The sequence below is a fragment of the Cavia porcellus genome, unplaced genomic scaffold (assembly GCF_034190915.1).
Source record: "Cavia porcellus strain 051 isolate PalLab524CR breed Dunkin Hartley unplaced genomic scaffold, mCavPor4.1 scaffold_16, whole genome shotgun sequence".
In the NCBI taxonomy this organism is placed as follows: Eukaryota; Metazoa; Chordata; class Mammalia; order Rodentia; family Caviidae; genus Cavia; species Cavia porcellus.
In genome coordinates, this window is record NW_026947499.1 from 12,056,766 (window position 1) to 12,128,268 (window position 71,503).

At 50.2% G+C, this 71,503-nt stretch overlaps 1 long non-coding RNA gene across 1 annotated transcript; it reads left to right on the forward strand.

Moving 5' to 3' along the window:
• Positions 1-1,267: 1,267 nt before the first annotated feature.
• On the forward strand, positions 1,268-21,233 carry LOC106025294 (uncharacterized). Its single transcript, XR_001198863.2, has 3 exons — positions 1,268-1,642; positions 17,064-17,203; positions 19,994-21,233. It is a non-coding gene; the product is annotated as an uncharacterized LOC106025294 (long non-coding RNA).
• The last annotated feature ends 50,270 nt before the right edge of the window (positions 21,234-71,503 follow it).

Below are 71,503 nucleotides of genomic sequence, written 5' to 3' on the forward strand. Positions count from 1 at the left end.
CCTGACATACAGACCCAAGTGAGCAAGCGATCGGCACGTACATTCCGTCACCACCAACCACCAAAGAAAGCTGGGATATCGCCTCTTCCGACCACATTTGATGCCCAGTTAAAACTCAATTTAAGTAATGAATGTTTGGTCACACATCCAAAAGGGTGTGAATTTTTATCTAGAAGAATTCATTTCCAAAGTCAACAGGGTGTAGCTTGTGCATAGCGTAGTCTTCCATGTGGAAACGACACCCAGCTTTTAATAGGACCACAGATATTTTCAAGCTGAATGCAAATTTCCTTCCTCACTGAGGTCTGCCCACATACAGAGTGGCGGGATTCTGGGGTTCAGGCATTTATTTCCAGTGCTAAGGTGACATGCACATGCAGGTACACACACATGGGCACACACACATGCATGCACAGAGTCACAGGGGATTCCAGCTCTGCATTACACAGCACCTCCTCCTCATTCCACAGAAGAGGCCAAGATCAGAGAATTTCAAGTTTTCCCCTTCTCCAGCATGGCGAGTTGTAAGACTCCCCTGCTGAGGGGAGAAACAGTTCTCCATCATTTGTCTAGAAATGGGTCTAAAATACTGTCACCTAAACCACCCTGGAGAGAACGCACAGCCACGCATCAGGACAAAGGCACGACTGCTCCTTGGTGTCTTGACAGCTAAGCTGTGAAGACAAAAACCCCAGATGCTTTCAATTCTGATAGCAAACCTCTAAGGCAGACGTCAGGTCGAGGCACCTAGACCTCAGAGACCAGGACCAGGACGGGGATAAGTGGGTGCTCATGCACTGCAGCATGGCTGTGACCTGAGAGCTTGTTACTCAAACGAGGTGGGATGAGAATGTACCCAGAAAAGGATTTGTGGGGCCACTGCTAAAAGTGCCTTGGAAGAAGCCAGAGAAAGGGGCTGAGCAGGAGATGTATTTTCTGCCTATAACTTCAAAATAGAATCCAGGTTAATTTGATGAGAGTAACGCAGATTTCAGCCCCTCGGTGTGTGAGCTCTGGACACCCTAGGTGCTCACCGGCTGTTTGCTGACTTAGCCATAACTTAGTTCCATCTGCTTTAAAAAATGTCATCCCTGGTGTTCTCCGAGGCCTTGGCATACTAGGGACAGATTGCACTTGGAGCTTTGGAGCCATCGTCTGCAGGAGCGAAATCTTCAGATAAGAGGAAACTTGATGACGGTCCCAAGACTCCTTCCAGGAACCTTGGCCCCACATCCGGACCTGAACGGAGAACACTTCCAAAGCCAGATTCTCACACCCCATTAGCTTTCCTGCTGGCTCCAGGATTTATGGGAACTGGGGCAGGCGCTGGACAAAGGGACAGGACTGGGGACCGACTCTCTCTGCAGCCCTGAGTACCCACGGCAGTTTCCTGTGAGCAGTGGAGACACACTTGACTCACCTCGGTCCACCTCCCCGTGCCGCACACAGCCACGATTCTGGCCAGTCCATCATCTTTGGGTTTTCATTAGAACCGGTTGACCCACTTTGCTTTGGACCTGGCTGTTCTTTTCCCAGGATTTTATTTCCATTTATTCAATTGTAAGTTGGAAAGTGATAAAATTAATGGGTGATGGGAGACTGGAAAAGTTGGGGAATGAAGAAGATGCTGACTGAAGTCAAGGTGAGTCTGGCTCTTAATCCTTTGCTTTGGGAAACAGTCTTGCTTTGACACCGTCTCTATTAGGTATGTGAGCTTGGTCTCTGAGATTTGCCTCAGAGAGCCTCAGTTTACACACCTGTAAAATGGAGCCAAGGATAACTCTCTCACAAAGCGGACATGAGGGTGAATGAGACATTTTAAAAAACAACTAACTGGCACAACCTCTGCCTGTGGCTTGTGTTCATCAGACAGGGACTATTACTCCAAAAAGCAGAGCATAAAACCTGAGGACAGCAACCAGTGTCCACTATTATTGTCTTCAACTCAGTTAAAATCACGGATAAAGGCTGGGGGTGGCTAATGAGGTCCTAGGTTCCATCCCCTGGACAACAAAACCAACATAAATAATACAGCATAGGAAAGACATGCAAACAAAAACACCTTGGAAATGGGTAGAAGGATAGAGAGTGCAAAGCAAAATCCCCTCCTCCAGACATTCAGTTGGCCATGTCTGGGGGTAACCATGGTGACAGAGCACTGTATACCCTTCTGGGGAGCCTCTACTATAGCATGCACACAACCGCGTGTCACACAGATTGATCTGCCCCTTGATTTGCTTTTATGATCTTTTACTTATAGCCTAGAAATCCTTCCGTAGCTGCTCATACAGAAAGCTTTAACCTTTTCCACAACTGCATACTACTTCTCCACAGAATTCATTTGTTTGTTTGTTTGTTTTGTTGTTTTGGTACCAGGGACTGAACTCATGGCCTTGTGCCTACCAGGCAGAGGCTTAAGCCCCTGAGCTAAATCCCCGGCCCCTGTATGATATTTCTCTATCCCTATTGCTATCATTTGCATAACCAGCTTCCCATCAATCCCCACCAAGTCATTTTCAAATTTTTCCCTTAGAGATACACTGCATAGAACAGCCTGGGACGCATGTCACTTTGCAAATGAATGGTCACATCTGCGGGATAAACACCTAGGAGGAAAAATGCAATGGCAAAAGGCAAGTGGTCTCACTGTCTTCAGGACTGTGCCACATCGCCCCTGCGGGGCACCAGTACCCATCATACCTAGGTGAGAACTCCTGCTTCTCCACACCCTCCAGTGTTTGGTGTGGACTAAGAGTTTCCTCTGTCTCAAACTTCTTAGCTGGTTCTGAGATGCCAAAGCCCTTAGGCTAAATCAGTGGCTCAGAAAATAAGAGTCCAGTAGAGGATGCAGCTCAGCAGCCTAAGCATAAGGCCCTGAGTTCGAGTCCCAATGCCAAAGAGAGAAAGAAGGGGAGAGAGAGAGAGAGAGAGAGAGAGAGAGAGAGAGAGAGAGAGAGACTGGCAACTAGCTGGCTACCCAGGTCCTTCCAGAAAGTCAGACTTAAAGAGTAGTGTATGATGTTCTGGAAAATGAGCTGCAGGGTTGCTACATGGGGATTCTTCCCTGAAATCCTCCTGGGTCGCCTGGGTCTCCTTGCCTCTAGCAAGCCCAGCCCTGGGTCCCTAGGAAGCCCAGGCTCACGTCGCCCCTGCTCGGGAACAGCAGCATTGCCGGCTGTCTGATCTGAATTGCAGTCTGTGCTCCAGGCTGGGGAGGAAGTGACCTCTGATTAATAGGAAGCTTTGGAAGGTGGATAGGGCGGAGGGTTCCGGGGGCAGCAGAGTGGTCGGAGTTAATATTCTCATCACTCGGGAAAGGGGCAGCCGTCCCCTCTTCACCAAACCGAAGCAGTGAACCAGTTGGAAGATGGATGTGGGGTGGGGGGCTCCGAGCGGCACATTACGGAACATGGAACATGAAGCTTTTCATTCACGGGTATTTATGGGTTGATATTTACCTAATAAATACAAAAATGGATGAACAGCTGTTGAGAAGGGGAACCCCCGGGGCTCCCAAGGAGGGGAGGGATAGAAATCTGTCCTGGGAAGGGAGCGAGGTGACCTCCCAAGGACTCTGATCTTGTGTGGTTTGCTGAGCTTGTTAAGATGCCTGGCTGGGGTCTCTCTTGGCATCCTAGAACAGAGAATAAGGGGCTGAGGTTTGCAGCCCCTGGGTGAAAACGTGCAGGGCAGAGGGCTGATAATGGGCATTTCGCCCGTTCCAAGGACAGAGCACAGAAAGCTGGGCTTCTGGGCTTCTGATTGATCTCTCCGCTCCTCCGGGCCCCTGCCCCACACCCCAGGCCCTCAGGAGGCTGCTAACTAAACGCAGGAGTCCTTCCCGTGGCTCTCAGAGCTTGGCCTCCCTTTGCAGATTCTCACTGAACCCGCCCGATCTGTTTTTAGTTGCCTCTGCGGAAATCAAGAAAGTTTAAGTGGACTGTAGCCCGTGCTGAGCCGAGCAATGCAGAACTCACAGAAGCACGGGAGAAGGAAAGAGAAAAAATAACAGAAGCCTGTGGTTGGAGGGAGTGAGGAGATGGATTTTGAACCAGGGCAAATGTGGAAAGAAAAATGCAGAGAAGTGGGAAGGAGGGAGCCAGAAGGGAAAGGAGGATGAAGAAAACAAAACAAAACAAAGAAAAAAAGGTGGAGTGGGAGGGCGAGGGCAGGACAGGGGGGAAATTAAAGGTACCAAGTCAAGGAAGAAAGAAGAAAGCAAAAGAAAAATAAAAGCAAAGTGAAGTGAGGAGCCGTGAAGTCAAGAGAGCTTTCTGAACTGCAGTGTCCTGGAAATTCTTCCCAAGGATCCCCTGCCTGGCGCACTGTGGCAGCCCCACGTCTAAGCTGCTCCCCAGCTTTGGTCTTGGCTAGGTGCACAAAGAGCAATTTTGGGGAGACCTAATTAGAGAGCCCCAGCATGGCCCAAAGTCCGGCTACAGGTACGGCTGGGATCCTTGGCCTGGTCCCTTTCTGGTCCCGCTGGCACCCGGAGGCCACCGGGTTGGGGACAGAAACCCAGCCCTGGTCACCACCGTCCTTCTTGCCCTGAGGCTGCCCATCCTGGGGACGAGCGGGGAACAATCTAGCCTTTGCAAGTCAATATGGGGACCTACATTCCGCCTTCCTGGAGCAGCCGGATTGATCTATCTATGATCGATCTGTGATGTAAAAACAAACTATTGTACACATTTTGATTCCATGACTTCATCCTTTAAAGTCCGATGCTATAAAATCCAAGAGGCCTGGCAATAAGACCCCCACTTCAACCCCTAGGGGCCCCGGGGCTCCCTGAAGTCTCCTCCTGTAGCAAATAATAGCGTGGAAGCTGGCCAAGAATAACTAGAAATAAACCCTGCTGGGAGTCCTGCAGCGAGCCAGTGAGCTCGGACCGAGGGTCCCTCCTAACCCCACCTGGCTCTGGGGCCCAGGGAAAGTGGGAGACGCGCCCCAGAGCCTCGCTGCTGCTGGTAAGCCTAGAACCCTGGCTGCTCCACACGGAGAGCCGCAGGCTTTTTTATCCCTGCTGCCTTTCTGCCTTTCGTAGCAGGAAAATTGTTTCGCTAAGGATCTCTGTCCAAAACAAAAAACAAAAAACCCACTTCAAACCCCAGTGACAACAAAAAACAAACGTGGCCGAGAAAAAGTTTTCTTTTTTAAACACAGCAGTTTTCTGGAGAAGACCAGAGATCTCCGGCGCTCCTCACACCCAGGGCAGCGCAAGAGCGCGCGGCGGCGTGCCCTTCACGGCTTGAATGTGCTGTGTTACGCGTGCCACCGCGCGTGTAAATGATTGTGTGCCCCAAATTTCTGCCTACAGATAAGTGTGCATAAACTCCCTAACTCTAGAGATGTAAACAACACGTGCCAAGGATTATCCTGTGCAAATAATTCCGGGTCCAAGTGCTGGAGCGACTTGGGGTTCATAAGTACCTCTATGCGCAGGCAGTTCTGTGGGTAAATTGTTCCGTATGCAAAAGATCTCGGGTGTGCGCCGAAGATTCTGCCCCTACAAACAATTGCGTGGATGTAATAGTGGTTTCGGAAAGCTCACGAAAGGGCCGGGCAATCGCTTCTCTTCTAGGCATTGGTGAGCGCACGGGTGCTTTGCTCCCTAAATTCCTGAAAGCAGCACAAACAATGCTTGCCTTGCACCCCTGCAAGGGAAGCAGGGATCTCCGGTGCCGGCGCCGACGAGAAAGCGTTTCTGGGGCCCCCTGCCTTCTCCAAGCTTATTGCCCGATAGGTCCCGCGCGTTCTCGCTACAGCGTCCTTCGGCACAGCGCCGCACCCGCTCCATCGCGGCGCACCATCTCGGTGCCTCTGGGAGCTCCTAGCCGCCCTTCCAGCGTGACCTGACCCTGCCCGGGTCTCGGTCTGCAGGAACCTTCCCTCCGGGGCTCAAGCGCCTGGAGCGGCGCCCGCGAGAGAAATCGAAAGTTCTTGCCTTTTGTCTAGTGTTACTAGGGCGCTGCAAAAAAAAAAAACCTTTAGTCTGCAACCGCGGAGATAAAGGGTGGGTGAGCCAGACCCAGAGACCGTGTGCCCCCCACGGGCAGTAAGCTGACGAAACGCGTCCAGCTAAGGCAACCGGCCTCTCCGAGCGCGCGCACACGTGTGCCCAGGATTATAATACAATATAACACATCGTAATATCGGGTATTATGCCGCGTTTACCTTCCACGAGGCTGCGTGTGTCGTGTTAGGCTGTGCTTATGTGTTTGTTACGACGTGCTGCAACACGCTCTGTCCCCACCTGCTGCCACGTGTCCCGCACCTCTCACTTATTTCGTGCTCCTCCGGGCAGGGCTCCTTTCTCCCAGTGTGCACTCAGGCCGGGAGCTCCAAGTTACCCAGCTAGAAGGGGGCAGGGCTTGGACTGCACCCACAGCCCCTGGACCAGCCTAGAGGTGAAAACCACACATCCCCGCAAGACTGCTGGACAGGAAGGTATCCTCCACCACCCACCGATGTTTGTGAACTAGCCAGACAATATACACTCATTTGATTACATTCTCCCATCTTTAAGGACAGCCACTGCTGGCCCAGCTGGCCACACTCTGCAACCCTGGGCCCAGAGATCAGGGCCAAGTGGTCTCTGGCTCGAGGGTAGGAAGAGATGTCCACAGCGTCTCCATCCAGCCTGCCCGCAGCCTGGTCCTGCCTTGATTCTCCTAACAACGCTGAAAGATTGCTCTGTGATCACTGCTCCAGGAAAAACTGGGCTCGGAGAGGTAGCATTGTCTGACATCACTCAGCCAAGGAGGAAGGAGCTTCAGTTCTGGGGTTCAGATCCCACAAACTACTGCCCATGCCCTCCCCGGCCCCCAGTTATGGCGGAGAATGGGGGCTCACTACAGTTCCGGTAAGGGTTCTTCGTGTCTGAGGCTATGAACACCCTTTGGATGCACAAAATTGAGGATCTCCTCTCTCAGAGTGCTCACCCATGAGATTAGCGAGATTAGCGATCAGGCTGTGGCCCAGGGCGGTGGTCCAGGGCCCCACCTGTAACTCTGCTAGAGAGGATGGGTCCTTCCCTCAGCCTGACCCTCACTCCTCACCGAGTTCTGCTGGAGAGGAAGGAACATGGACCATTTGGACTCAGCCACAGGACACATCTAACCCCCTCTCTAGCTGAAAGTGTCAGGGCCCACTGTGCCCCAAGAATCCCTGAGAACCCAATGCTGATAACCAACAATCCTGGAGGCTTTCCCTAAACTGAAAAAGTGGACAGAGTCATGCTCAATCTGGTCCATCCTGGATTCTGGCCCCTTCTGCTGCCCAGTGACCCAATGACTCCTCAGTTTCAGGAGCAACTGTCGCTGGGTGCTGGGAACAGTTTAAACAGATAGGGCTCCCTTGGCTTCTGGGATTTTTGTTTGTTTTTCTTTCTTTTGTTGCCTTTCCAGATAAAATTTATGCGTCTACACTTTTCCCGACAGAATGGAGCTGAAAGGAACTGAGGTGATTACCTGGAAACCTTGGTCAGGCATATCCTGTCCCTCAGACGCTGGGTTGTTAGAATATGCGGACATTCAGAAACCCTGTCCCTGGACACCTGAGGGGCTGCTTTAATTCTTCACTCAGGTATATATGGGGGGCTGCTGGGGCCCCTCTACTTGGAAAACCTAGCAGGCACAAAAAGCTCTAACTCAGGTTATAAAAATACCTTGAAACTCCAGGCAGCTTTTTGGAGGAAGCCATGGTGACTATCACCACCTTCATCACTGACAGCCAGCAGCACACCTTCCCTTCCTATCCCGATCTAAGCCTTGGGACATTGGAAAATTTGGCAAAAGGAAAAAAATCCAGAAGCACCTGGAACATTCTAGAGGGTGGAGGCTTTGGGGTCAGACCTGGAGAACTCACTTTTGCTGATAAAATCTGGAAAGTGATTGCCATAAGAAAGAGTTTTGACTGCCTACCTGGCAAATCTAGAAAATTCTAGATAATTCAGTTGCACATCTCAATCACTGGCAGTTTCGTCTGGGCAGCCAATTTAATTCAATGCACCATAAAGGAGTTTAGTTTAGCTGAGGGGTTTTTTTCCCATTTGTTTTAATGCAAAATGTTTGATTCTAGTAGGGATTTCCTTGGAGGGCCACACTGAGAGCTGCCCATGGGGCAGCGATCACTCATCTGTCGGTGGTCACTTGTCTCCACCGCCCAGGCCCCAGAGCAAGATCCAGGGGCTCATCAGAGGGAGGGTCTGGGGAGCAGAAACTCAGATCCACAGGTGGCACCCAGAGAAGGTGACGTAAGTGACGCTGACAAGCACTGCCCACCGAAACTCGAGGACACAGAGGGTCCGCCTGCAGTGTGGGCCGTGGGGATTGCCTCACACCCCGGACTGGGGCCCAGACACGTTCAGAAATGTTGTGCTGGACGCCTGCCCCGGAAGGTCGACAGAGGCAGGCAGCAGCCGAGGCAAAGCTGGTCCCAAGCTGGCGCTGAGCTGCGGCCACCAGAGGTGTCCTCCGTGGAGGAGAGTGTCTCTGCCTTTGCCTGTTTGGTTTGGGTTTTTCCCCAGCCCCTCGCACCAGGTTTGTGTGCCTCCTGGGGAGGAGAACTCAGCCTGCAGCCTGCAGCGCCCCAGCTGTAACCAGACAGGCGCCAGCGAGGGTTTGGCACCGAATGAGGCTCACTATTGACTTCCACTCGGGTCTCTCCTTCTGATCTGAGGGTTCCAAGTAGTCAAGGGCCGTCCTAGTCTCAGTTGGGTATCCAGAGCCCAGCATAGAGCCCGAAACTAACAGGATATTTATCGCATCAATCCATGAATCCAAAACAATCACGTTTTCGAGCTTAACTTTACCACTGCAACCCATGAAACACTGAATGTCTCTCTGGACTCGAAGACCTCTGCCTGATAGGAATATGGTGTTTTCGCCCAACTCTGGCATAATAGGTGATAACTACAAAACATCTGACATTAACTGACCACCTAGAGTGTTCTATGATCTCCCGACAACCATCAGGGGGATGGGGATTCTTCTATCCACATTTTACAGATGAGGTTTTGGAATCCCAGAAGGAAGCACAAACAGGCTAACTCAGCTGCCTCGGGGAGGATTTGATGACTGTGAGAATCCTGGGCCAGGCTGCTAGGAGTGGCCTCAGTTTCTACAATTTTAACAATTTCTACATGTACCCTGCCAACAGCACGACCAGTTTAGCCCTTTTTCCTCCCCTAGTGGTAGACCTATCTAAAACCCAGGAGCTCACATGCAGGAGCCCGGAAGCAGCTCTGGACAAGCAGATCAGGGCTGGGACCCGGATGCCTGGGCATCTGTGTTCCCGCGCGCGCGCGCTTACTCTTGGGGCTAAAGGGAATGGTTTCCTCTCAACCTAGTGCGTCCACAGGCAGCCGGCAGAGACTGTCCTGAGAAGGGTCACACGGCAGGCAGAGGCGATGACCGGAAGCCAGCGCGCACTCGCAGCGCCCCGCGCGCCCCATCAGCGTCTTTACGCACTGGCGAGTTGCGCCCTGCGCTCTGGCGCAAATCTGGGTCTCGCTGGCTGGGCTCCGGTCCCACAGGGGTTTTGGCCACTGCGTGCTAGTCAATATAATGAATGGAGAGAGAAAAAAAGGGGCGGGGAGGAGGGAGCGCATCGTGATGAAGGTGAAATATCTTGGAAATAATACACCGAGCGCAGGAAGCACCGACAACAGTTTATCAGCGCCCCGCCCCCACTGCCCGCCTGTTTAAAACCCCTAAGTAATTTTAGATTGTGTCTTCAGTTAATATATCTCTCTCCCTTTCCCGAGGGCTGACAGGGAAGCGCCGTCGCCGCAAGATGTCTGTAGAAAAAGAGTCTTTAAGAGTTTCCACATTGTTTAGCTACGCAAACGTGTTTGTGGTTCCCGGGGCCCTCCCCTCCCCCACCGCCTCCGAATCCCATTTCGCTTTATGACTCCAATTGTTCGATGGTGCCCGCGCCACATAAATCCTGCTCGAGATTAATCTCCCTGCTAGCTCCGCGCTGGGCGCGGGGACGGTTTTTTTTTTTTTTTTTTTTTTAAGTTCTTTTAAAAGAGGGCGCCGGGCGGAGATTTATTAACAAGGAAAAATAGTTTATTTTTATAGCCGACCTCGGAAAGGTGGGGGTGGAAAAGTGGGCCCGGGACGGGGAGCCATTCAAATGGGTAAACAGGGAGGCTGGAGGGGCTCCGGGTGTTAAAGGCCGCTTGGTTTGGGGACTTGAACTTCTCTCCTGGCTTCACTATGCTCCGTTGGGTTGTGATGCCTAGGCAGGTGTCGGAGAGACACAGTCATTTGCCAGGGGTGCATGCGTGGGTCTGCTGATGGTCAGTGTGTGTGTGAGTGTGTGTGTGCACCTGTGCATGTGAGGGTCCCACACACTCCTCGGGCCAAGGCAGGACCCCCCAAACTGACTTCTCCCGCCGTGGTCAGCCATCTGATCAAAGCAGAGGTTCACTACCCGACTGCATGGACCAGCCTCAGGTCTTGGACAGATGAGATGTCCTTGTCACAGAGGTGCACGCTGCTGTGTTTTTCTGGAGAAAGTCTGCGCTTTCCCTGAGCTTCCCCACTGGCGGCTTATCGTCCAAAAGGTTTAAAACTCACTAATTAAGGAAAGCGAGAAGCCGCCCTTTCACCTTTCTCAGGCTCAGGCTGCCTGCACACGCTACTCAAGGCTTTGTCTTCAGGCCAGCCGGGCCGGCCAGCAGGGACCATTAAAGGCTAACACTAACCAGAAACCTTAATCTGGAGCTGGCTGGAGGCCCATTTGGGTCACCTTTTGGATTCATGATGCTCTCGGGGTTCCCGGGAGCATGGAGCCAACTACCAAGAGGAGTGGGTGATGCTTGCCACCTCCAGCTAGCTGCTGGACCTTACACCAGTGGCCGTGGCCATGCCTCTTTGGGCCTCAGTTTCCCTTCAGTTTTTTGAGACATTTTGAGGTGTGTGTGTGTCTGTGACATGCCTTTTGTGACACCAACTGCCTTGAGTGTCCATGGAGAAGGACACACACTTGGTGATGTCCTGTCTTGCACCGAGGTTCACTCCCACAGCTCATGGTGGGGAAGGATGAGTCTTAATTTTGGGGGTATCATGGACCCTGTTGAACAGCCGAGTTTTTAAAAAGATGGGCTTTCTTGGAAGCAAAAAAGAAAGAAGCCCTTGAGTAGGTGATTGGCTGAGCTACAGGGCCCCTGGATAGGCACAGGCCCTGCACTCAAAGCAAAGAGCAGGAACCGAACCTCCATCTTTTCAAAAAGCCCCAGCAAACCTGGGGCTCCAGACCTTGTGAGCTGGGCTCAGGGTCCCTGTTCGAGCAGAGCAGAGTGAGCGGGAGCCAGAAGCCTGGCACCATGGTGTCTGTCCCTTGTGCTTGGTCTGCTCCTGAGTCCTGGCTGCCAGAAAGAAATTTAGACCCAGCCGGGGGTGCCCAGCTGGACCAGGGCTAGGGCTCAGGGCTCATCTGGCCACGTGCAGGAAGGTGCAGCGGGCTGAGTCTCCCAAGCACAGATCTCCAGGGTTTATTCGGGATGCGGGGATTAAAGCCTGGGAGCTGCCCATGACTGATGTCAGCAAACCCACACGGATTACTGACTAGGCTGCTGGTCCTCCCAAGCATCTTCCCCTGAGTCCGAGGACATTTGCTTTGAGCCGAAGCCCAAGTTGCCCTATCAGTTTGGCCAGCTCTGGACCCCCTGATAGGGGAAACCTCAACAGTGCCAAACCTTCCCCCAAAATAGTTGACCACCAAAAATAAGGGGTTTCCTATTCTATAATAATCTTTCCTCTCTTTATTAAACCCAGCAATAAACTCCAATTTACGCTTAGAATTCCTTCCTCCAACGTGAAGAAATTGGCCCAGAGAGGTTAGGCAACTCACCCAGAAGTGCACAGCGCAGCAGTTACACAAGGAAAGCCAAGCCTAACCTGAAACTCAGGGCGTCTGTCATTTCTGCTAAGCACAAGCCGCTTGTTACAACAGACTCACGCCCCCATCCCATGCAAGGGCCCCCAGCAGGTACCATGGCCTTGAGTGCACTGGAGCTCGGCCACTTGGGCACCTCAGCGCAGGTGGCACAGTACACGCAGGCTGAGGGGCAGGGCACTGACAAGACGGGGCACCTCCCCAGCGCACCCTTGCCGACACCTTGGGGTGCACGGTCCAAGATCGGCCTCCCCCACCCTCTTGCGCTCCTGTTATCCTCGCGCTCTGCTCTGCTCCTTGGCGCCCCAATATTTGCGCCCATCTCCACTCATCCCTGCCGCCCAGGATGGGTAAAACACCAGCCTTCCAGCCCCCCAGACAGCCCCGCGGCGCACCCAAGCGCTCCCCGCCCACCTGGGCCTTACCTGGCTGCGGGGTGGACGGAACCGGCACCCGAGTGTAAGCGCTGGCCCGCGCGCACCGGGGCGCACACACACCGCGCCCGCGAGCGTCCGCTGGCTGCAGCGCGCTTCCGGTTGTAACACGGGGGTTGCGGCACCGGGCGCCCCCCGCGTGGGCCCGATAAGCTATCGCCCCGCCGGGAGGGGCAGTCAGCGGCGGCCAGGGCACCACCTCGGCCGGCTCCCGGCTCCTGGCCCGGCTCCCTGCCAGCGGCGCTCCGGACGGCAGCGAGATGCCTGCCGAGGCGTTTCTGGTTACAATCACCTCACACACGGGCTTGCATTCCGCACCCCCATCCTTACCGCTAAGTCTGAAATCACACCTTCTCCCGGGCTGGGGAGCCGGGTCGGCGTGGGGTGGCGATGAGTGCCGGTCGGAGATTGTTAATCTAGAGCGCTCCGGCAGGTCTGTAAAAAGAAATATTTTCGGTGGTCAGAAAAAATGAACTTTGGGTCAATATAACAGTCCCCCCACCAAGCCACCAGGAGCTGAAGTTTGTACCCAATTAACCGGCATGGTTGTGTGTCCTGATTATTTTCTGGAAGGGCTGAAGCATAGGGTTCCATGGACTGATTTGTTCTCCTTCAGAAGCAGTGGTTAGGGGTTCAGAAAAGCTATCCTTGCCCCTTATGTAGCCTAGGAAAAGGGGATCGTGTAATAGCTGCTATTTATTGAGTGCTTCTGTGTTTTAACTCTTCAGAGAAGCTTGTGAGGCAGGACCTGTGATTTCCCCATCTGGGGGGATGGCCAGAGGCATCCTGGAAGGGTGATGTCCCCAGGTGTCCCCAAGCCATAAGGACATCAACCTCCAGTGCCCCTCAGAGGTCTCACTAACAGGCCTTGGCACTCAAGGTCTGTGGAAAGTTTGGCTTCAGCAGTGAAGAAAAAGGGTCACCTACTGGCTGGCCTTGGGGAGCAGTCCAGCCAGGGCATGGGGTGACAGAGGTGAGACCCAAAAGGCACTGTGACTTTGTGTCCAGAGGTGAATCCCAAGTACCAGTGGCTCCTAACTGGCCCTGGATGTGAGACTGACAGGCATCTGGGTACAGTGAAGCCCAGTGTGTCCCCAAGTCCTGGTGATAACTGTCACCAAAATGTTTGCCTTTCCCTCTGGACTCTCAGAGGCACACATGTATGCAGCCCAGTCGCCCTCTCCACCTCTCTGTCTGCTGGTTCTGTTTCTCTGCTCAGTAGGGATGAGGAGCCAGGCCCTCGCTGTGCCTCTGGGGTCACAGGCTCTGGGGAACCCCCTCCTCCCCCCACCCCCGCATCTGATCCTCAGGCAATTAACCTCACCCACCCGCTCCCTACCAGCTTCCTTGAAATAAATGTGACAGACGTGAGCCTAATGATCTGCAGAGGAAGATCTATATGCCCTGGACTCGGCACATGGCTCCCTCCGCCCTGGGTCGCACAGGCAGCCCGACTTCAAAGAGCGGCCTGTTGGTGATATTCGGGGTTTCCTGGCTTTCAGGAAACAAACAAACAATCAGCCAGGTTATTTGGGTGAGCTAATGGCTCTGCAGGGCCCTGATGATGATGATGATGATGATGATGATGATGGTGATGATGATGGTATATTTATTGACAACACGTGTCATGCTGTGATTTATTCCTTTGCAGCAACCCCCCATAGCAGACAATAGATCACCCCCATTTTCCCTCTGTGGAAGGCTGAATCAGGAACCTATCTCCCCAGAACTACTTGGTGGTGGAGGAAGATCTGAACCGGATCCAGCCGGCTTTAAAAATAAGTAATAGGATCTTAAAAATAATAAATACACATGATTAAAAAACTCAAGCAAGAAAAGAGGACGCAGTGACCCGTGACCTGGACCCGGCACCCCGCCCTCTCCCGGCTAAGTTGAAATCAGGGTTGTGGGTGCGTATCTGTTTAATGCCTGCATGTGCAAAAACATTTTCTGGGTCTGGGCAGCAGCTTCCCTTTCAAAAGCTGCAAATGAGGCTCCCAAGCAAACAGCTCTGCATTTTGCAACTTTATTATTCTGTTAATTTGAAGCTGTGCTTTCCAAGTCAGGGCTTAAAAACGTGCTGAGCGGGAACGGAGAGTTGGCTTAGCAAAAAGAGTCAGGCTTCGCTGGGACCGGCTTCCCGGAATTGTGCTGGGGTCGGTGGGGCTGCCGGAGACCAAGGCTGGGGGTGGACAGGGAGGGAGAGGGCGAGCCAGCGAGAGGCAGGAGGGAGCAGGGAGCGGGTATCAGGCAGCGCAGACATCGCCTGCATTCCACGGGGAGATAGCAGATGTCCCAGGAACAAAACATGCTCATCCGCTCTTGGCACAGGAGTGTCGCTGCACTGGCGTTTCAGAGCAGGGTTTCAAAGCCTTAAATGGTGTCTGTCTCCGAGCAGGGCAGGGCCGAACCCATCCCCCGTTGTGCACCTCGGGGGCAGGCGGGCTGTAGCTTGTGGCGGGGAGGGTCGAGTGACACAGACTCCGTGGACAGCAGGAACTGGGGCACAGAGGAGCCCGGCCTATTTCGGGCCTGGCCTTTCCTGTGATCCTTCCTGGAGTGGGGTCCCAGGACCTGTGCCGCTGGCTCCCTCCATCCCGTGACCCCACGCCATCCTGGCTTGGTTATTTTTTTTTTTTTAAACTCCTTTTATATGCTTGGGTTCTGAGATGGTTTGTGTATTGGGCTGTCACCGTGTGACGGACAGGTGGGCAGGGCCAGCGGCTGTCCCAGGGCCTGAGGAGTCTGTTTAGAGAAGGGGGGGGGTGCAGCTGGATGCTGGGACCCAAGAGGACGTCCTGTCCCTGATTCAGAACCCTGGTGACCGGTGACCCTGTCCACTCACAGTAAAGCACAGTGACCCCTCCGTCTGTGCGGGGTCTCCACTTTCACTCTGTTACCTCGGGGGTCTCTAAGTGGCTCCCCTCCCCCTCCGCCCTCTTTCCTTTGTCCCCCGCCTCCCCCACCAGCAGGAGAAGGATTCCTAATTGTGCAGCCGGCCTCCTTCCCTCTTTCCTTCCTCTCCCTCTTCCTCCCCTTCCTTCCCGCCTTCTCCTGTTTTCCCTTCTTCCCTCCACCCGCCTCTGCCTGTTGGCACTTCCCCACCCCCTACCCCAGAGGGCTAACCGGCTCCCCCCCCTTTTTCATCCCTCTTTTTTCCCCTCTTCTTTTAGCTTTATTATTTGGAAGAGGAAAATTTCTAATGAGAAAGGCAGGCCAAGTTTCTGAGGCCCCAGATTTCAAAGGTTTGGGGGAAAGGACCTCAGCGAAGCAGCAAGTCCCTGTTACCAGGTAGAGGAAGGGATGTAAACTGAAGCCATCTTACTGGAGGCGGTTTGAAGTTTAAAGTTTTACCCATGCCTTTTCTTCAAGAAAAGTGTTTTGGAGAAATAATCAGATATGTGGGCAAATATTTTATATAGAAGAATGTTCATAGCAGTGAAATGTGTAATAAGATAAGAACTTGGCTATCTCAAAGTAGGAGATTGGCAAAATCACGTTTTATCTAGAGATGGAATACTATGCAGCCATTAAAAATATGATCTTAGTTTAAAAAGTGGGTTAAAAGTAGTATGTACTTTTATGATTCTATTTACTTCATGTGCATGTGTGTGTGTCTGTGTATATGTATAAGGCACACAGGTTAACAAGATAATAAATGGGTACCAAGCCAGTTTTGAAAGGTTTATATCTTTTTATCTCTTTCACTCAAAGCTTTGATGTGGTAAAGCTACAGTGCCTTATTATGTTGTTCTATGGCCACACAGAGAGCTGTGCTCTGTATGTGCCCTTAAGCACTGCCTCTTGGTGAACGTAGCTAGTGAGAAAGATAGTTTTAAATCCTTTGCCTTTTGGGGGTTCTCTGGCCCTTTTTTTGCCCCTAAGCCAGGATTCTAGGTTCTGGTTCCTGAGTCCAGGTTGCACCAGCAAACCCACCTCACGGTTGCAGCCTGCTTGGGCCCCTTCTTGTGATAGCAAGCAGCTGGCAGACCAGAGGAGGTGGGGCCTGGCTCCTCCCTCAGATGGTTTGGGACCAAGAATCGGGGAGCTGGCTCAGAGACAGGTCACACAGGCACCAGAGCCAGGGGCTCCTGGGTTCGGGGGACATTCGGCTGCTCAATGCACAAACCTAGCAAAGCTAAACCGGAAATGGCCATGTTTGGGGTTGCAGATGCTGGAGAGAGGTCTGGACTGAGAAGTGCTGCCGGCTTCCTAGAGAAGGGAGAGGAGAAGACACCCAGACACAGGCCTGCAGACCCGGCCCCCAGGAGGTGTCCCGGCACTCCCAAGGGTCTTCCCTGGCTCTGAGCAGGGCCTGGGACCCATGAGCACCAACCCCAATCAAAGCAGTTGATTGACTGACTCCATGCAAAATGCCCTCACCTTTGCTGCAGGTTTCTCTCTGTCTGTCTTTCTTTCTCTGCCGTACAGGGGGTTGAACCCAAGGCTTCCACGCTGAGCTACACACCCAGCCCTTTTAAAATTTTTTATCTTGAGACAGGGTCTCACTAAGCCCCCGACTGCCCGGGCTGAGCTTGGACTTGCAGTCTTCCTGCCTCAGCTTCCCAGGGTGTGGGGATTACAGGTGTGAATCCCCACGCCTGCCCTCAGTGTTTCTCAAACTCGTTTCTGTGTCAGCCGGGCGTATAAACACCCATTCCCTTGCCCCTCTCAACCCCACTGAGTCAGGACTTCTGATCTAATATTTTTTTTTGGCAGTGCTGGAGCTGGAACCTGGGGCCTCATGCATGATGAGCAGGTGCTGTCCACCCCGAGCCAGGCCCTGGGCTGAGAGCTGCATGCTCCATGTACTTTAACTGGACATGGACACTTCAAGGTCACCTGAAGCACTTTCCAAGGTGAGTGTCCTTATTACCCCCATTTTACAGGTGAGGAAGCAAAAGCCCCAAGAGACTCACTCTCCACAGTGGCAGGATTGGAACCCAAATCCTTACTTTCTCTTGCTGTGTGTCTGGTTTTGTTCTTTGCTACAGGGCAGGGAATGGACCCCAGGGCCTTGTGCAGGTCAGGCAAGAACTCTGCACTGACCTCCAAGAGCCCAAGTCTTTACTCTTATTTATTTATTTTTGAGACAGCATCTTGCTATAGAGTCCAGGCTGGTCTTGAACTCACAATGTAGCCCAGGCTGAGTGATTCTCCTGCCTCAGCCTCCCAAGTACTGGGCTTACAGGCAACCATCACTACACCCAGCTCAAGTCTTCTAAAAGTTCCAGGAAGGGACGTGTGTGTGTGTGCAGGCTGTTTTCAGTGGCAGCCTACCCATCATCCAGTGCAGCTCAATATTTTTATACCATAGATCACCGCTCGTCTAGCAGAGGTTGGACCTGGCTCTGAGATTTCAGAGGTGCAGAGATCACGAAGAACAAACATTAGCCTTTCTGGGTGCGAGACTTGAATTCCTCTGTGATCATCTCTTCCTCAGTTTACCCACCCGGGAAGTGGGGAGAAGGACCCTGAGAGAGGTGTGGGGGTTAAGCAGGAAGAGGCTCTGGGAACCATTAGGGAAAGAGAAAAGCAAGAGCCCAGAGCCCAGAGCCTTCCATCGTAACCCTGGCGGCCCTGGTCCCCCGACTGGGCCATCCTTCTCTCCCTGAACCCCAGTTCCCTGAGCTTCCTGCTCAGGCTCTCTGCGAGTCCCATTAGCTCAGAATCCCAGTTCTTACAGTGTGGTGCGGGATGTAAGACTTGGGGAGCCAAGGCTCTAAAGTACACCTGGGCTTTGGAAAGTTTTTCCAGGTCTTTGAGAAAGGAAAATCGGCCTCCCTGAGAAAACAAATTCTCCTCTCACTATAAGTGCGGGTTATCAATCGGAATTCTGATGACTCTGGGGCTGACAATTTTAACAAGCACTTAAGTCTCACCCTGGCCCTTTTATCTGAGTGCTAGGCAAACATTGTTAAACACACAAGCCGAGGAGCCCAACGGTCTCATCTGCAAAGCAGAGGACCTAGGCTGAAGGCCGGGCCGCCTCCCACCTCCGGGGCAGCGCCCATCAATGCCTGGCAAGGCTTAGAATTAATAAGTCTGGACTCTTGCACTTTTGACCCAACTGTTAGATAACAATTCCTTTAGTGCGGCCGTGGGTATGAAGAGTCAATGTGATAAATAGATGACATTTTATTTATCTAACTTTCTGGAGGACTGGTGTTTATTTTAAAAGAGAGGAATGTAATTTATAAATAATTTATTTGCCCAGGCATGAGGTAAAACATGGGATCCTTATGTGCAGTAAAAAAGCCAAAAAGGGGTTCCTCATACTCTATGGACGGCAAAAAATTTTCAGAAAGTCCGGACTCCTCGATGCCTGAATCAGTGGTGTTTTTATTCACTTTCCTGATATTTCCCCACAGTTTCATGTGCAAAAACACATTTACCATTTGTCACGGAGCAGTTGTGATTCTACAACACTTTGTTCGTCTTTAAAGGTAGGAAACATTTAACTGTTCCAAGATTTAGAGGAGGTAAAATACAGAATTGCACATCTGACAGAGCTAAAGGTATCATACAGCCATACACGCAGCCCGTGTTTATAGCACAAAAACTCACAACAGCTAAACCCCAAGAGCAGCCCGTATACCCACTAAGAGAGGAGGAGAAAGGAAATGTGGTAATTATACACCGCAGAGTCCTGCTCTGCCACAAAGAAGGACAGACTTCAGCCTCTGTGGGAAAATGGGTGCCCTGGAGACGAACGTGTTAAGGGAAACAAATGAAACCCACAAGTACATCTTAGGTGAGAAATCCAAAGTATAACAGAAGAGGAAAAATAAAAGACAACGGTAGGAACAGAGAGAGAGAGAGAGTTCTTTCTCAAATGGGGAGGAGGTCAAGAGATGGGGGAGGAGAGGGGAAAGGAGATGAAAAAAAGGAATTAGGATGTGTTACGCACACATAGCAACCCCTGAGGAAGGTAAGCGTTCTATACTGCAAACATGTACTGATAAAAAATTAAAGTATGTGTTCAAAAATTTTAAAAAAGTATGCATCTACAAAATCCCTAACTCTCTGTCCATCTGTCTGTCTTCTCTCTTACACACAATCACTAAGTTTTTAAAAAGATTAAAAACAGTTGGTTGCATTTCTTCAAAGTATCCCAACAGCCCATCAAAATAACAGGTGAACAGAAATTCCATTTCCAGATGCAGTTGCAGATTTGCACAATGATGCATGCCTACCAGTGCAATTGTTACTGTAATTATGTTGGGAAAACACAAGATTGGGAAGCTTTTTAAAATTGAATTCAGCGCTTGGGAGGCTGAGGCAGGATCGATGCAAGTTTGAGACCAGCCTGAAGTACATAGTGAGACTGTGTCTCAAAAAAAAAAAAAAAAAGATAGGGGGCTGGGTATTTAGCTCAGCATCATAAGCACCTGGCTTGCAAGCAGGTGGTCGTGAGTTCGATCCCTGGTACCGATAAAAAAAGATAAATAAATCTTTAAAATCTAATTTTATCTTGAGACATATTTTTGCTAAGTTGTCAAGGCTGGCCTTAAATTTGGCAACCCTCCTGCCTCAGCCTTCTGAGTAGCTCGGATGACAAGGGAACGCCATAGTACCTGGCAAGGAAGTTTTTAAATGCCCAATGATGGGTGCTCAGTTAGACGAACCACAGCTTAATCCCTCCACAGGAATCCTAGACAGACATCAGGAAGAGGAAAAGAGGAAGCCGCTGTGAGACACACCACTAAGGAAAAAGTTCGGGTGCACAGTGTGAGTTTATAGAGACAGAGTCCACAGGAAGTGATTCCAACAGGTTCCTCTGGGCCGGGGAGCTGGGCTGCTTACGCCAATGGTGGGAGGCAGGGTTTTTACTGTTTATACTTCTGTAGCCTTGCAAATGCTTTCTGTTAATTTTTATTAAAGTCTAATTCCAGCACAGTGGTGCATACCTCCTCAGGAGGCTGAGGCAGAAGGATCTAAAGCTCGGGGCCAGAATGTGAACCTTAGCCAGATCTTACCTCAATCAATCAGTCGATCAATATTAAGGAAGGGTTGGTGATATAGCTCAGAGGGCTCAATCCCTCACATACTAAATAAATAAATTACAAATAGTAAGGCAGCGAAGAATATGGGTCTCCATGCAAGAAGAAAGTTGAGAAAAGACAGAGTTGACTGTCTTCGGACGATGTGGTCACTGGATACTTCTGTACTTTTTCTGTTCATTTAAATTCCTGCCATTTCTGAAGTGAACACAGAGAACATTCTTTTGTAATTTTTTTTAAGGAGTAAGAAAGTAAGTGTATGACTTCCCCCTCCTGCTTGCCCTTCATGGTATGGATTCCTTTATATGTGTATTTGAGATCTCTGGAACGGTCACTGTAAAATGCCTCGGGGTGGTGGGATGCAGGGAAAAAGCTCCTTAAAAAGCAGCTTCTGAGGCTGTGGGGGGGATGAGAAGGGTTTCCAGACGCACACGGATGCCAACCCGTGAGAAGAGAACGTGGATGCCTGCACCCGGACGGGGGAGATGGGCTTGTGAACTTGGTGACCTCCATCTCCAGCAATCCTGCCAAGGAACCCAAGAAACCAGCTCCTGACCATGCCCGGTGGGCAAATGAGGAAAGGTGAGATGTGATGGAGATCTTTCAAGACATCGAAGGTCCCCAAGGACCAGGGAGAGATTCCACCTCTCCCTTTCATCAATAACGATGACAAGAATTGTCCTCTGGTTCACTGCAGTCAGATTCTTACAGGGTGAATTACTCTAGGTGCACTTGTTTAATTCTGTTTGTTTTTATGAGGATTAAACAAGAAAACTGCCCTTGGCCAGTGGACAACCCTTGCACCTGACCATGGCTGTACTCTGCACTGACTTCATTCGATTTAACGTAAGGCATAACTGTGGTGCATACTCTCACAGCTTCTGTCCTGCTGGGTGAGTTAATTCTGAGCTCTGTGGTCTACACTGGCTCCCAGAGTTCCGTTTCCTGGTATCACCTTCAAATAAACTGCTTGCCCTTGAAACCTTATCTCAGAATCTGTAGACCTAGCCTGGGACATCTCTTTTAAGATCCTGCACCTCTCTTTTGTCTTCTCTTGTGTAGCAAATTCCTTCCATAAAGCATCTGACGAGTTTCCAATCTCATTCAAGGCAACTTCCCCCAAGTTCACGGTTCCTTGTGACTATCTTCATCTGAGATGTTTACCCCAAAGGATTATTGTGTTGGTGACACGGTCGCTGATGGGCTTTGGGGAAGTGATCGGATGGATCCCTAGAGCTCTGACTATCAAGTGGATTCATCCACTCACAAGATCATAATTGGGTGGTTCTCCTGGGAGATGGAAAGGGGAGGAGGGGCCTTGCTGAAGGCTGAGGGTCACGGAGGTGTTCCCCTGGGGACTGAATCCGGTCCCCAGCTCCTCCTTCCCTGGCTTTCACCCTCTCCTCTTCCTGGCTGCCACAGATGAGCAGCTCTGCTCTGTGATGCCTGTCCACCATGGCTCTGTCTGGCCACAACAACCTAAGGGCAATGGAACCAGCTGGCCACGGCCTAAGACCTCAAAAACCGTGAGCCAAATTAAATCTTTGCTCCTCCTGTTGATAAGGAAACCGAGGCTCAGAGGTAAAGCCATTCCCCAAGCGAGCACGGTAAGCAAGGGCAGAGCCTTGATTCAAAGCTGCCTACTCCACGCCTTTCCTTATCTGTGATGTGACTCTGTTTTTCCTCCTTTCAAAAGAATATTTTCTATTTATAGATCACTTTATACTTTTTCTGCATAATAGCTCATTCAAGCCTCATAGCAGCTCTGTGAAAACATCATTTGCATTTTTTTTTTTTTTTGTCTTTCTCTTTTTTATTGGTACCAGGGATCGAACTCACGACTGCCTGCTTGCAAGGCAGGTGCTTATGCCGCTGAGCTAAATCCCCAGCCCATCATTTGCATTATTGTCATTTACAGGTGAAAGCTTTGAGACCCATAGACCATAGATCATCTGGCCAATAAGAAGTCTTTCCACTTCCGGACCAGGCCTGTGGCACCCCCAGGCCCGTGTGCACACAGAAAAACTTTTCAGATGTGCAGAAGCCATATAAATATTGGGAGTGAGCTGGGGTGTAGCTCCTTGGGGAGCGCTTTGTGAACATGTGGGAGGTTCTGGGTTCTGTCTCTAGCATTGCAGAAACATTAAAAAAAAATAAATCACAGCAGTGTCCAGCACGCAGCTGACCCACATCACAACTCGAACTTAAAACAAGCTAGGAGAACTGTGGCTTTGGTACATTTTACGACAAAGGGCTAGTAAACGGTTAGGGCTGGGCTGAGGCCTCTGGACCTTGGGGAAGAGATATGTAGGAATCATCTAGAAGCACAGGGGAGGCCGGGATGGCCCTGCCCTGCGACCTGACTCAGTGCTGTGAGGCTCACCCCGGAGCCAGCGCGATGTGACAGCCAATCACAGGAACCGGTTCCCCTGACCATTGATTGGTTCATTCTGGCCAATGACGCGAAGGGAAGGAGGGGTTTTCAGAGTGGGAGGAGCTATGGATACCTAGTTTTGGTTACTCCTTTAGCAGGCTGCCTGGGAGCTCTGAGCACACTGAGGTCCCCACAAGCGTGGCCCCAGGTGTCCCCTATGGCAGTCCCAAGAGGGAACTGTAACAGGAGCTGCCCAGCAGAACCAGTCAGCCCAGAGAACAAGAAAGAAACTCCCGGGGAAAGTTTCTTTGCTTTAACTCGGCTTCCTTGTTTCCTCTGGACCTGTGAGGCCCAGATGCAGCCACTGTGGGCACCCGGGACATCCGGTTGAGGGCAGGGTCCACACCCAAGGAAGGAACAGCAAAAGGGGTGCGAGGGTCTGGGGAAAACTCCCCCAGGCTGGGGCCACGTCTTCTCTCTTAGCAGCCCTGTGAAGCCAGGCTGTGTGTTACCTGGGCCAGAACCTCCCCAGCCAAGGCGGCCCCAGGCCGGAGAGGCTGATCTGAGCCCTGTGGGTGGAGTGAAGCTGAATCACCTTTGCTCCGGGTCCTAGCTGCTCTGCCCTCGGCCTTGGCAAGATGCTGGGCTTCCTTCTGAGCCTCAGCTCCTCCCCTGTGTAGAGGAGAGGATAAGACGTGGGGAGGGGTTGAATGGATTCAGAAACAGGACTCCTGCCCCAGGCCTGGCCCTCAGGAGATGGACAGATTCTAGGAGCAAGACCCTCACTCACCAGGTCCCTGCTGTGCCCTGGGCCTCGGACACCTTTCCAGAAAAAGAGTGGGACCTGAGGACAAACAGCAAGGACCCCAACTGCGTCACCGATTCCCAGCCTCCTCCTGGCCCTCAGTCCACCCAGCACATCAGGGCCCCAGGTGCCCGCCCGCCACACACCTGGTTCTCCATCCGCTTGGGGCGACCTCTGCTTTGAAGTTAGCTGTCCACACCACCTGCTCCCAACTGGCTCGAAATTGAAGTTTAAAATCAACTGAAGTTTCCTCCCTGTCCCAGCGCCGTTTAACTCTCTCCCATAAACGGAAGCTCATGTACAGAGCACAGGGGAGCGAGCACTTGAAAGGCGCCCCCCGGGCTCCGTTTAATCAGTGCCAACGGCGGCTTTGCTGTGTAGACAGTTCTCAAGTGGATGTGGCAACCAGATAGCGCGGAAATGAGGAACAGGGGCCACGGTGCCCCCCACCCCATGTCTGTTTGCTTTACGGGGAGAGGGGGGAAGCTCGTCATCAGGTGAGGATGCTTCTGGGGTCCACCTGGATCTCTGCGAGTCACCTGGTCACAGTGATCTCAGCCACTCAGGACGCTGAGCTGAGACAGGAGGATCACAAGTTCGAGTCCTACCTTAGCAAGACCCTGTCTCAACCTACACTAAAAAGGGATGGGATGGAGCTGTGGTCCCTGGGATTGGTCCCCAGTACCAAAGACAAAACAAAACGAGAACAACCAGACACAAACAAACAAAAACCGACGAAAGGAACCCTCCACAGCAACCAGAAGAGGGACTTAGAGAGGAGGTCGAGGGCTCTGCCAAGTCCATTGTGCCTGTTGTTATGGCCGGAATGTGTTTGGGTTTGTTGATGGGTCTACTGTTAAATATTTGGCCAGTTGCTCATTAGGAGAACTCTTAAAACTCACCAGCCTGTTCTCTATCTTTAGAAATGGAGACAACAACGAGAGAGGAGCCGGAAAGATGTTGACCAGAGGTCGCAGCGTTGCAGTCAGAGGGAATGATTATGTTTAGGACAGCTGCGGGGGGGGGGGGGGGATGGTGGCCACACTTCATATTCTTGGTGACCTTTCCTATTCCTCATGCGTCCATGTGTGATATTTGGGATTAGATCTGCCACTGAGCTACACTGTACCACCGAGCCACATCGTCAACCCTGCTGACTTTTTTTTTTTTATGGGTACCAGGGATCGAACTCACAACCGCACACTTGCAAGACAGGCGCTTATGCCGCTGAGCTAAATCCCCAGCCCCCCTTACTTACTGTTTAAGATAGGACCTCCCTAAATTGTTCAGGCTGGCCTCGAACTTTTGATCCTCCTGGCTTGTATTATGTTCTTAGTTGTTGCTAAGAAAAGAGATTGTAAATGTTTTCATCACAAAAATAATAAGAAGTAGGTGACGGAGTGGGGTGTAATCAGGTTCCTTGAGCTCTTCCTCCAGGTGGCCATGTTTCAAAAGGTGTTGCATGCAATACACGTAAACCTTTCTTACATGTCAATTAAAACCAACCCATCAATTTTAAAAATAGAAAAAGAGAGACTTTGATTTAGCTTTGGGCTCTGGGGAAATCCCCAAAATGGGCGAGAAAAGGCATCTTTTTGAGTGTGATGGAATTGGGTGTTGTTTGCACTACTGTGGGCACAAAGGGTGTTTGTTGAAGGGAAAATTCATCCAGGCTTGAGCTGTCACACAGCCCTGCGGGAGAGATGTTTTATGGAGAAAGGTGAGGAAAGGACGGGAGGACCTGGCAGTGATGGACGGGTCCCCCGGGAAGCGTGGACACCTACCCTTCCTGTCACCTTGGATGGGAGGAGTGGAGGCCACCTGAGCACCCATTCTCCTCGGGGCACCTTTCACTGTGCCAGTGATGAAGCTGTCTGAGGACAGAGGCTGCTCGCCATGGGGAAGTCGTTGTGCCTGGTTTAAGGTCTGTAGTAGATACAGTTTCGTGGACAACTTTGAATTTCCTTTTTGAGTAATCTCAGCAAGGCTTGCTGGCTTTCCCATTGATCAGTGGCTCATGTGATTGGAAGTGATACAAACTGAACTTCAATCTACTTAGCTAAAAAGGAATTTATCAGCTCTTGAAACTGGCAAGTCTAGAAACATTGAGGGCTGCAGGTACGGCTTGACCCAGGAGCTCAAATGTAATTGTCGGCTTTCTTCCCCACCCCCCCCCTTAAAACACTGAAAGTAAATGAGATGGATTCATCCATGAATGAAGTCACTCAATGAAAGGTTGGTGGAGACATTTACAGTGGAGGGAATCCCACTGTCACCACCCAAGTCTCCTTATTAATTTTAATGTTCAATCACAAGGGGGCCAGACAGACAGATACGGAGAGAGCCCTATGCAGTATTCCTGCAAAGTGTCCCATCTGAACCCTTAAGTCCTGACTCCCTATAAAGCAGCCCTAAAACGAGGATCCAAGTGTGTATATTTTGGAAGTGTTTTCCGTAAGTGCTGCGGAGGGATTGGGTCGAGAAGGGGAAGCGGATGTAAAGTGTTAGCTATTAAGAAAGTTACCACAGTGGCAAGGAGGGCTCCATCCAGCTTTTCAAAATCTGGTGTAAACCATGCCTAAGAGCCACCCCAGAAACCAGGTGGCTGGAGCACTTACACAGCGGCTCCCACGATTACTGGCTGGTGTTCATCCTGAGGAGGGTGGTGGAGCCTTAGTTCCCAGGGGCCAGGGAACCCCAGCGCCTGAGATGCTCACAGAACAATGAAATGCAGACCCTGGGGTCAGTAGCAGGCTCCCCGGGGTTCACTGAAGTGGTCCAGGGGGTACGGTCCAGGGGTATAGTCTAGGCAATGTCCACCACACATTTCTAGAACTCCCTACTGCTTACTAGAAACATAGGGAGTGAGGAACAATATAAATGACACCTAGGGATATTATGGGGTGGTCAAGGGGTCAAGTCTGCAAGGTGACACACACGTCCCTTACCATGCATACACTTAACAAGAGAAGGTTGAACCACGCAAGGTCCAAATTGGTATAAATAAGAGGAGAAACAGAGAAGCCTGCTGTGTTAGTTGATGATATCCACAGCCCTCTATCAGGCATGGGTGGGTCCAGCAGGCAGGTCTACAGGGACACTCAGTCATTCCCTCCAATCAATTGGACAGACTTGGCACCTACAGGGTGACTTCGCCCAACCACAGCAAGCTTTCACGGGCATTCACCAAGCAAGGCACCATTCTGGACCCTAAAACACATCTCGGCATATTTACAGGAGTGAAAACCATACACCATATGCTTTAGACCACAACGGAATTAAAGTAGAAATCCTTAACAGCAAGCGAGTTGGAAAATTTCAAAATACTTGGAGATTAAACAAGATGCTTTGTAATAATACTTGAATCCAAAGAGTCTCAGGAGAGATATAAAAATATTTCAACCAAATGAAAAGGGAACTATAACTTAGCAAAAGTTGGGGGTGCAAGGGAATCAGAGCTCAGAGGAAAATTGGTATTGAATGTGTGCATCAGGGAGGGAAAGATATAAAATCAGTGATCTAAGCTCCCATCTTCGGAAACTAGAAAAAGAAGAGGAAAATGAATCCAAGAAGCAGAAGAAGAGAAAAATAAATAAAAAGGAAGCAATAGAATCAAAAACAGGAAGTTAGTAGAGAAAAATAAGTTGAAGCAGGATCAACATCACCAGAAGCAGAGGGGGAAATTCAGAGTTCGGGGCATTGATGATGACTGTTTGCTGGCCAGAAGTCAGTAGCCTGAAAAAACAGAGATGTTTCAGATGAAAAGATACAGAGGAAGCATTTTACCCAGAGCAAAGTGCGCCTTCGGCCATAATTAGAACACGCAGAACTCTTGAGCAATCAGGAATATTTGATTCTAAACGCAGCCTTAGATAATCTCGGAACACGGCTGTCAGGCATGTTCTTGTGCTGGCAACCGTGAAATGTTAGCGTTACTTAGAGATGGTCACAGAGGCATTGTTGGCGTGAAATAACACAGTGGGTGTGACTTATTTTAAGAGTCTTCAGCAATTATTTTTATTTTGTTTTTCGCTTGTTTTTGTTACGCGTGGTCTTGAGGGTGGAACCCATGACCTTCTGTAGGCTACACAAGTGCTGTGCCACGGGGCTACACGCCCAGCCTTTCTTGCTATGTTTTGAGATAGGCTCCTGCTAAGTGGCCAAGACTGGTCTCGAACTGGCAATCCTCCTGCCTCAGCCTCCCAAGTAGCTGGCATTACATGCATGCACAACCACACCCAGCTCTAAACGATGGTTTTAAATAAAAACAGGCTGGAGGGTGGTGGCATATTCCTGTAATTCCAGCACTTGCGAGGTTGAGGCAGGAGGACTGCTACAAGTTGGAGGCCAGCCTGGGCTACACAGTGAGTTCAAGGCCAGCCTGGATTACAGTGTGAGACCCTCTCTCAAAAAGCCAAATAAATAGATCATAAGATCTGACCTTACCCACGTCACCCAGATTTGGCATTATTTTGATTTTGCAAAAATATTGCATCAAAATGCTTTTTTGCCTCAGCTGCTGGGTGTTTTGTTTTGTTTCTTGGGGTCCCTTTAAATTCTGCATTACAAGCCAGTTCCTCCCCAGGACCAGTCACTTCTGACCCAAGTTCCCTTGTTTCTCTCTCCCTGACCTTGGGGCAACCAGAGCAGCCACCGTTTCCCAGGTAATAACCCACAGTAGGTTTCACCGCCCGCCCACGTTCACCACACTGGCATATTTCACACCCTCTGCCACCCTCCCGGGGCCCACAATGGGAGGCACAGCCCAGCTCAGGAGGAGGAGGCGGCTTGCGGTTAGTTAGGAGTCCAGCCAAGGCTCACAGTGCCGGCCTTGAGCAGCTAGCCGCTCCCCACACGGGCTGCCTGTGGAAGCAGCTTGGAAGCCCAGCCACCCATCTGCCTCTCCTCCTCGTGAGATCCAATCCTCACTTTCCCTCTCCTGCTGTGACAGAAGCATCTTCCACCAGGCACCGCCACTCCAGGCCCCCATGGGGTCACCCCTGGATCGTCCTGGGGTGTTTCTCCACCTGCCCTGCACTGAGGAATAGAGACAAGACCTGAGCCTGTTCTCACCGTGCTCACCACTGATGCTCCCAGCTCTGGGGGGAGGGAGGAGCCCGATAGATGATAAACAGGAAGGGTTCTATTTCCTGAGTCCCTAAATCTCCTGGAAAATAATCACATCACACATGGGATGAGGTCTTGCTCTGTAATCCAGCCTGGACTTGAACTCATGGGATCTTAACCTCCTGCCCTCCCGAATCCTGGGGTGACAGCCATGCACCATCAGCCCGTTTCCCTCATGCTTTCTACAAGGTAAACAGTGGAGTTCTGTTCAGATCCAGGGAGACCTGGGCTCCCATGGGTACCTTCCTGTGGGCCTTTAGACAACTGACTAAACCTCAAAACTCTCTTGCCTCTTCTCTACAATAGATAGCCTGGCCCTCAGGGGTTGGCTAGTGGGCAGTACGGTGGCTGTAGTGTGTACTCTACACTTGGTTTTTGGGGTCTCCTGTGCCTCTTTGAGAAACTATAGAAAGTTATGAAAGACTCATCAGGAAAATACGCATACATTCTTTTGCATGTAAATCAGAATGAAATGTGCTTTAAAAATTAATGCAGAGGCCAAAGATGGAGCTCACTCATGTCCTGTCTCATAAGAGAGAGGGACCCCATCTCCAGCAGCCCCTCCATCCAGGGGGACAAGCAGGCATCCAGGGACTACATTTTTGCAAGCCCAAGAGCGGCCACCAAAGGAGTGCTTTGTTTTTTTGTACCAGGAATCAAACTCAGACCTTGCACTTGCCAGGCAGGTGCTTATGCAGCTGAGCTATATCCCTGGCCCAAAGATACACTTTTAAAATCCTGTTTGTCTCACTTATGATATAGTAAATTATTTCTCGCATAACTAGAGAGGCTGTCTTCTCTTTGTCCTCCTGGAGTGAGGCCAGGGCCTTCACATAGAGCTGTGTTTTCGGCCCACTTTCTTTAAAGGAATTTAAATTTTTTTTTTTTGAAACAAGATGTCTCTGAGGCACTAGGCTGCCCAGCGTGGGCTCAAACACGCCATCCTGCTGCCTCAGCCTCCCAGCATGCTGGCATTATAGGCATGTGCCGCTGTACCTGGTTTCATGTTATTATTATTATTTTTTTGCATTTTAAAATTGAATTGATACATTTTAGTAATACACAACAGTAGCCTCCACCACAGGGCATTTGCACATGCACACGGTATATCCCGTTCGTTTTTTCCCATTTCCCTCCCCTCCCTGCAGCCTCTCTTCCCCTGCTTATTTACAAAAGCTTTGTTCTCATCGTTGCCTTCTGTTCTGCGTCTCCTTGTCCTCTCTTTCCTTTCCCTCTTTCCCATCCCTTGTTCCCCTTCTCTTCTGAACGTGTTTCTTCTCCTTTCCCAAAATTAGCATATATTTTGGTCGTTGTTCAGTTTCTCACGCCTGAGAAACAATGCAGTACTTATACATGCTGTTTATTTAAGAGTGTGGGCCCAGCTGCATCCCCAACTGCATCCGTTTAGCTAGAGACACCTCAAGTCTACCCTTCTTTATGGCAGTGTAGTACTCCATTGTACATTCTTTTAAAAACATATCTTTATCCAGTCGGTACTTTCATTCTGCTTATAAAACTGACGCATGCTGAAGGTGTCAGGAAAATGTCCATTGTCCAGCCGAGGGATGAACACTGATGAACTGGTCTCTGTCCTTCCAGAATCAGCCAAGGGCATGCGGTGGGTGTACACATCCACCAGGCTCTGGGTGACTTCTGGGTAGAGTCGTTTGCTATATAGCTGGAGGTGGCCTCTCCACCAGACCTCAAACCCTGCTTCCAACAAGCCCATGAGTGACCTCAGATATCCTCTGTATGTGTGTGTGTGTCTGTCTGTCTGTCTGTTTATCTGTCTGTCTAGAACATGTATTTATCCTTTCCATGAAACACACAAAGTTTAGCTCAGTAGGAAATCATTTTAACCGAAGAACCAAACATTTTCTCGATATATATCCTGCTTTAATTCAGGAACTAACACGGTGATCTATTTCAGGACAAGTAAAACGTGACAAAATATTTCCAGGAAAATATTAAAGACAGCTCAGACACAAAAAGCATGAAACAGCCTGGTTTCTCAGGGATCCTTGTCCCTCGGCCCACAGCACACAGTAAGAGCATGCCAACAGGCAGTGAACAAGGTTCTCCTGTGTGCCAGTTTCCAAAAACCTGGAGAAGGGCCAAGCGGGAGGAGGACTACGGCGCGGGTGTTGGCACTCTTGAATGAAAGAGCTGCTCCCGTGTGCGGTGAATTTCAGCAAGGCAGGGTATTCCTGGGACTGAGTTCGAAAATGCCCTCACGGTGGGATCGTGCCTTCCCTAAGATGGAACAGGAGCGTCTCCCTCCCTCCGTGAACCCGGAGGTGCAGGACAGCCGGCTTTGGTGGGGTCCTCGAGGAGGAGACAGGAGGCAGGCGGCTGGGGCAGGGGGAGGACCAGGGTCACCTGACGGCGGTCCTGCAGGAGGTGGTCCTGGCATGGGAAGTGCTTGTGTCTGACAGGGAATAAGAGGTTCCGCGCCGTCAGAGTGAGCAGCTTCTTCATGCTGTTTCTGTGACTGTTTGCCTGCTTCAGAATCATCACCGTCATCACCGCCACCAGCAGCAGCATCTTGTCCTCTGAAAAGTCCCCTACTACAGACCCAGGTGCTCTTCCCGGATTTTCTGACCCCCACCCCACCCCAGAAGCACCCTGACTTAAAGAGTCAGCTCCCCGAATTCTTCTTTTTCCTTCCTCACGCTGCCCAGACACCTGCAAATCAGACCTGACCTCTGGTCCTCAGGGCCACCCGCTCACTAGCACCGCGGTCCCCTCGCTTCCCACATCCAATGATGTCGCTGACATCAGTGTCCGCAGCACAGCCGTCATCGTCACTGGTGCTGGAAACCGTGTCATCCTGACCCCTCCGTGCAAGCCTGGGGCCTCCTCTGCCCAGGAGGGTGAAGACCCAGAGAGAGCCCACGTTAGGGTCTCGGATTTGCAAGACTGGAGGAGGAGGTGGGCCGGGCGGACGGCCAGGGTTTCTCCCTGAGAGAGAACGTGGGGCACCATGTCCAAGACCAGAAACTGCTCAACTTGGGGTCCGGGGCTGTGGTTTTCTTAAGGATGCAGAGCTGCCGGGCACCCGGAACGGGCACATCCGCCCGGAAGTGGAAAGTCCCAGGTGGGGGCTTGGCAGCAGCTGTGGTATCCCTGGCGACACCACTCTCCACCCACGGACTGGCCGTTCTTGGCAGCCTCTGAATATGGCTATGTGGAGTCTCCTGTGCCTGTTTTGCTCTGAGCCTTCTCAGTTCTCTATGCATGTCTGGATTTTCTTTTTCATCACATCTCAAGGTGTCTCGAAGCTTTTTATGCTTGGCTTTCTGCGCTCTCTCATTTAACTGTGGTTGTCACACTGGGTCCAACTCCACTCTGTCTAGTGTCTCCAAGTCTTACAAAGTCTTCTTGGAATCTTTCATCTTGCAAATTGCAGCTGGGACCACCATGAACAGTGCTCTGTTTGCTGAAATCCTCTCCTCTGGGCTTCTTTCTGAGCTTGGTCTGTAGAGTTCATAATTTTTACACAAATTTGAGGCATGGTATCAATCCCTACCCCATAAAAACAGTCTCTGTGGTCTCCTAACTCATTAAAAATAAATGAATAAACACAACCAATAGGCACATCAATGGGCGAATGGATAAAGAATAGGCAGATAAATACATGATGGAGTACTACTCAGCCATCAAGAAGGAAAAACTTGAGTCATTTGTAGGGAAATGGGTACACTGTGAAGCCACAATGCTAAGTGAATTAAATCAGACACGGGAGTTAAATACTGAATGGCTTCTCTTATCTGAGAAACTCAAAGTATAAATAATATAAAGAACAAGCTAGAAGACAGATGGTGGGAAGCAGGAGGTAGACTTTACAAAGACGGAAAAGGATCTGGGGATGCAGGAAGACAGGCAGATGGAAAGAGGGGACCGGAGGCAAACAGAGCCGAGACGCAGGTGTGTTATACCCCAACTCCATAAGGCGAGAGTAATTACTATGTGTCAGAACTTACAAATATAGGCTGGGGATTTAGCTCAGCGGCATAAGCACCTGCCTTGCAAGCAGGGAGTCATGAGTTCAATCCCCGGTACCAATAAAAAAGGAAAAAGACAAAAAAAAAGTATACAGAACTTACAAATATAAATAAACAGGTTTATAACGAGTAAATGGACAAACCCTCCTGCCAGGTCCCAGGACTGCCAGAGATGGGGAGGGCATGAGTCGTGAGGCTGCTTCTGCTCCTCAGGGGCCTTTAGCCCTGCTCCTCAAACACCACCTTGCAGCCTCTGGACCCTGCGTCAGCCTCTCCAGATCACGGTGTCTGCTCCCCTGGACTCCACCTGAAGAGGCACGGCAGACACCCAGAGCACCGCTGCATGCACAGAAAGCCTTTGTGCGGGCTTCTCCACACAGGTGCATGGAAGGAGCTGGGGTGCCGTCCTGTGGAGTTGGAGGTGCATAGCAGTGGGTTGGGGTGCAGCTCGGTGACAAAGGCCTGGCCCAGCTTGCTCGAGGCTCTCAGTCCTTTCCCTGACCGCTGGCCCCCAGACACAGAAACCCAAAGCCCCGCTCAAGGCTGTAACAACCGAAGCATCTCCAGACATTGTCCAATGTCCCCTGAGAACCACTCACCCAGAACACTGGGAAAACTCAACAAATGCTCCTTAAGGTGAGTGTTGCCATTGTGACAAAGTCACACACTGGCTGAACACAAAACATTTAATTGTCCAATGGGTATAAATCGAGTGGCCACTGAAGGGGTTAGATAGGAGTCCAACATCTTGCTCTGCCTAGAGACTCTCTGGATCAAATATTCCATGTAAGCCTGGATGCAGACCTCTCCACCTAAGGCTTTTATTTATGTAACATTGAAATCCACGTGAAATGCCTGGTAATGACACGATCTGACCACTTTTACAGCCTCCTCAGTTTCTCCTGTTTCTCCCTCAGGTCAGGGACAAGCCTGGACCTACATGGAACATGTTGCCTCTCTGCTGTCGGATCCAGTGTGCGCATGCGTTCCTTCATGGACAAGCTAGCATCTAAGCCCCAGGGGAGAAACTTCGAGAACGAGCAAATTAATCACGTCTGATCTACATTCGGTGCGTATTATCATAATATTGATATAATACACACACTGTTCTTTGCTTATTGCTATGTTGGATGATGCCCTGAGGAAATCTGAGACTCACACACCTGGCTAAACGCTCTCTCTCCCACTCTCTCTCTCTAAATAATCCAGGTCTCTTGACTTTTGAGGATCGGCCTAAAATGAGTTACAGTTGTCAGAACATTTTTTAAGTAGGGAAATAAATTAGAGCGGTAATAATCATAACAATTATATCATAGATGTTAAGCATTGGAAGCCCCCCACCCAGCGCCCTTAATGACTTTATTTTGTGACGAGACGGGCAAATCCAAGGTCTGCGTCTGAGGTCCAGGTTCCAAGCTCCACGTGTCACCAAGGTGCCGAATGAGGTGGGACTGGGCTTTGCTCACGCGGCCAACTGCACTTGAATTATTAAAGTCATCGTTTGCGAAATGAATTTAGGGCTCTGCAAAAATTTCTGGATTAACCATCTCCCTCTGCCACCTCATTTTTTTCCCTGCATCGTTTTCTTTTGGCCCGCTTTTTCTCTCTCTCCCCCCTCTCTGTCTCTCTCCTCTTTCTCTCCATAATATCGTATAAGTCAATTCTTCAAACTCATCTAACAATGTGCATGGGACAAACGATTCACGATCATCTAATCTATATATTATTTTTCAATCTGAAGATGGTCTAAGGAGATAGTCGATTGACTTCTGAATTTCGGTCATGCTCAGGGGGATGAGCCTCCTTCTCCACGCTGGGCACCAGCTTGGAGCCCAGACTTCCTGGTGGCCACTCCATCTGGGAGGATGCAAGAAATCCGTGACTGTTGCTAAGCAACTGTGTCCTAGGTTACAGCGCTTTGACCCCCAGAGGGTTTTAACATAGGATGAGTTTCTGCGGTCACAACTGTGATATAATTGAGGGATATCTGTTTCCCCTCTTCTCTTTCCCTCTCTCTCCCTCCTCCCCTCCCTCCCTCACCCCTTCTCCCTTTCAATTCAAGGCACCCACAGCTGGCCAAGCTGTCTACCTGCCTTGCGCTCCCAATTATTCTTCTGCATCCTGCTGCAAATTGAAGAAAAATAGGACGAAGGTAGGGACACCAGAGTGACCCCAATCCGGGAAGCCTTGCTGGTCAAACAGCTGTGTAACTCCCCACACTTGCTTGCTGGAGGTCAGCTGTGGTCTGGAACCCTTCACTCAGACACCCCAGGAAAGAGGACTGAGCCATGCACCGGCCCTGCATCTCCGTTTCTGACGCCTCCAGCTGGGGACTGATGGACCTGCAGATTCCCGCTTTCCATGTGGGGACTGCTATCGCTGTACCCACTTCACAGATGTGGAAATTGAGGCTTTTAGGGCCTGAAACACTGGCCAAAGGTCACTGCGGCATTAAGTGGCAGATGTAGGAGATCAAACCCCGTCCCCTGACCTGGGTGACTCCAAAACTCATACCCTTTATAAGTTTCATTATTATTATTAGTAGTAGTAGTAGTATTACTGTTAGTCCTGCAGTACTGGGGATTGAACCTAGGATCTTTGCACTGAGCTACACCCCCAGCCCTTTCTACTTATTTATTTTCTAAATATATAATTTTCTTTTTTTTTACTTTTTTTGAGTCAGGGCTTTGCTATGTACTTCAGGCTGGCCTTGAACTCACTGTAACCCAGGCTGGCCTTGAATGCATGGCAATCCTCCTGCCTCAGCCTCCTGAGGGCTGGAATTGCACGTGGGCACCACCACACCCAGCTTCTAAATATAGTTTTGTTAGTTCTTAATTTTAAAAAACACCGGGTTTCTGCGTGGTGTTTTTACGCATCCACAGAGCAGATTTTGACCATCTCCTCCCCGCCCGCCTTTCCCCCTTCTCTGGTTCCTTTCTTGTCCCTTCATAGTCCATCCTACTGTTATTTCACCTTTTGAGTTTCCACACGTTGGGCAAACATGCGATTCCCGACTTTCTGAGTCTGCTCTATCCCCTTAACATGCTGAGCTCTGGCTCCACCCAGTTTCCTGCATGTGACATGACTTCACTCTTGTGCGTGGCTGAGCAGCGTCTCACTGTGTGTATACACCACAATTCATTTCCTTACGGACTCCTCAGTCCTTTCTATTTTTAAAATACCTTTATTAGAGATAATATAGAAACCATTGTTCATTTTCCGTTAGCTGATTCTAAATACCCTGTAATACTTTCATCCTCTTGAATGGTTTCACACTGCCTTGACATGTTTGATGCTATAGTATACGAAGTTATACTCAAATATTTCAAGAAAAGAGACACTATGGTAACTACTATTAAGTCAGATTATCCTGTGGTGAAGCATTAGGTTGCTGAAATTGTTATGCTTTGACCTGTATTGTTATGTTGTTATGTCCTCTTTTATCTCAATCTCCCCCTTTTTAAAAAAATTTATTTATTATTATTCTTTTAATTAAGGGAAAAACTCAAAAAATTAGCAGGATATATTATAGTAACTTTTTTATTTCCTATTAACTTGATTTGAAGCCCTGTATTCCTCCCACCATCTTGTTTTGACTGATTTTATTCTGTTCTGTTCTGTTTGATAGCATCAAATTTGAGGGTATACTTTGAAGGCAATAAGATTCACTATAATGCCCACTCTGGTTTGACTATTATCTTCTTTTGAAGTCCTGTAATGTCTCCAATGATTAGGTTTTATTGGTCTTGTTCTGTACTGTTTTGTTCAATTTTATTATACCTGATGATATAGGCAATTCTTTTTAAGATAGCAAGAGGTATTATGGTAACCATTGTTGATTACCCTGTATTCTGTGTTTACATCATGTACTATGTCCATCCTTTGTTTTGACTGATTGCTTTGTTTTGTCATATTTCATTTTATTCTCTTCCAAAAAAAAAAAAAGTAGTAAGAACTGTGGGAATATTAAAACCCTAAATGTATAAATGTTGTTGTAAAAAACAGGAAAAAAAGTGCTCTAAAGGATATAACTGCATGTATATTTAAGCATATAAGATAGATAACCATATTACTAAGTTTTTGTTGGATCATTGAACACAACTGTTTGCAGTCTCACTGTTTGAATGTCCACTTTGTATGCTTTAATCCTGTAACTTGAACAACTATTTCTAAGATGACAATATGTAATCTATTAACTAGTGATTTCTTACTGTTGTTTTTTTTTTTTTGTTTTTTTTTTTTTTCTTTTTTTTGAAATTCTGTATTACCGGGGTTGGGGATTTAGCTCAGTGGCATAAGCGCCTGCCTTGCAAGCAGGCAATCGTGAGTTCGATCCCTGGTACCAATAAAAAGGAAAAAGACAAAAAAAAAAAAAAAAGAAAACAAATTCTGTATTACCTGTACCCTTATACTGTTTTGTTTTGTTTTCTCCTTTAAATAAAATTTAAAATAAAATAAAATACCTTTATTAATTATTAAATACATGGTGACGTCTCGATCTGTTGCCCAGGCTGGGCTCAAACTTCTAATCCTGCCTCAGCCTCCAGAGCAGCTGGGTTACAGGACTTCATTAGACTCACGATGCTCTGTTAGCAAGACGAGCCTCATCCTCGCAAGGTGGACGGATTTCCAAACTCTGCAAGGTGAGTTTGCAATGCCAACCGCAGCCACACAGAATTCTAGCAGCCCCAGGGCCCAGCGTGATGGGATCTGGGCCCGAACCAGCGGCTCAGCCCCGACATGGGAGTGAGCATCTGTCTCTCTGCTGTCCTTAAACACCGGAAGTGGATTCCTTCTCTGACCAGGTCCCCGTTCCTCCCCAGCCATGACCATCAGACCCTGCAGGAGTGTCGGTAGCCCAGGCCCGGGGGAGACACCGAGCAGGCACCCGGTCTCCCAGCCCCAGGATGCCCATCTGTGAGCAGGAGGGACACAGTTGGGTCACTGTTACCACATCTGGGACCGTGGTGCAATGCTAGGAACAGACCCTTCCTCAAGTCTCCTTACCTCCGCGTTGGCAATTTGTGGTTAAGTATAGACGTCAAGAAAACGAGACGCTTTACTGCCATCTTCTGGAAAACTGGTGCATAGGTACGTGTACAAAAGCAGGAAAGGGAGGACTGGAGGGCAGGCAAGCAGCCCTTTGGAGCAGTGTGTGATCTGAACAACTGTATGTGCCTGTCCTGGCGATTCCTCATTAGACTGTTGGCAATGGAAAATGTTACACTACTTGTGGGGTGCTTACTTTGCATTTTGCTAGACTTAAAACAGAGCCCTTTAGCAGAGGTCAGCAGCTCTCTAAGCTCAGGCTCAAATAAATTGGATGACACTGTATGTCGGGGCCCAGTGTAGGTCCTGGAAAGTGCCATCAGTAGTAAGTCTCGGAGACTGAGGCTTTCGGTCTGTGTTGGGCCCAGCATTCAGATCTCCTGCCTCTCCTGCCTCTGAGCACTTTAGTATCTTAGGGGGTGACCACCAGCTCCAAGTGTGGCCCCACCCCCACCTCCTGGCCAGGAGAAGGAATGGGGCGAGTTTTCTGTGCAGGCTTCACAGTCTCGCCTTGCCTTTCTTTGATGCTTTCGATCTCTGCATGGCCTTGTAAAAACACTTAGTGTTTCCCTAAGCTTTGCTCCATGTGGGTTTGCAGAGCAGGTTAAGAACATGTTGTCTTCCAGGATTCAGGAGGCTGAGGCAGGAAGATCTCCTCGAATGCAAACCCATCCTGGACTACACAGCAAGACCCTGTCTCCAACAAACAAAGCGCACAGGTTGTTTGGATTTTGCCTTTTCCGTTCACCAGCTGTGTGACTTCAGGTGAGTAACGTCACCTTTCTGTGCTGCTGTTTCATGAGCAAAGGAAATGCGTTTCTAGCCCGCCCGTCACACAGAGATGTGACAACCAGAGGAGAAAATGGGCTTCGAGCACTTTAGACTGAGCCCTGCCTGAGCCAGAGCTTTTATCACCCTCAGAACGGAGACAGTTCTAATCTTTACAGCTCATCCATTTCTAGCTGCCCATCTGACCTTGGATGACCTTGTTTCTGGAACCCAAGATTAGAACCTCAACTCTAATAGGCCTTTTTAAAAATGTTATCCATAATGGTTTAGAAGAGAAGCTAAAAATTTAATTATGTTTACTTCTGCATTTTTTTTTGAGACAGGGTCTCACTACAGAGCCTAGGCTGGCCTTGAATTTGGGGTGATCCTCCTGCCTCAGCCCCCGAAGTCTGGGGTTACAGGTGAGTGCGACGAGCGCCATCACAGGCCCTCAGACGTGTCCTGACAGCTTCTGCGGGATGTGAAGTTGCTTCACTCAGGAATCCTTTTCAACTTCGCAGCTGTTTCTCCTCCAAAAACAAATGCATTGGGGATCTGAGTGGCTGCTCCCGAAGGGCCCACAGCACCTCCCATGGCCTCCTAGGCCCAGGCCCCCACCCCCTGCACCCCCACTCTGCTCGGAGTGCTCCCGGGACCTGGACCACTCTGGCTCCAGCGACTGACTGCCCCTCCCCGGGGAAGTCCGCGGCTGCTGAGCAGCTCTGGGTGTCGTGGGCTGTGATTGGCTACAGCTGTCCCTGGAGGAGGAGGAGCCACGCCGGAAGCCGGAAGCCGACTGAAGGCAGCCAATCCGGAAAGGCAGGTCTGGAGGTCGCGGTGTAGCTCTTTGGGACCTCAGAACCCCTTCCCCACCCCACTCCCTACCCTGACTCCGTTCCCCACCCCAACATCACCATTCAGCTTGCTCTGCACAAACCACCGAGCCTCTCTGGACCTCAGTTTCTTCATTTGTAACAGAAAGCATGAAAATCAGCTCTTGGGCTCTGAGCCTGCAGAGATAAAGCTTTGAAACTGCTTGGCACAGTGTCTGATCCCGGGTGCGTGCTCCTCAGATCTTAGCTACTGTTAGAAGCCTCGCAATCAGAGACTTTAAGGGATGGGAGGGCTCACTAGGAAACCAAGAAGCCTTTCAGAAAATGTCTCTATTGCACTCGTTTGGGGTGTCCCTGGTCTTTTCCATTGAGAACAATCCTCCAGGGAGTGGCAGCCTCCCGCCCAGGCCGCACAATGAGATTGGTGCAGGTTCCCAGGACCTCAGTCAGGGATGTCACTGTGAGGGGGTCACATCCCAAAGCAGGGAAGGAGACTCGGCAGCGCCTCTGCACCTCGGGCTTCTCCTTCTCTCCCGGGCTCCTACTCAGCAACTCTGCAGCCGCCAAACTCCTCTCTGCCACGACTTGGCCCCTGGCCCCATCAGTGCCTGGCCAGGAGGGTGGGGACCAGAGGCTGGTGGCAGCGTCTCAGATTGTGCTCAGCAATTGGGATAATATTTTCACACAGGATTTTCAGCGAATCAAAAGGGATGCTGGGAGAAAGAGCACATGGGGAACAAAGTGAATTAGTCTTTATTTCATGGTGCTTGGGTTCCAGCCTCCTGCGTGCTAGGCAAGAGCTGTGTACCGCTGAGCCACCTCCCTCAGCCCTCAAATCTGCAGGCTTTGTTTCTTTTCATCTTGTTATTTTTTATTTACTTATTTTCGTGTTCTGTTATCATGTGACGGACCGATCGATCGATTCTGAAACAGGGTCTTACTGTGTAGTTCAGGCTGGCCTCGAACTCACAGCAATCTTCTAGCCTCAGCCTCCTGAGTGCTGGGAGGACAGGCCTGCCTGGGGCCTGAGCATTTCCCACACCCGGCCCTGCCCAGCAGCGCCCCCTCCCTGGCGTTGGGGGTGAGCTGGGGTGAACATCGGGCAACAGCCAGCAGAGCAGGACTTGGGTGGGACATTTTAACTCCGCCGTATTGTTTCTCAGCCCCATCCCCGCCCGCCTCCTTCATCCAGGAGTCAGGCGTCGCTCCAAGCCTCCTCCTCTGTGCTCTGCTTTATGACCTTGGCTATCTCAGGGCCTTTGCACGTTGCCAGAGTGACTTCCTCACATACCTGAGATCGCAGCCTGCAGCCAAGTGGGTGGGGAGCTCAGGGTCGCTCTGGGCGCTCTCGCAGGGGCCCAAGCCGTTTATCTCATCTCCTTTGGGAGGGTGGGGGAAACTAGCAAGCAAATGAGGTGCCCAAGGAAAGTTTTCATGCCCCGGTGCCTGGGATTCCAGCTGCACCCTCACCAAAGCGGGAGGACTGTGAATTCCAGGCCCAGAATCCCTTTTTTTTTTTTTTTGAAATTGATCGATTTTATCTGGGAGCTTCAAATCGAAACCAGGAGAAGGGCTTTGAAATGTCAAAGAAAACTTGCAAAAGAGGAAAAGGGAGCGGGTGGGGCGGAGGAAGGGGCGGGCGGCCGAGGCTTCTCCGCCCCGCAGCAGCGCTGCGCCGCCCTCGCTGGTCCGTAACCTTTTCACCTCCGCGCGGAGGCGGGGCGCCCTGCAGCCCTTTGAAAATCTGACGGGAACTGCGGACCTGTCTCCCTGGAAAAATGCCCTTCGGGACGGCTAAAGTTTGTTTTTAATTTCAGGAGGTGGGGAGAGAACCGGTTTTGTTTTTTTTTTTTGCACGATTTGGAAATTTTACTTTATTACACAACTCCCTGGCTCCCCCCACATGAAGCTTCTGACATAACGCTGCTGGCTTCCAGTCATCCAGCCCTCACTCTTAGAATGATAATTATAAAAATCGGAATAACATCTCAAAGGCAAACACGGGGTGGGGGGCTCCAGTGTGGCTCAGATCCCCAGAGTGGAACAGGGGCGCCCCCCACCCAACCCAGCAAGGCCACCCTGTCATGCTCAAAGCTCTGCCCTGGACCTTGGTCCTGTCTCCGGCCACTGCCACGACCTCCCACAGCCTGGGCCTCGGCTGGGAGCAGCAGCGTGACCTTTAGATGAGCGGAGGACAGGTTCGGATCCTGGAGAGGCTGAGTCCAGGCCAGGTCCCAGGAGGGATATAAGACCCCGAGGGGCGCAGAGAGCTTCAGGGCTGAGCGCCCGGAGCACACGATGCCCCATGAGTCCAAGCTCCTGGCCACGCATGGTGCTGTGCACCTGCTCAGATCTCGGGGCCACATCCCACATCGAGGAGGGTCACAGGGGCTCGCCCCGAGCAGCCACCGCACAAGTGGGAAGGCAGGTTCCACTGCAGGGCTGGTGGAAACCGGGTCTCTGGCCAGCCCCAGCCAGGTGGGGTGCTCATTAGAGGGGTCAGCTTAGCTGGGAGCCATCCGCGCCCACCCACTTCCGCTTCCGGAGCTGGCTGCTGGGGGCTCTCCAGCCGCACGTTGGGTTCACGCAGGTCACTGCCTTGATGTCCCGCTGTCCTGTGCCTTCCTGGGCTCAGGTTAGCAACACTAAATATTCAGAGCTGCTACTTTGTGCACAGTCACTGCATATAAACCTTTATCCAGTCCCCACATATAAGACCCGCAAGGCAGTGGACCTGTACTTTACAGGGAAAAAACCTAGGTTCTCAGAAGGAAAGAATTTGTGCAAGGTCACAGCTCATAAAGATGAGAAGCCCAAACTACGGTGGTGCGCACCTATCAACCTCAGCACTGGGAGGCAGAGGCAGGGGGGTCGCTGTGGATTCAAGGTCAGCCTGGGCTACAAAGTGAGTTCAAGGCCAGCTTGAACTGTCTCAAAAGGACACACACACACAAAAATAACAATAATACTAATAATAGGAAGCTGAGGTCTGTTTTCAAAACCCACATTCCAGAGACCCCACTCCCAAGGTAGACACGGGGGCCCAGGGAGACAGAGTGCGGAAAGATGAGGTACGTGGATACTCACTCTCTCCTGGAGTGAGACCCTAAGCCCCAAGGGAGGAAAGGAAATGATTCTCAGAGATCCCTTGTTTGCAGACGGAGTCCAGTTCACAGTCGCCCCAACATTTAGAGGAGGAAGTGCATTCAGTCAACAAACATTTATCAAGCCCTTACACTGGGGCTCAGCAGCTCCTCACCGGCTCACTGTGGTGTGGTAGGGTGTGGTGTGGTGTGGTGTGGTGTGGTGTGTGGGGAAGAGCCCCATAAACCACTGGAGCACATAGGGAGGACCATCAGGAAATGGAGGGCTACTCCCATCAGGGGCTGGTGAGTGTGAGCACCCCAAAGGCTTCTTGCCAAAGTGCGGGAGAACCTTGCCCTGGCTGAGGGCTGTTTGGCCTCTGCTTCCCCCAGTGCACCCATCCCACCCCACCCCGCCTCCAGCATAGCATCAGGAGTCTCTACAGGAGGATCCTTGACCTGTGTGAGTCCCTTCTCCCAGGAAATCACACCCCCTCCCTGATAACAGCCCCCGCAAATCACAGAGGGCTGCAGAGGGACAAGCTGGTCCCCTTGCTCCAAGCAGAGATGTGCTGTCTGCCCCACATCCCCTCAAACACCCAGCCTCACCAACCAGGCCAAGGCCACCCACTGCCCAAAACCCACCCTTACAGATTTTCCAAGCAGTTTCTTTTCCTGTCCTGCCTTTTTCTTTGCCATGTAGGTTTCTCTGAAGGACCTCAGGTAACACATGTGCATAAATTCCTCTCTTGGGCTCTGCTCTGTTGGACGCCAAGAAGACCTAAAATGTTGACTGAGCCAGGACTAGAATCAGATCCCCTGGGTGCCCCGAGTCCTTCCTAGGTCTCTGGAGATGGAAGTTTCAGGAAGCAAATTTGGCAGAATATAAACAGGCCAGCCTTGGGAGGGCGGGCTTGTGCCTCAGGCTGCTGAACCCAAAGACCAGAAAAAGAGCTTCTGGATTGTGGTAGGCATGCCCCAAACATTTGGGACCTGAGGCAAAAGCACAAATTCAGGCCCACATATTATGTCTTCAGGGTTACAAACAGACAAAGTGTTAAGTAAAACATGTCTTGCTAATGTGGTAGTGAAGGCCTATCATCCTAGCTCTCTGGGAGGCTGAGGCAGGAGGATCACAAATTCAAGCCCAGCCTGGGAAAATTAGCAAGATCTTACCTCAAGAGAAAAAATAAAAACTCTTCAGATGGAACCAGAAGAGACCCAGACTAACAAAAACAATCCTAGGCAACAAGAGCAAAGCAGGAGGCATCACAGTCCCAGACTTAAAGTTAATTACAAAGCTACAATGATAAAAACAGTATGATACTGGCACAAAAACAGACATGAGAACAGAGGATGTAGAAGCAATCTCAGGCACCTTTGACTGTTCAATCTTTGTTAAACAGGCTAACAATTTACAGAGGAGGAAAAACAGCGTCTCTAATAAATGGTGCTGGGGAAATTGGCTACTCATATGCAGAAGACTTAATCTAGACCCGTATCTCTCACCATGCACTAAACTAAAATCAAAGTGGACCAAAATCTAAATGTTAAGCCAGAAACACTTACCCTGCTGGAAAACAAGATAGGTAAAACTCTGAAAGTCATAAATATAGGTGAGGACTCTCTGCACAGAAAATGGAACAGAGAATTAACAATTAGATCAAATTTAAAAACTTCTACACAGCAAAAGAAACAACCAACAGATGGTAAAGAACACCAACAAGATGGGAAATATTTTTGCCAGATATTCCTCAGACAGAGAGCTAATATCTAGAATATGTAAAGAACTCAAAAAAATTAGATACTCCCCCAAATAAAGGCCCAATCAAAAAATGTGCAAGTGAAAGGAATTCACACTTCACAGAAAAATGAAGAATGGCCAATAAATAGGTGAAGAAATGCTCAAGGTCTCTGACCATTTGAGACATGTAATTGGCGCAGCACTGAGATTTCATCTTACCCCGGAAAGAACGGCCATCATCAGGAAATCAAACAATAACATGTGGGGGGGGCTGTGGGGGAAAGAAACCCTTTTACACTGTTGGTGGGAGTGTAAATTCATACAACCACTGTGGAAACTCTTCAAAAAACTAAAAACAGAAATTCAATTTAATCCAGAGATTTTCCTTCTAGATAATCTTCCCAAAAGAGTTAGAAACATCATAATACAGAGATACATGCACATCCTGCTTATAGGAACACAATTAATAGCAGCTAAATCTTGGAAGCAGATTATATGACTATCAACAGATAAATGGATGGAGAAAAAGCAGTATTTATATACAATGGAGCACTACTCTGCCCCAAAGAAAGATAAGCTTGAGGCGTTTGTAGGAGAATGGAAGAAGGTCCTTGAGACCATAATGTTAACTGAAATGCATCAGCCACATAGGTTTAGCTACTGCATGATTTCTTTTATAGGAGGAACCCAAAGTATAGATAAAGAGCAAGCCAGGTGTGGTGACACACGCCTATAATTCCAGCACTCAGGAGGCTGAGGCAGGAGGATCACCACAAAGTTGAGGCCAGCCTGGACTACATAGTGAGACCAGGCTAAACTACACAGTGAGACCCTGTCTCAAACACCTAAATAAATAAGTAGATAGCAAAATAAAAGCTAGGTAATAGGAAGTGGAGGATCGTTCTTCAATGGGAAGGGCATGAAGAGGTGGAAGCATAGGAGGAGGGGTTGGAAAAAGCCGTAAAGATGTGTGCGTGCACCAACTCCACGTAAGGCACAGAAACAAGGATCGCAAACCCGGACTAACGCAGTTTTCTTTAAAGCCTGGAGATGTAGTTCAGTGTTTTCCGAGGTTGATTCCCAGCGCCACGTGGGAGAAAATGTCTTCACATCTCACAGTGACAAAGGGCCAGGTATCTGAAATAGCAAGGTGGACACAGAGTCCTGGTTCCTAGAGGTCCCGTTGCAGAATCTGGGACACCAGGGGAGCTGACACCCAGCCTCCCTCTGGACACTCGCCTCTCACGCTCTGTCTTTGCATGGGTCCAGGCCCACGAGCCCAGCTAAGTTCATTGACATCATCTGGGACAAACGGCCACCTCTTGGGCTCCCCCTGGCCTCAAGGTGAGCATGAGGAGGGGATGTTTACAGGGCAGGACCCGGGGGACAGGACAGTGCCCGGTCTGGTTGCAGGGCTCCCTTCTCACAGTGCCGAGGGGCACTGGCCCAGCTGTGGGTGCCCCCAAAGCCCCTCGCCGTCTGCATGCCCTGCCCGGGTGCTTTCTGACACACATAGCTTCTCCAATTCCCAGGGCCCTGGCCACGCTCGACTCCTGCTTTTGCTGTTTCCTCTGGGTACAGATTCTCCAAGAAACTCCATCTGCTGCGTGCAGAATTGCAGGTTATTCTTGGCTGCAGCCCGGCCCTCGCCCTCCGCGCAAACACAGACTTCCACACAGAGCGCCTGGCCGGGGAGCCGCGGGTCTGGATCCTACCTGGACAAGCAGACCTCTCGGCTCTCTCTCTCTGGGGCTGAAATTTTCTTGGCACCAAGGGGAAAGGACTCGCACCAAGGCGTTCAGGAGCAGTTGGGGAGGCAAACCACGTTTGTGTTCTCTGATTTCCCCCAGGGAGGCAACCTGCCCAGCACTACTCACAAGAGTACCCTGTCCCCTTTCCCAGGACCAGCGGGCAGCTTCCGCCTTTTGGGGACCTCTGAGTGCACACGACCTTGGGACCCTCCAAAAGTGGCAGACGGTGATGCGTATGTCTGCTCTTCTGTCTCTGTCTGTGTGTGCAAGAGAGAGTAAGCCTTTTGGATCTGCTTCGATCCAAGTACCCAAGATGTCTCTGGCACTGAAGGACTTGGAACTCTGGGACTGGGAATTTCTACGGGAAAGTTGGGGGGTGCTGTAGTCATCCACGTGTATCTGAGACCCTCTGTGGCAACTCTCTCCTCTGGAAAATATCTGAATACCCATCTTCCATGGTGGAACAGACAGAGACACTGTCACACCCATCGTTAAGAAGATTAAGAGAGAACCTGGGCTGGAGGAATCTTGCAAACTTGGCATGGAGGGAAAGAAGCAGGATACAAAGGCCGTGCATGGCTGGGATGCCCACCAAGCCTCAGTTTGAAGAATCCAATGGACTCGGGCCAGGCTGGGGGTCCCACCCAGTGGGCAAATATTGAAACTGCTCTGCAAGCAGAGGTCTTGAAACAAACTCTCAGCGGTTATAGCAGGCGCCCCTCCCTTTCATGACGCTGACACACAAGGGGACAGAGAACAGAATTCAACAGGGCAATGCACCCTGGGTGGGGACTTAACTAGGCTGGGGACAGGGCAGACGGAGGAGGAACGGAGCCGTGCGGCTTGGAAAATAATGATTTCCCAGGCCGTATTATAGTCCCTTGGAGCACATGAAGGTTTGGAACTCAATTCCAGCCGTTCGCGAAGGATATTTAAAAGTTTGGCGTCACCGTCACTACATTCTTCCCTTTCAAACTAATTTTTTTACAAAAACAACAAAAACAAAAATCTTACAGCCCCCCACCGACCTCCAAATCCTTCCAAACGTCCATAATATGACGGTGCAGCTGCCCAGGGATGTTGGCTTACCGAGCCTTTGAAGTTCTAGTTGGCTTTCAACGTTTCCAAGTAGACCAAATAGCCCCGGCTACGTTTCCCTCTGTGCTGTCTCTCGTTAAATTCCTCAGACGCAGGAACCAAAGGAAGCCTTCATGCAGAACCAAATTATCTGTGTTCCACATGTTTGGGTTTTTTTTTTTTAAATAATAAAATGCAATGAAACAAAACCCAAAGGACACCAACCCCCTGGCCAGGCTTTTATTACCTGACGCAAACGCATGTCACAACTGGGCCTGGAGGGAGCGGCCACGCTGGGGTGAGCCCCTGGCTCTGACTGGACCTGACCGAGGAGAGCACTCCATTTCCCCCCCTGACCCGGGCCACTCTGGAGTCCTCTGTCACCCACGTTTGGCTCCTCAGAAGAGGCTGGGGATTCTTCTGGTGGAGGAGATGCTTCATGCAGAAGTAGCCCTGCCCAGGATTCAACAGTGGGTTTGCTGGCAGTCGAGACGGCTGTATTTGCTGATTTAAAGTCTGGATTCTCAATCAGTTAATTCAGTAACTATATGGTTTGCGCATGGGTTCCAAGTCATCTTTAGCTAGAGCTAAAGATGGCACACAGAATGGAGCTGTGAATGCTCTAATCTCTCTCTCTCTCTCTCTCTCTCTCTCTCTCTCTCTCTCTCTTTCTCTCTCTCAGAAATTAGCCTTTCTGGAGGAGGGAATATGCAGTAAACAAACTAAAAAGATTGGTGTGGAGCTAGGCGCAGGGATGGTGAAGTTTTTAGAGTGTCCAGTGATACAAACAGCCTCTGCAGCACACATGTCATAGGTTTGTCATCACTGAGAGGGTGTGGCTCAGTGGTAGAGCTCTTGCCTAGAATGCATAAGGCCCTGGCTTAAATCCAAAGTTCTCCAAAAAAGAAAAAAAGCGTATATTTACACATAGATGTGCATAGATATCACTGTACATGTGCATGACCTAGCATCACTAAGTATCATGCAAAACATAAAAAAGTCATACAAAAGAGGATTACGGTGGCTATGTTATTTAAATAAGATGGAATCAGAAAAGTTTATTCTAAAGGCAGTGTTTTTTTTAAAAAGTGGGTTTATTGGAACATAATTTATATTCATTAAAATTTTGGTCAGGTATAGTGTCGCATGCCTGTAATCCCAGCTTTCAGGAGGCTGAGGCAGGAGGATTGCTGCAAGTTTGAGGCCAGCCTGGGCTACAATGTGAGTTCAAGGCCAGCCTGAACTATATAATGAGACCTGTCTTAAAAAAGACAACCCCTGCACATTGTGTGCATGTAGTCAGTTACCTCTCACACTGTGCCCCATTAGGTGTGTGCAAATGTTATATGTCAAATACAAAAGGCAAAATTCTCCTTCAATGCTTGTGCATTTTAATGAGCCATGACAGGTGTGTCTAATTGCATATCTACAACAATCAAACCACTGGCCCCTTCCCTCGATCCGGATTTCCATTGAACCCCTATAGTTACTTAGGTCTCTTTCCCTTGTGCAGCCATTGCCCGCAGTGATCTGTTTGAGGTCAAGGGCTTTGCTTCCCTGGAATGTGATGGAGACAGAATCACGTTCTGGCAGCCTAGCCTGCTTAGTTTCTTCGCTTCCCCCGTGGTGCCTGAGATTACACATGCTGTTGCAGGCACCACTCGCCTGCTCCTTCCGAAGGCCGAGCAGGACGCCAGGGCGTGGACATACCACAGTGTGCATGTTTATTTCCCAGCTGATGGACACTTCAGCTGTCCCCACGACGGGGCTCTTCTAAATGAAGCTGCTAGGAACATTTATGCATGCCTCGCTTCCATTTCTATTGGATACTTCAGAGCAGGGCTGCTGGCTCATCTGGTAACCCTGTGTATACTTTTGAAAGCAACTGCCAATCTCCTTTCAAAGGTGGCCCCACCATCTTCCAGTCCGGCTGCTGTGTAGCAGCGCTCTGGTGGTTCCACATTCTTGTTAACACTCCGTGTTGTCAACTTTGTTCCCTTTGGGCCATTTCAGGGTCTACAGAGTGCGTTTCCCTGCTGACTGACAATGCTGAGCATCTATTTGGTGAGTTTATTGGCCATTAGTATATAAAATATACTGTACATATTCATTATTGATGACTGTACTTCATAACTTAGATGAGACATGGGAGTTAAAATGCAATTGCAATTATAATAAGAAGGTGACAGGAGAGGAAGAGGCAGAGGAAGGGACAGCAGTGACACCTGAGGTGGGAACCAGTTGAGGGGGGAACTGAGGAGCAAGGCGGCCAGCACAGGGGCACCCTTATGAGAGGGAAAGCCGGATGCTGGTCACACAAAGGAAAAACCAGACTCCTCTATGTACTACTCTGCCCAACAGCCTTATTATGTTCACAGACTCCGAGGGCCAGGACTATAGAGTGGGCCTCACTAAGCCAGGAAGATTCAGATGCTGGAGGCAATCTGATGGCTGCCAGCAGCTTCCCTGCTCATATATCTGATGTCTGCATGGAGACGCTTGAGGGCTGTGGATTTGGGGACTCGAGGATGCCAGCAGGCACTCTGGCAAACAAAGCTGTGGTGACAGCTACCTCTACCGCCCAGCCTCGGGAGGTGCAGAGCATCCTCCATCCCCTGTTCCATCAGCAGAACAGTCACCAGTCTCTCTAGATTCAGGGAGAAGAAATCTAACTCTGTGGGATGTGGCCATACGGTGCTGAAGAGTAAGATGTAGGATACAAGAGATTGTTGTGGCAGTTTGGGAAAACCGAATCCACCACAGGGTAAAACCTGGGAGCCATACAGCTTGTTCTGCTCAACAAATGCTTCTGCGGGGTGTGATGAATAAGCTTGCAGATGAATAAGACCCAGCCCTTGAACTTGAGGAATTCCCAAGGCAAATGGGGGAGACGGATTTGTAAATAAAAACCATACTGTTCCAGCGTCTACAGCGTGTATCACATTAGGACAGAAAAGTCCCCAGGAAGCAATCCATATTGCCTAGGAGGTGGGCAGGGGTTTTGGGCTCCAGAGAATGGGCAGGAGCTTAGGAGCTGGGCAGGAACGGAAAGAATGGTAGGAAGAAGGGTGGGTTCGGAAGGAGTGTGTTCAGCCAGGAGAGGAGGTTGGAGATGAGGCTGCAGCAGGAGGCTGAGCCCGGGAGCAGGGGGTCCGGAGTGAAGGCCGGAGAGCTTGGCTTGCTATGTGAGCAATGGAAGCCACATGGACTGTGCTAGGGCACTACAGTGACAGGAGGATTTGCAGTTGATAAGAGACAGCTGAAAGTCCAAAAGCCGTCCAGGCAAGTGAAAAGCATGGGCTTTGGCACCAAGGACTCAGAGTTAAAGATGTGTCACCAGCATTTCCACGGGATTCTGCAAGAGCTGGAAGGGATCCGGGGGAGGCAGATGTTCCTCCCTGATCCTGTGCATCTCCTCCTCTTTCAGCCCTGGGTGTGCACATGAGTCACATGGGATCTTCTGCAAGGTGGAGAGGCCCCTGTATGCGCACACGCATGCACACACACACACACACACACACACACACACACCAAAACAGCTAAGCCAAAATCTTTGGTTTTGAACACCAGGCATACATATTTGTTAGACGTTCTTCTGCAGACTGGAGAGCCCAGGAAGGAAGGATACATTTCAGTAGTCTCTGCAGACAGCTTAGAGGACACTGGTATGGGCAGAGTGAGGAAAGAAACAAGCAGTTTTGATTTTTGGACTTGTAGGGATCCTGATGGAAAGAATTTGAATTCTCCCAGAGAAACAACCTGGCTTAACAAAAAGTGATTAATCCATAAAGAGACCAAATTGCTTCTTCCTCAGCAAGAAGAGACAGAGGACACCTGTTCACACTCCTTGCAAAGCAACAAGAAAGATGCATTCCATCTCCAACAGCCAGGCACGGGGCTGGAGCTTCAATGCCAGCCTCTGCAGTGTGAGTAGCTTTTATCCTGCCCATTTTGCAGAGGGGGAAATTGAGGCTCAGAAAGGTCAGGCAACTAGCCCAAGGAGGAAGTGGGGAGGCAGAGCTCAGAGTGAAACCCGGGCAGTCTGATCTCAGGGCACATGGAGTCCATAGGCCGCAACTCCTTCCTAGTACCTCCTCTATGTTTGCATAAAGTCAATTGGTGTGATGATTGCCGCTGTGTTATTACTGCTGTTAAAATTAGTGCCCGTGTTAAACCCAGCCCTGTGATTTGCACTGCCTCCCTTACAGGACGACCAGGTTTGCTCCTGTCCTCACAGCTCCCACCACAAACCCTCATAAACCGTCCCCCTTGTTTTTCATTGACGCGGTCCTCCAGGCCCGAAGGCCGCTGAGAGTTTAACAGAGACTCCATGGCATATCATAAAACAAAACCAAATGCTTCCCCCCTCCCTCTCCCTGAGTATCTGTCAAAGCCAGTGGAGAAATAAAAACCAGAATCTCCAAACAATACGCTTCCCCACAGATAATAAATAAAATCTCCAAAGTGGGGGAGAGCAAAAGCCCCTCAAAGGCTAGGGCTTGGGTGCACCAGGCGCATTGTTCACTGGGCCAAACAGCAACCCACAGACGCAGGGTAAGGAACCAATTGAGATTTAAAAAAATAGACGTCCACATTATATATGCTGAGTGTGTGTTGTAAGTGTGTGGGTGTCGGCAGGCGGCATGGTCCCCCTCGGCTCTTTTTGCTCTTTTGCACACAAATAAATACACATGTTGCCTTGCACGGAGCAGATGCTCAATAAATTCTTATGCAATGCTTCAAAGTACCAATATTCACTGGTGAATTTCCCACATAGACATGTTTATGGGCAATCGCTTTTCCCTCCTCACAACTACAAAACCAGTGGGAATTTGTTTGAGTCCTTTGTGTTTACGGCAGGAGTACACTTAAGGTCTCTTAGTGTTGGGTGCGGAGAAATTTCCGGAAAACAATGACCCAAAGTGGTGAGCAGGGATCCTTCCTAAAAATGCCAGGAGAAAGAGGAGGGTCTTGAGTTTGATTTGTTATCGCTTTAATTTTTATACTGATAATGCCAAAGATTTGGTTATTTTCACTTAAGGAGATCTAGTTTCTCGAAACTCCCTACAAGCTTCATGGTGGCTTTCAGTTGATAAGAGACTCACGCAGGTGTGCAAAAATGTAGTTTTACTTCTAGTCTTGGACTAGAGAGTCCAGGCCAGGCCTCCAAGGGTCTTATTTTAGCTCTCCTCCTGCTCCTCCTGGTGGGCTGAGGAGCCTGCAGCTCACTGGACCAGCCTACCCAGATATTACCTCACCCTCTGGAGCACAAAGTTGGCCCCTGCTGAATACTATGCAGATGCCTGTATGTAACATTCATGGAAGGTGTTCCCAGCATTTTTGGTACCAGGAACCAGTTTCATGGAAGACAACTTGCCCATAGAGCAGGAGAGATTGGTTTGGGGATGATTCAAGTGCATTACGCTTATTGTACACTTTATTTCTATTATTGTTACATTGTAATACAGGAGTCTATGCTAATGTGGATTTGTATCTGCAGCTGTGCCTCAATGTTAGCATCACCATCTCAGCTCCACCCAGTATCCAACCTAGATCCCTTGCAAATGCAATTCACAGTTGGGGTGTGCTCCTCTGAGAATCTAGCGTCTAGGTTGATCTGACAGGAAGTAGAGCTCGGGTGTGATGTGAGCCATGAGAAGGAACACAGAGGAGCTCTGCTCTCTCGCCCACCTCCTGCTGTGTGATCCAGTTCCTAGCAGGTCCCTGGGAGTCCTGGAGCACTGGTGCATGGGATGTATTTTTCAAGGGTTCTATGGTCCTGGGACTTGGCTTGCTATGTGAGCAATGTCTGTCTGGGTGAGTGGAATGTAGGGACCTGGTCTGTGGCCTGAGATGTGGGCACTGAGGCCCCAGCAGTCATTCATAGCCATTCTCAGATCTGAGCTCTGAGGCTCCAGACATCTCCCAGACTCCTCTATATGGTCTGCCTGCACTCAGCTGCCCCCAAACTCAACCTGTTCTGAAAGGTTTTCCTCCTTACGGCCCTGGCTTCCTCCTGGGCTCCTCCTCTCTGCAGATAGCTGCCCCATTCATCAAATCTCCTGAGCCAGAAGCTGGCATTGTCCAAGTTTCTTCCTGCTCATCCCAGAAACAGCAACAGCAGAGACAAGAAACCACCACCACTGGCTGACAGCTGCGCTGTTTCCAAAGAGGTGCTAAAGGGCTCCCATGCAGTGGATCATTTTCTCCTCCTACAAGGGCGAGGTGACTCTGACGATCTTCCCTGCAGTACAGAAGAAGAAACTCAGGCTCTGAGAGATGATGCAGGCTTCTCAGGACATGTTCTCTCCAAGCCCAGCTTCCCACCTAGCCGGGTTGACCTGGTCTTTCTATCCCTTGATGCCTTCTCTCAGGGGGACGTTCAGCAAGTCGGTGTTGGGTTGCACAGAGCTGTGCTCCCAGGGAGACGGCTGAGCTGTGGGTAGAATGGCTGCTGACAAGAAGTCCTCCTTGGAGAGAAGTGGAGCAGAGAGGAGTACGGAGAGAACAGATGGGCAGACTTCAAAGGGAAAGAAAAGGTTTCCTGGGAAATCTGTATTTACAGTGTGAGTGGCATCCTTGGACTGTGTACTGTAGGACTTGGGCCCAGTTAGAAACAGCACAGGGCGCCGTTCTGAGTTCTATGGCTTTTATTCCTCCTCACCTTTGGAGGAAGTTATAATTAGCTTCCCGGAACAGGAGATGAAACTGAGGCACATAGAGATAAGCTTGCCTGGGGCTATCCAGCAGGTTGAGATAGAGCTGGGGCTTAGACACAGGATGGCTGGTCGAGGAGGTGCACCCCTATGATCCTAGCACTCTGGGAGACTGAGGCAGGAAGATCGCAAGTGTGAGTGAGTGCAGCCTGGGGAATTTAGCAATTTAGTGAGATCCCATCTCAAAATAAAAATCAAATGGGGAAGGGGAAGATGGGGATGGAGCTCAGTGCAAAGGCCCTGGGGTCAATACTGAGTATAAAATATAGAGATAGGAGCATGGCTCTCGAGGTGACCCTTTTAACCCCTGCACTCTATGCCGTCCAGTCCTGGGGACTCTGCATCACGAGTTCAAACCCCTCTGGCTAGTCCTCGCTCACTGCCTATGCTAAGCTGCTCCTTCTCTGAGCCTCAGTGGCCACATCTGTGAAATGGAAGCAACAATGACACCTCTCTCATGGGCCCACTGTAGGCCCCTGAAGTCATACCCATGAAGACGAGGGGCCATGCAGGCCAGCTATTGTCATGGCTCCCCCAAACTCTGGGGGTCCCTTTTCCTGCACCCAAAAGCTTCAGAGCAGGTGTCAAAAATGGGCCCAGCAAAACAGCGTTTCTTTGCTTTTCTCCTTCAAAGAATTTCACGGGGAGCAAAGGACACAGCGTATCCCTTAATTTACATTGTGACATATTTGGGGGGGGGGTGTGGGAGGAAAGGGAAGAGGATAAGGAACGTGTTCAGGAGCCAGCTTGAGAAACGCAAGGTTCCAGGTGCAGCTGACACCTCCTGAGTAGCGCTCCCCCGTCGCGTTGCTCCTCCAGGGCCAGCCTGTCCGATCCACAGCTCTTCCGCAGCGTGGGTGGGCGCTGCGCTGTACCGCGCATGCGTGCCTTCACCCGCCCCGCCCCCCGCTGTGTGCGCATGTGCAGTGGAACACGTGGTATAGCTTCCTTTCCTAGTCCCATCCGTATCTTTCTGCAAATGTTGCTGGCAGTGTGATCCCGAGACTGATCTAAGCTGACGCGAGCGTGCCTAGCTGGTGGTTTCCTGCCTCCGGGGATCATTTCCCTGAATGTGTGCACCACAATCCGTGCATTCTCTCGATGGCCACGTGAGCAGCGTCCAGGTTTTCGGCATCACACGTGCAATTGTGCAGTGCCCATCCTTGGTCTTGGCGCCCTGTGCACTCGAGAATGAGATTCTCCGGGGATAGTGGCTGGTGTCCGATTGTTGGGTTGAGACGCTGGTGCATCTTCTAACTGACCGACTACTGGTCATCTGCTCTCCGAAGGAGCTGTGCACTTTATCATTCCATACAGAGACTGGGGCGGCCCCGTGGTCTCCTATCCTTGCCTACCCTTAGTTTTGCCAAATGGCAGCAGCTTTTACACATGAGGGGCATTGTGAGTGAGGGTTCATGGTGGTCAGTGAGGTCTTTGTGTGGGTGACCCAGCCAGGGTGTGCATAAGCATTTCATGGTCCCCACCTCTATGCAACCAGTAGTGTGAATTTGCAGCAGGCGAGAGACTAACCGAATACACACACATGGGGAAGGAGACGTGGCACACACCCCAGGGAGGAGGGTGAGGAGGTTTGAGGTTTGCTTCCTTCTGTGGCTGTGACTTGGGGTGTGGGGCTTGCTGACCTGGAACCCAGGGGCTATAAACAAAAGGAAAGGAGGCACCCGGAAAGAGGCAAAAGCAGGCTCTGTGGTATCCCAGCTTGGGGTCCAGGGCTGAGCATCGAAGAAAGTCACACCTAGGGACCCGTCGGGTGGGTCCCCACGCTCTGCTCCAGGAGCCCCAAACTGCTCTGGCACTCGGGCTGTGCTGTGATGATTCTCAAGGCTTAGGAAGTCACAGCCCTGGGGGGATGGCTCTTGGGTGGATAAGGTGGGGGGCACCCAATTTATTTGGCCTCCCCCACTTTTTGGGGGGAGAGAGGTTGTTGTAAGGGCTTCTTTTTATTTGAAGATAGCTCACAAACAACCTCCTGGACTCACTCAAGTCCGGGGTGTTGGGGTGAAAACAATGAAAAATAATACCAACAGAGAATTGGTTCACTGCATTCTGAGCCACCATACTGGGTCAACATTTTGTCTGTTTGTTTCTTTCTTTGTTCAAGACAGGGTCTCCCTAGGCAATCCAGGCTGGTCTTGAACTTGAAGGGCATCCCTCTGCGTCAGCCTCCTGAGTGCTGGGATTGCAGGCATGCAGCACCATACCTAGCTACTATCTATTTTTAAAAGGGGACACTGAGGCAGAGACACTAGGTGACTTGACCCTGTCTCCCCAGGGATCCTGTGGTCATGGTAAGAGGCTTGCCCACCGAGCGCTGTGAAATAGAGATAAACACCGTCCAGACCAGGATTGAAAACACTGAGGACCAAATCAGAGGCCCTCCACACGCCACACCACCTCTCAGGACCGCGGGCTGTCCCAGGGATTCCTTCACGAGGTCACACTACACCCCACACCCTCGCCATGGCTGGTGAGCGTGAGTCCGAATGGCCGCTAGGCTTGGCCTCCTCCAGGCCACGGACACTGGGAAATACAAAGCCAGAGTGGGCTGGAGGTGCAATCCAGGAGCTCTGCTCTTTTGGCCTGGGCTTCACCTCACAGCTCACACGTGTGGCACTGTCCGTGGGCCCAGGAAGCCAGGCCATAACTCCACAAGGAGCCCAGGGTGCAGCCCATCACCACGGAGCTACAGGCGACCCGGGGGCCTGCAGCAGGAGGGTGAGGGCTGGTTGTCTTCTGCCAAGGAATTCTGGGGAAATCTCCTCTCTGCCTCCCACCATGCCAAAGACCCCTCTGCCCAAACCCATTTCCCCCCGCTACCTCTCCTCACGCTGTGGAAACAGCCTGCTAAACCAAACCAAAACAAATAACTCTTCTTCATGAGGTCCAGAGCCTCCTGTGCGTGCGTTTGGATGCATGCATGTGTACGGGAGTCTGTAGATCAAAGGTGAGTCTCGGTTTTCCAAGCAGATGGGATTTCCAAGAACTTCCATTGTGTAAATCAAACATGTTGTATTTTTTAAGCAAAATAATAAAAAATAATAAAAAGAAGAGTGTTGTAATCATGCCATAAATTGGTTTTCTTTCTTTCTAGGCAAACCCTCTATCCCTGAGCTCTGCCCCAGCCCGAGGCGGGTTTTCTCTATAAAACTTAATGGGTTCTGGTCACTAATGGAGCCATCAAAAGAAAATGGCATTTTTATAAATAAATACACAAAATTTTTCCTTAAAGGGATTTTTGCATCAGCCAACCAGATTCTGTGACCACATGGTGGGAACACATTCCGTGAAAGCACCAAGATGCTGGACGGGAAAACGGACAAGATTTCAGAGCAAAGGGGCGTGGCGAGGGGTCCCGGGTCACGGTCACTGGTGGGTGTGGGGAGGGGGCGGGTGGTGCTGCGCTCAGTGGGTAGAAGCCGAGGGTGCTGCCCGCCCTGCGTGTACACAGGACTCCGTCCCCACCCCGCACACATAGTCACCCAGCCCAGCATGCCAGGGCGCTGAGGCCGAGAAGCCCAGACAGCCCCAGGCCAGAAAGCACCGGCGTGCGGGCGCCTGGGAGGGCAACGTGGAGCGTTCAAGGCCTGTCCAGAGCTCATCAGATATGAACCCCTTGTAGCCACCGAGAACTGTGCACCCAGAAGGAGAACAAGACCCGGATGTAAGGAGACCCTGAGATGCTGAATCACAGGCTCTAAACTGGACGCACGTCCAAGCAGAGATCTCGGTGAGTGCCTAGTGTGGAGCATCTATGCTGCCCCAGCGACACCGTTCAGGGCATAAACTTACAGGCCCGGGGCGGGGGTGTTGTCTGTGTCTAAAGCACTGCCTTTTTTTTTTTTTAACATTATATATAAATGGCACTACAGCATGGAGCCTTTTCCTACTGGGTTCTGTCATTCAGCATGAGGTTTTAGAGATGTACCCCGGCTATAGGGTCTATCTGGGCTTGACCTTTTCATGGCTGCATAGTATTCTGTGCTGTGGATATATCCTATTTTATGTGTCTACCACCAACCAAGAAATCTTTGTTTTTGCTTTGTGGCACATCATATTTTTTTTAAAGTGCTGCTCAAACAATCATATATGAATATTTGCTGCTGTTTTATTTTATTTAATTAATTTATTTGGTACCAGGGATCAAACTCACAACCTCACACTTGCCAGGCAGGCACTTATACCACTGAGCTAAATCTCTGGCTTTATTTATTGATTTTGTGGTATGGGGTACTGAACCCCAAGCGCACCATGTGCTAGGCAAGCAGTTTACCTCAGAGCTACATCTCCAGCTTATGTCTGCCTGTAATTCTTTGTGGGTATCACCACACCCACTGGATCATATGAACATTATGTCTTTGAGAAGAACAAGAATTGGAGGGTTTTTGTTTGTTCATTTGTTTGTTTTGAGACAGAGTATCACTGTGTAACTCAGGCTTGTCTTAATCTTGCAGTCCTCCTGCCTCAGCCTCCTAAACAGCTGAGGTTACAGGAGGGTTCCTTGCCTCACTCGATACATTGTATTTCCAGAATGTTTTAAAAATGTGTTTGAAATTATGTTATAATTGAAGAACACCAGTACTCTTTATTCCGATTTTGTATTTTTGGCAGTACTGGGGATTGAAACTAGGTTCTGGACCTTTATACTGAGCCACATCCCAGGTCATTAATTAATGTATTAATTAGTTTATGGACAAGTTCTCACTAAGTTATCTGAACCTGTGATCCTCCTGCCTCAGCTTCCCAGGGTGCAGGGATTACAGATGTGTACCACCCCACTCAGCTACCGGGATTTTCTTATATTCAACCAGGATGTAATAATCCCTTAATTTAAGTACCTGAAATCTGCAAAACAAATTCTATGTCTGTTGCTTTACCTATCAATACCCCCATTTTTTTGTAGGAAAATAGTCCTTCAGAATTCTCTAACTAGGAAACTATAAAATTGTTTAGTAGAGAGTTAAACTAAAATAAAATACAATAGACCTGTGTGCTCAGAATAGCAGCTAATATTCATCAAAGTCCACCTAATGCTTTGAAATCATTAACATGCATAACACGTGGTTGTGGGTTTCATCTCTTGCTGGGGGGCATTGTGATGGCTTTCATATTACAGATGTGCCCCCAGCCTCCTGCGGGGTCCCGTCCGTGGGTAGCGGGCACACCCTCACACAGGTGCCTTTACCCCAACAGTCCTGGGCCCTCTCAGCTGCAAAAGGGGGTTAACAAGCAGCATAGAGGGACAGGCCTCGCCCTACGGCTGCAGCGCACCCCCGTCGCCTGGCCTCACTCTGTGCAGTCCTGTCCGGCCTCTACCTAACCAATCCACGCCCACATGTGCACATCTGGAGGGCTCGGCCGAAGCTGTGAAGTAAGTCTCAGGCTCGCAGGGGGCGGGGGCTGGGGCACGGCAGCCCCCCACCCCCCCAAGCCCTCCCCCGCCCCTCCCCCTCCCGCGCAGGCATTCCAAGCTGCAGCGCTGACCCTGTCTCTCTTGATGATTTAAGTTTTGGAGAAGGACCGGAGAAGGATTTGTTTTGACGTTTAAAGGCAATCCAGGTAACGAATGGCAGGGCGGCATCCACCTCCCTATCCATATATCTGCGCAACAGTATCTATTTTTGACGTAGCTGACACCCCATTTCCTTTGGCAGAACAAGGGACGCTCGTCTTGAAATTAAACTCGTCTCCAGCCCTGGGCTCTGCAGGCTGATCGGGATGCAGACGCTGACCAGGGAAGCCCGAGATGGCCAGGCCTGTTGGCTGCCGGTGATGTATGGGGCAGGAGCCCAGGCCGGGGGCAGCTCCCTTAGCACGGCCCTAACTAATGACAGAGGATGTCCCCGGGCCGCTAATCACCTTTAATGTGCACATGGAGAAGCTAATTTAAAGCAGGCGAGATAAGCAGGTCAGACAAACAGACAAAGAAAACAAAATAAAATCATATAATGGTCTCTGGGTAGCTGGCTTGGGATGGGGTGGCGGAGCTTGGGGAAGAGTGAACGGTGTGGCCTGGCCTCGAGCACGGTGGGCAGGCGCTGGCCAGGCCTGCAGGAGCCCTGATTCCAGCCCCAGTCCTGGAAGGAAATAAAAATAAATCCGGACTTCCCGGAGTGTCTTTGTTTCGCTGAAGCTGCTGATCTTTCCCCTCATGATGCACAGCCCAAAGGGCTCAGAATTCGGCTCCCAGGCACTAAGTTGGAGCCAAGAGAAAATGCCAGGGTAGAACCCAAGAGAGCAGAGATCCGCCACTCAGCCAGCAAGTCCAGGGTCTTCCTCCCCATAGGGCGTTGGAGCAAAATTACTGGTGGAGGGGATTTAAGTGCAGGGAAGGAAATGGGAATATAGGAAAAAGCAGAAGGAGAAAAAGGAGGAAGAGGAGAGGGAGGAGGAGAGGGAGCGGGCGGGGAGCCCTTACACGCACCAGCGATTTATAAACTGCTGTAAAGTACTTTCCAAATGTCGCAATTATGCGATAACCATGAGGAGCCATTTGGGGTCTACACGGGAAAAAACGGCCACAATAAAAGAAGGTATTAAGCCAGGCTGCTCCTAAGCCCCTGAACATTTCTCCGCAGGCTTTGCCGGGATTCTTTCCTACAATCCTTCTCCCTTGAGGTCCTGAATCTTTGATCTTTTAGTTTAAAAAAAAAAAATTTTTTTTAAAGCTAGTCAGGGGGTCTTAGAGTCGGTGTGATCCCTTCTGATTTAAACCTCAAGTGAAACAGAGACCTCCTGGAAAATCCCCCGGCCAAGCTGGCTTGGCTCCTACCTGAGTGAAACTTCTTTTTGTCAAAAGGATGAGAGATGGGGTGGAGAGATGGAGGTCAGGACTTAGGCACACCGGCCAACCCACGCGTCCTAGCCCAGGATTCGGTGTGCGCCTGTGTGTGAGGAATGTAAATTGAACCCAGGGCCTCCCCACTCCTTATACCCCCCACCTTTTTGTTTGTTTGTTTGTTTTGTAAATTCTGAGGCAGGGTCTCACCAATTCACCAAGTTGCCCAGGTTAGACTCAAACTTGTGACCCTCCTGCTTCAGCCTCCCAGAGTGCTGGGATTATCACTTATAACTAGTGCGCCACTGAACTCAGTCTAACCGGAGGTTCTTCACACCTGGCGCCTTGGGGTGGGGGAGGGGTGCCCATCCCCAGCTGCCTGCGGGGGTTGGGGGGCAGATACCAGCTGGTTCCTGTGCTGGTCTCCCCAGACTCCCCGATCCTGTGGCCACAGAAATAGAGCAGGTTTTGGTCACTGGGTAGGAATGGAATAGGGGACTGAAGTGACCCAGGGTTATCAACATTTCTGGAGTTCGATAGCTAGGGATATTGCTTTTGGAAAACTTGTGGCCCAGACCTTGCCTGCGGACAGCCTCCTGTCCATCTGATTACCCATAACAGGCTGGAAAACAGCCCTGTTCCAGCCGGCAGCGAACCACAGGGTGCCTTACATCTGGATGGTTTCAAGGATTTGAAAATTCAAAACGTGGCTAGAGAAAAAAGTTTACAGAACAAGCTAAAGCTCAATTTATTTACTTTTTAATTTTAACTTTTTATCAGTGCATGTTTGAGATGTGTACATAGTGGTTATTTTTAGCTATGCATGCCTGTAATCCCAGCACTCAGAAAGCTGAGGCAGAAGGCTCAATGTGAGTTCAAGGCCAGCTTGCACTGCATAGTGAGACCCTGTCTCAACAAGAAACAAAAATTCACCCTAACACCTCCAACAGAAAAGAGTCTGTGTCCTCTCTGATGGGACTATTACTTTGACTGTCTGGTTACTGAAACCCACTAGCAATAAGTGAGGTCACAGTAACTCGGAGGAACGGGGCTTGGTGGTGCACGCTGGAGAAAGCGTACAGAGTCCCTCTCTGACTCTCTGTCTCTGTCTGTCTGCCTGTCTGTCTGTCTCTCTCTCCAGAACCTCATTCTGTAACACTGATGAAGTCTGTGTAGGATGTTAGCAAGCTTTCTGTTACTATAACACATAGCTGCGCTAATCAGCTTCTGAAGAGAAATGATTTATTTCAAATCACAGATTCGAAAGGTCCAGTCCACGGCTGGTGGGGCCTGCGCTGGGCAGTATAACATAGTGGAGAAAAGGAGTTCATGGCCAGGAAGGAACATGCAGAAAAAGACCCGGGGCCTCTCCATCCACGCTAGGACACGCCCCCATGACCTGTGACCTCCCACGAGGCACCGCCCCTTAAAGGTTCCACCACCTCCCGGGAGCACCAGGCCAAGGACTGAACCTTTAATACAGCGTCCTTTAGGGACATGTTATATCCAAACTGCAGCACATGGCGGGTCAATTTGAGTTCAGTGAGCAGCTCAGATATTTGGCTGCTTTTCAGTCCAAGAGTTCCCTGTCCAGATCATGTTCAAGGACACAGTGGTCACCATCTTTCTACTAAGAAGGACTCCTGCCCTGAGGGTGGGTTGGAACAGATCCAATTCTTGAGCGCCCAGGATTCCAGGAACCCGAGATTCCAAGTTCCCTAAGATCCTGCTAAAGCAACCCTGATTTGGTTTGGAACAAAACTCAGGAGATAGTTTGACAAGCTTGAACTATGGAAACCACCAGAGGGCCCCTTTGTAAGGCACTTTGAGTTGTCCGTAGGACAGCATTTCCATGAGTCAAAGGGCCACCCAGTGTCATATGGTGGGTGAGCGCGCAACTTTGGTTCAGAGAGACCTGGGTTCAAATCCTGGCTCTGCCAGTGACCCACTGGGGGATACTGCAGCCTTGAGGCACTTAGATGCCCAGTTCTCTCACCTACAGAGTCAGAGTCATTCCCACACGTCCTAATGATTAGCGCATTAACACGAAAGCTTTTATTGATGTTTTAAATTCCCTTATTTTACTACTTATAAAAATAACACAATGTGGGTAAAGCCTTTGAACAAAACATACATATTAAAAGCTAGGAGCAAACATGTCCAAAAATCTCACCTGCCGGCAGAGTTTTATAGACTTTTCATACCTATATCCTTTTCTATATTTTTCATATTTCCTTCAGTAAGTGTTTATTATTTTCATCATGGAAAAGTACACCATAAACCTGATGCTTTAAACACAAGAACTTGAATCTCTCCTTGTAACATCCTGTAAGTCATCTCTCTGCTCCAGTCCCTCTGCCCACCCACACCAGGCTGTCAGGACTGAGCCGAGCTCTAGGAAACCTTGAGAGTTGGATCCAGCACCCCCACTTCATCCCCAGCATCGGGATCGCCCTGTCATTGTCATCCAGACTACACCACCAGCAAAACCAGGATCACCCACCACGCTACCCACAACACAATTGTCACTACCACACTGCCAGCATCCCACAGCACATCCTTTACCCCACCGCTCCAAAATCACCAGCACCTCCCTCATTCCTGTCCTCCTGGCCAACACCACCATCAGCATGATCACCATCAATGCCAGGACCGTCATGCCATCACTGCCACCGTTGCCACCACCACCACCACCATCGTCACCACCACCACCATCGTCACCATGGCCATCATAATCATTTCCGCCACCACCATTGCTGTCAGCACCATGACACCATCACCCACTGCGAAGTGTCTGAAGTCTGTCCCTGGGCAGGCCAGTTAATCTCTCCGGATTCTGTGTGGCACGTGAGGCTGCTGCTTGCTTGGCTTTGCCCATCTCCTTGACCTCCAGAGAAACTGCGGCAGCCCCTCCCTGTGTCACCCTTAATAGCTTTTCCTCCCATTCTCCCCAGGGTCCCAGGGGACAGCTCTGCTGGCACAGCTGAACGTGCCCGGAAGTTTAGCCTTCTGTTAGAATTCTCTGCAGCCCGAGTCTTGGGACCTGCTTTGTTCTCAGACACAGTTTTTACCATCAGATTCTGGGTCTCTAAGAGCAATTATCTTGGAAGACTTAATCACAAAAATGCATTGGACACAGTCGGACAGAGCCAGCAGCTCAGAAAAGACTTCCTCAGCCCCGTGGCTGTGAAGCCAGCCTTGGACAAGGCACAGCTCCCCCAAAGAATCTGGGCAGCTTTTATCCCTCTGGCCCCCATCCGTGACCTGCTGCTCGCCGTAGAGTGCCTTTCTGGGAGACACGATCAAGACATTCCATTGAGTTCCACGACATCCAAATATCAGACGGTGCCTTTGAACCCATCCGACAAGCTACAAACTTAGGACCCGGCATTGACATAACACTCAGTGCACTCAAAACACTGAGCAGCGGGGCGGGGCAGGAACGCTTTGATTAAATGTGTTCCTTCCCATTTGTGTGCTAATGGGGTCTAAGGTACTGCCTGGCGACGTGGAGGTCCGGGCGGGCGCTGGGGCTCTGAAGAAAGCCTCTGTCTCCTTCTCATTCTGACATCTCCAGCCAAGAGCAGCATTAGAGATCTGCTATTGCTTTAAACAACCAAGCACGCAGGGGGATAAACACTGAAGCCTGAGAGCAGAGGTTTCTCTTAGGAAAGAAAGGACTGGAAAGAAAACACTCCAAGCATTAGCCGTCAAAACAGCTCGCTCTCCAGAGAAGCAGGCTTATCTCTTCCCAGACTCTCCCAGCCCGCCGCAGCGACCGTCTGAACTCCTCGCCACATTTTTAAACCCTTGAAACTGGTTTTAGTTTTTGCCAAGATGGATGTTGGGTCCGAATGAAAACCAGAGTCATTCATCTCTGCCAAAGCATTTTCTTCCTTTCCTCTCCTCCTCCTTCTCCTCCTTCTTCTCAGCAGAAGGCGATGCGGGTGGGGGCCTTCTAAGGGCCACTGCACCCTGTCTGAGGCCATCAGGGTCCTGCGGTTTGCTCAGAACCAAAAAGACCCAGCTTGGAGGTGCAGGCGCTGGAGGAGAGGAAAAGGGACAAGCTCTCGCCAGAGCAGGCGGTGGCTCTGCGGTGCACGGAGCTGGGCGACTTCCTTTGCTAATCAAAGGAGCCCTCCAGAAGCTGCACCCCTTTCCTAAGCGTGGCACGAACTCCTTTATTTCAAGCTCCCCTCTGGGGGTGAGGTTGGGGAAAAGCGTTAGCGTTCCAGGCACCTTTTCAATTAAGGATTACAGCCCAGGGCAATTCGGAGGCAGTGACGGATGGATTTCTTCCTCTCCCTGCTGCCAGCTGAGGGGACGGAGGCTCTTTGAAGCCGGGGTTGGAAGCTGAAGCCTGGTCAGTGAGGAAATCGAGGCCTCTGTGGACTGAGGCGCAGGATAAAGGTCCCAGGCGTTTCTGTCTCCCCCAGGTGCAGCCCAAGGGACAGGACCAGGGGTTCCCAGATGGAGACTGGTGAGCTGGCCTTTCAGGACTCAGAAATTGCCACTCAGCACCCAGTCCTGTGCTCTCATTAGCCTGTGGGTTTGCAGCTGCTTTAGAGGGACCAAGACTGAGCTCCTTCCCCGCTGGACCCTCTATTACCTGTGAGTTATCAATAATTACAGAGCGCTCTTTCACTCTATGGTACTGGGCCACGGCAGCGCTGTCAGTGTTACCCAGTTTCCTCAACTTACGGGGCCTGAAAGATAAGGGGGCGCTCCACGGGCAGAGAGGAGAAATGGATGAGTGGATCGCCACCCACTGCTAGAACGAAACGACAAAAGTGGGCCCAGCAGCACATGCCAGTAACCCAAGCTACTCAGGAGGCTGAGGCAGGAGGATCTCAAGTTCTGAGGCCAGCTTGGGGCAACTTAGTGAGATCGTGTCTCATAATAAAATTTAAAAAATTAAAATCTGGTTCAGTGGTAGAATACTTGCTCATCATACACAGTATTCTGGGTTCAATCCTTGTGCTGAATAAATCCTCCTGCCTCAGCCTCCTGAGTGCTGGGATTACAAGCGTGCGCCACAGTGGCTGGTTCATGCTTTTCTTCACAGAACACTGAAGTTCTTACATTTGGAGGCGGGATCCCTTTCTTCAAGTGTTATCACTTACTGGGAGGCCTGTCACTTGGGGCTACCCTTTGGGCTTCTGAGAGAAAAAAGTACTGGCTGGAAATGTGTGTTGCTAGTGCCCTCTAGTGGCCAGAGCTTGGTTGGACTTCGAAGAGATTTTCCCAATGAACTGGATGCTTTTGTGCCCAGCCTTGTTCAACTCTGACATTACAATTAGGCTCTGGCTGTGACAGCTTTCAGCTTTCTGAGCTTGGGTCTTTCCAAGCCATTTCAAATCCTCTCGTAGAAGCAAGTGCATTTGAAACTGAGCTACAGTGTTGTTGTTTGAGAAAATGTCCAGCTTTGTGGCCCAGGCTGGCCTGGAACTCACTGTGACTCTCCTGCCTCAGCCTCCTGAGTGCCAGGATTACAGGCTTGCACCGCCACACCCAGTTACAATACGTGAAAATGGCAAATATTAAATTTTTTTGGAAAAATCACTTGTAGCTTCCAGAGCAGACATTCTTTGCCTATATATATGGTTCCTCTTGACTGTCGTCAAGAGCAACAACCTCACATTTGCAAATCTTTCCTGTTGCCAAGTTCGCTTGGAAAAACTAAATTTTTTTATTCATGCTAATTATGTGAGAAGCGAGGTGTTTCTTTCAACATTCTTCATAATTATGGGGAAAACCTGCAAACCACTTAGGGTCCAAAAACAAAGGATTTCATAAACTATGGTCTCAACAGAGGAAGGAGTAAGGATAAAGTGACATGTTAGAGGGAGAGGGTCCTTTGCGAAGAGGTGGGAGCTCCAACATCTAAGGAGGCTGATAATTTTCCTGAGGTTTCACACGAAACCCAGTGGTAGCTCCATATTCTGCATAAGGCACTGACCTGTATGTCTCTAAGTATGTGGATTCAGGACTTTAAAGTCCTGGCAATAGTTAGAATTTCAAGGCCAGCCTGAAGTGTAATGAAGCCCTATCACAAAGACACACACACACACAAGTGCTCTGTTGAAACATCATTCTAGTGTTAGGGAAGAGAAGTGAGGATGCATTAGCAGATCTGAAAAACAACACGATGAAAATTCAGTTTCCTAACAAGTACTTATTTGAGGTCTGACAGCTTGAGACAGTATTAAAAATAGCTAGTCCAGAGCTCAGAACATCCTCAGAGTGGCTGAGTAAAAGTCTCGTGTGACATCCATCCATGAAAAAGAAATATCAAGCAGTATAAAGCAAATGAACACATAATTACAGTATGAGCACATTAAAGCTGCATAGGAAAAAAGCTGAGCGTGGGGTACAGGGTTTGTCACGGGATGTTTCGTGTTCCACTGACCGGGATGTGGGTCTACATGGCCAAGGAAACTTCAGGCTCTATGCTCAGCTTTGCCATCTGTAAAATGGGCTGATGTTAGTTTGGACCGTTGTGAAGACCACGCGGAAAACGCACCTTGTTCGGCTCTTGAACGCTCAAACGCGCTCGTTACTACTGACAGCCAGTGAGTACCTTAGAGCCTGCACAATGCTGGGGCCCAGGCCAGGAGCCTGGTGCCTGCAGGGAGCTGGGGCTCGTCCTTAGGAAATCTCTCAAAATGCAGGTTCAGTGCTTTTCACATCAGTCTCCAGATTCCCTCGGTAGGTGGCGCCCTGGAGACCTTGGCCCACCGAGGTTTCTTCCTCATTTTCCAGCCCAGGGGAGAGAGAAGTTTGGCTACTAAGCACAGCACGGAGAGGGCAAAGGTCTCCCATTTGGGTGGCTCTGAGACTCAGGTTCGCGGTTTCCAAGCACGGTCGGTCGCCTTGGAGAGTGCGGCTTGCAGTGCAGCAGGAGCCAGTGTGGGAGGCTGGAGGGTGAACTGGGCTCTCCTTCCCTCCTTCCACGTGCAAGACACGCAGGCTCAGACATCCAGCCCCGGAGACTGAGGAAATTAGGTTTCACCTGGAGCAGGAGCTTAAGGAATTTTGGCTCTCCCGTGAGGCAGCGCCATTCGTGGAGAGAACAAGCCCACACCAAGAAGAAGCCCGGTGTGGGAGCCAGCGCATGCACAGGCCCCAGACTGGAACACTGAGCCCAGCTCTTCCAGGGTGCAGGCTGGCAAACAAGAAGCCAGTCACCCACCCCGTGGGCCACCAGCCAATCCAGAGACACACAGGCTGCGGTGACAGCCAATCGGATGCCCGTGGCGCTCTGGTGTTTCACTAGCATTGCAGGGCCAGGCCCAGGGGTCTGATCATGGGTTCAGAGGACAGCGGTCCGCAGTGTGGCATCTAGGGGGGATCTCCTTCTGGGGGTTGCAGCCACTGTTGATCCCCTATGATCTTGTTTTGAAGTCCTATATCGTTTCCGTTGTTTTGTTGGGTTGGGTTTTATTCTCTTTTGTTCTGTTTGATTATGTCAAATCCGATGGCTGCAGCAGCTATTTCAAAGATAGCAAGATACATTATGGTAGCAAGTTTGGATTTACTATTGGCTTGTTTTGAAGTCCTTTATTGCAGTCATTGTTTTGTTTTTCTTGTTTCTATTCTGTTCTGTTTAATCTTTACTATGTCTGAAGTTATCTGCGGCTATTCTGAAGACATCAAAAGGCATTATGGTAACTATTGTTGATTTCATGTTTCGACGTCCTGTATCTGTCACATTGGTTTGTTTTAATTGGTTCCATACTGTTTTATCCTCCTTAAAATAAAATTTTTAAAAAGGAGAATTTTGGAGACAGGAATTGTGGAGTACACCTGTAGTCCCAGCTACTCTAGAGGCTGAGACAGGAGGATCCCAAGTTGAAGACTAGCCTTGGAATTTAGTAAGTCCTCCACTAAAAAAAAAAGCACTGGTTGAATCTGTTTTTTGATTAGTGCATATTAATTATACAGAATATCAGGTTACATTGTGACATTCTCATACATAAATAAATATGTTTGATCATATCTGTTTTCCATTACACACTCTTGGTCATCTGTCTTCTCTTTTCCTCCTGAATTCCCTTCCTCTTATCTAATAATATTTTTCATTCTCACTCACTTGGCTTACCTAGGTCTTTGATTTTCAGATGAGAAAATAGATGCTCCACAGATTTTAGTTTTGGTACTGGGGACTGAACCCCAGTGCTGAGTGCTGAGCTGTATTCCCAACCCTTTCTAGATTGTTTAATTTAACCCTTTCTAAATTTTTTAATTGAGACAGCGTCTTACTAAGTTGCCAAGGCTGGGCTCAAACTTGAGATCCTCCTGTCTCAGCCTCCTGAGTAGTTTGGATTACTGCCATGCACCAGCATGCCTGGCACTGTGGAGATGTTTTTTTAATACCCCTTACAAAAATTAAGTCTGTGTCAGCTTCCCTTGAACCAGGCCTGACTTCAGTGAGTCTCTGAAGAACTACGGGATGCAACCCCCGTGCTGCTCAGGGAGCTGCTCAAAGGCAAAGCAGTTCCCACCCTATTTGCTGGACTTTCTTGCTTGGCCCCTGAATTGCCCTGGAAGAAACCTGACTTCCCTGGGCTTGCCATGCTGGCTGGGTCACAGGAAGACGCTCTGATTATCCAGTGCCACCTGCCAACTGTGTGCAAAGCCACCTGGGACGCCCACCTCGTGGCACGGTCCTGTGTCCACAGCCTCAGCCAACATCTGGCTGCAGCTGCTGGAGAAGAAACCCCAAGCAAGCAGCACCCCGAAGAGCTTGTCCAGAATTCCTGTCCCAGAGAACAGGAAGGGTTGCTTTAAGCCACCAGGCCTCCAACACCTCCAAAGAGGGGAAGGGCTTGGCCCCAGAGCTCCAGGATCAGGAGGCAGGACTGGGCTGGCACCCAGCCTTCCTGGTCACGCCCCAAAGCTGTGCCTGCCACAAAGCCAGGTTGAGTCTGCTTCCCAGACTCTGTGGGCTGCTTTCTGAGCAGACAGTCCAGCCCAGCTAGGACGGATTTGGAGGACTGATGGGTGTAACCTAAGAGCAATGTACACACCTGTCATTCCACACTCTGGGAAGCTGAGGCAGGAGGTTTCAAGTTTGTGATCAGTCTGGGCAACTTAGTGAGACCCTGACTCAAAATAAAATAAAAAAAGGATTGGGATATAGGTTAGGATGAAGACCCTGAGTTCAATCTTCAGTACTGGATGGGGGGGGGGAGCTGGAGGAATTTAACAAGGTCTGTTTCTTCAGATTTTTAAAAATATTAGTGCATAATTGTTCAAATTGTGGGGGGTCCCTGGGACACTTCCATATGTGCATATCCCATGCATCGGTCACGTCTGCCCATTGCCCTCTCTGACCCCCGCCCCCTCCCTTTCCTCTCGGGTCCCGTTCCACATTCATATTATCATTTCTTCTACTTGTAAGACACAATTTCCATCTCTCTGAGGCTGATTTATTTTATTTATGGTGATCTCCAGTTCCATTCGTTATTCTGCAAAAGACAGGATTTAGTTGGTCCTTCTGCCTGGACAGTACCCCCGTGTGTTTTTCTCCATGTTTGCTTTGTGCACCCGTCTAGGGCAGGGGTCCCCGAGCCATGGGCCCGTACCGGGCTGTGACCTGTTAGGAAGCAGGAGGTGAGCGGCTGGCCCACAAGCAAAGCTTCAGCGCCTGAATTTGCAGACCCGTGTCTCCATAGGTGCCTCCTGATGGCTCCTGAGCTCTGCTCCATCCCCTCTGTCTCCTTTTTTTTTTTAATTTTGCTTTTTGAGACTGGGTCTTGCTGTGTAGTTTAGGCTTTGAACTCACTATGTAGCCCTGGCTGGCCTCGAACTTGTGGCAATTGTCCTGCCTCAGGCTCCTGAGTGCTGGGATTATAGGCATGCAGTGCACCATGCCCGGCTTAGATTCTCATAAAGGCACAGACCCTGCTATGAATGGCACGTGAGGGGTCTCAGGTGCGGGCTCCTTTGGAGAATCCAGTCTCAAAGCATCCTCTCTCCCACTCCCAGCTCTGTGGAAAATTATCTTCCCCAAATCAGTCCCTGGTACCAAGAAGCCCAGAAACCAGAAGTCTAGGGTATCCAGGCTGAACCCACACTTGGCCATGGCAAACAGCACTGTGAGAGACGTGTGCAGGCGTGTCTGCGTGTGCAGGTGTCTCTGCGTGTGCAGATCCCCTTGGGTGCACCTGGCCCACACACTCTTCCTCTGGCCCACACACTCTTGCTCTGGTTCTAGTTCTCTGAGGCGGAGCTCCCGTGCTGTCTTCCGTCTCAGGGGCAGTGACATCCCCCAGCAGTGCAGGGGGGCTTCTGTCCCCTGCATTTGCCCCTCTTTGCCATGTCCCCGTGCAGGTATTTTGGCAGTGGCCATTCCAACCAGGTTGAGGTGGGTCTTGGTGTAGTTTTGTGCTTCCCTGATGGCTGAAGGCGGTGGACACATTTTCATCTAATTCTTCCCCAAACTATCTTTTCCGCTTATTTGCTCATTTCGTGATTACAGTGTGTGTGTGTGTGTGTGTGTGTGTGTGTGTGTGTGTGCGCACCTGTGCATGTTAAATTTCCCGTTTATTCTGAATGTTAACCCAAGGTACGTAGCTGCCTGAGCCTCCAATTCTGAAGCGCTCTCTTTGCTCAGCTCACCCTGTGCAATCTCTTGAGGTATTTTCTCTACGTTTTCCTCTCGTAATGTTCAACTTTTCTAAACATCCCTGACATCTTTGGTTCATTTTTAATGGATGTTGTAGAGGCAAAGAGATCCCTGGTCCCCATCTCTGTGGGTGGGTGCCCGGCTTCCCCAGCACGCTCTGCTGAAAAGCTGTCTTTTCTCCAGCACTGTGTTTGACTCTTTCCCCCAGCCGCCTGGCTGCAGGCCGGTGGGCTTGTTCCCTGGCCCTGTGCTGTACCCCATTCGTCTGTGTGATATTTCCGTGCCACATCAGGCTGCTTTTGTCGCAATGTGCTGTATTTTGAAAGCAGCTGTATTGTGATATCTCCAGCGTGGTTCTCGGTAGCTCAGGCTGACTCTGCCTATTTGGGGAGCTTT